The sequence below is a fragment of the Macrotis lagotis genome, chromosome 1, assembly GCF_037893015.1.
Source record: "Macrotis lagotis isolate mMagLag1 chromosome 1, bilby.v1.9.chrom.fasta, whole genome shotgun sequence".
Taxonomy (NCBI): Eukaryota; Metazoa; Chordata; class Mammalia; order Peramelemorphia; family Peramelidae; genus Macrotis; species Macrotis lagotis.
This window is the reverse complement of record NC_133658.1, coordinates 910,071,519-910,143,353: the sequence shown is the minus strand read 5'-3', so window position 1 is coordinate 910,143,353 and position 71,835 is coordinate 910,071,519. Positions and strand designations below refer to the sequence as shown.

Genomic DNA, 71,835 nt, shown 5'->3' with positions numbered 1-71,835 from the left:
ATAGAGTGTCAGTGTCACACCAGTGTCAGGAAGACTTATCTTCTTGAGTTTAAATTCGATGTCAGACACTCCTGGCTGTATGACTTTGTGCAAGTCCCTTAGCCTTACTTGCCTCAGTTTCCTCATCTATAAAATCAGTTGAAGAATAAAAGAGTAAGCTATTCCAGTATCTTTACTGAGAAAACCCCAAATGAGGTCACCAAGAGTCAGACTTGACTGAACAGAAGTAATGAATAATACTTGAAGATTCACAGTTTTATATATATATACATATATATATATATATCACATTATTTAATCAACAATTACAGATGAAAGTAGTGTAGGACATGGGGAAAGGGTACTGACTCTGGAGGTAAGGGGGTCTGGGTTCAAATTATGCCTCTAATCCTTTTGAACAGAGTTGTCCTGGTCCTTTTTGTCAGTATATAAACTTTGAGAAAGGCAATGCAAAGAGGAGATCAAATCAATCAATCAATCAATCAATCAATTAAGAAACATTTATTAAGCCCTTGAGTGACAGAATACAAAGAAATGGTCCATTCCCTCCAAAAGCTAAAGGAACAGAAAATAATCATCAGTCTTTCAAATACTTTGTGTTCCAATAGAGTTTTCAATATCAACCTCCTGGCTGAGTATAAAAGTCTTTAGCGGGGCAGCTAAGTGGCGCAATGGATAAAGCACTGGCCCTGGAGTCAGGAGTACCTGGGTTCAAATCCAGTCTCAGACACTTAATAATTACCTAGCTGTGTGGTCTTGGGCAAGCCACTTAACCCCATTTGCCTTGCAGAAAAACCTAAGAAAAAAATAAATAAAAGTCTTTAGCATCGAAACTTGTTTTAGTTTGTCTTATAATCAATGTATGCTTGGCAGATTCTTTTATACTTTAGCATTTTCTATGCATTTAGACAATTTCAGATAAAATGGATTCATATCTAAACTTACATGTAAATAATTTATTTCTGGCACATTACAGTAGAGGTTCAGTGAGACAAAGGATGTACGAATGGGAAGCACAAGCCACTTTCACATAAAGACCAGAATAGGGAGTTGCAGTGTATACATTATTACCCAGTCCCTTGGATCTGATGCAATTATTTTTACTTTTTTTAATTAAAGATATTATTTGAGTTTTACAATTTTTAATCCCAATCTTATTCCCCCCCGCAAGAAAAACAATCTGTCAGTCTTTACTTTGTTTCCATGTTGTATTTTGATCCAAATCGAGTGTGATGAGAGAGAAATCATATCCTTAAGAAACAAAAAGTATACGAGATAAGATCAGACAATAAGATATATGTTTTTTCCTCCCTAAATTAAAGGAAATAATCCTTGAACTTTGTTCAAACACCCTGATTCTTTCTCTGGAAACAGATGGTATTCTCCATCACAGACAGCCCCAAATTGTCCCCAATTGCTGCACTGATGGAATGAGTTTGTCCTTCAAGGTTGAATGTCATCACCCCCATGTTGCTGTTAGGGTGTACAGTGTTCTTCTGGTTCTGCTTATCTCACTCAGCTGATGCAATTTTTTAATGATAGATTTGCTGCCTCTATGAGTCTGAAAAAAATACACAACCTCCCTGGGCCTTACTTTCCCCATCTATAAAAAAAAGGAGATTGAACTAGATGGCTCCTGGGGTCCCTTTCAGCTCCTATCAATTTTCTCACAATAACTGGGCTAAATGTCATTGCTGAGATGTGAAAAAAAGTAGACTAATCATGAACAATAAATGAGATGTTTTCAAACAAGTAGTCCCAGGGCTATATTCATTGCATTTTCTTTATTTTGTTCCAAGATCTGTTTTCCTTAATACAGAGAATTCCTGATGACAGCACTCATCCACCAATGAAGATTATCAATTGGTCAAAAAGCTATAGTCTTTTAGAATTGACTGGGGAGAAGAGAAGTTATGTTAGAGATGTTAGAACTCAAACCAAGACTTCCTACCTCTGAGGCACTCACCCTCTTGTAGATTTAGATTATTAGGATATTCTGGAAGAAAAAGGCTGGGAAACTTAGAGGAAATTACAAAGAGGAAAAGAATCAAATACTCAAAAGATGAGAAGGTGTGGATGACTGGTGACATAGCCATGAGATTACCAATCTTCTTCCTCCTTCCCTCTCTCTGTTCATCTTTCTGCTTCTAGCTGTATTCTTTCCTCTCTGTTACTTTTCCCCTTAAAGGACTGAGGATTCTCTATATCTATCTCAACAAACTCACAGCCACCAACACTCCCACCTCCAATCATACCTCCTTTTTATTTTTCTAGATTTATTAATTTTGAACTTAAATACAAAAAGATCAAAAAATATTTCCATGGACACAGCACAACATGAAAGGATTCAAAATAAAACCAAGAAGTTCCATTTAACACTATTTTTAAATTATGTAGTAAATACTAGTCATCATTTTGAAAGCTACACTGCTTTTCTGTGCTTGCTTCTGTTTTCCATTCCTTCTTTTAAAAAAATTCATTAAATATTTCTTAATTAGATGTAAAAAAGTAACTATATATAAATATGTATATATATATATATATATATATATATTAAATTTCAAGTTCCAAATGATCTCCCCCCCCTCCTGTCCCTCCTCCCACCTTGAGAAGATGAGAAATTTGATTTTGATTGTACAGGTGAGGTCATAAACCACGCATTTCCATATTAATCACTTCTCTATAGCATTTTTCACCTTCCACTGGACAGCTCCAAGACTTGACTTTCTAGCGCCCCCTGCTGCTTTAACCATCACCACCACTGCCTCCACCACCATCATCATCCCAATATCTAGTCCCTGAAATTCCACTGAATTTTCAATCAAGGCACATGGTTTTTACTCTTCCTTTTCTGTTTCCTGTAAATTGTGTGTGACTCTAACATTGATACTAAGAATTTGTTACCACACATGATAAGAACATTAAATTACCCTAATCTATATGTATATGATAGCTTTAAAGTTTTCAAAGGCTTTTTTCTTCACAACAAAACTAGATGTATTTGGAAAGAGGTATGGGAAGCTTTTAGAAACTTCACTGTTCTGGCCCTTTGGGTGGGATATGGGTCCTGGACAAGATCCACCAAGCATGGAATGACTGTCAGAATGTATCATAAGATAGAAAACAGCATGAAGGATTGATGTCATTCCAGCTATTCCCAAGAAGTATAAGTGAGTGAGGACAGATGAGCTAAGGCACCCAGGGAAGACTTCTTACCCAAGAAGGCAATCGAAAGGTATGGAAAATGGTGATCTTTGAAAAGAGAAGAAAAAATAATTATACTGCTAGATCTGGGGTCAGGAAGACCTGATTTTAATTCAGCCTATAACACTTATCAGCTCTATCACTATGGGCAAATCACTTTTACTTTTCTGGGATCAATTTCCCCATTTATTGAAAGGAGAGGGAGTAATAGTAGCCATAATATCTATATCAAGGGCTTGGAGTAAGACTCAAATTGGAATTGTTCACACAGTCTTTTGAACATTTTTAAAATATTATATAAGCATCAATTACATCATATTATTATAATATGAGACATAGGGAGTAAAGCAAAGAATTTGAAGTCAGGGAGATCTGAGTTCAAATCATGTTTCAGGCTTTCCCTAACTGTATGGCCTTGGTCAAGTTATTTAACCCTGTGTGCCTCAGTCCCCTTATCCATAGAGTGTGCTGGAGAAGAGTGAACCTCTCCAGTATCTTTGTCAAGAAAACCCTAAATATGATCACAGAGTCAGACATGACTGAAATGACTGAAAATCAGTAAATGCTAACTATTATTATGAGGATTATTGTAACTATCTATTAGGTGAGAAGTTATTAGCTGGGAATCAGCATCAAACCAATGCCAAAAGATATTTAATTTCCAGAACAGAAAATTTAGGATAGACACAATGAGGCAGCATGAGGAAAGAAAAAGAATACGCTGGATTTGGAACTTGGTTTATTGCTTATTGCCATTGAGTTAAACTTCTGCTTCAAATACTTACCATTCCCATGACCCCAAGAAATTACTTAACCTTAATTATGATTCTGCGTTTTTTTAACTAGTCAATGCAATAATTGGCATAGGTGATAAACATAGTCCCTTTAAGTTCTAAATCTATGATCTGAAGAAGATACTAATAATGTTCTGACTTTATTAACTTTCCCATATTCAGCACATAGTATAACAGTTTGATAAAGAAATCTTACAAACTACTGAGTCAGTTCCTGAATTTTACAGATGACTTGTCCAGGGTCACACAGTAAGTGTCCGAGATAAGATTTGAATCCATGCCTTCCTGTTTCCAGGATTAGTGCCTTGTGGAAGTAATAAATGGCATATTTAGAATGATAAATTTCACACACACACACACACACACACATAAATATGACTGTGCAAACCTTAAAATGCTTATTGCTGTTGTTGATGACATAATTACCAAATGGTGTCGCAAAACACCAGACATCCAACAGAAGGGACGTGCAAATACATGTATTCCACCAGCCTATCCCAAAAGTCAGTTACTCCTTGGAAATATACAAAATGATCAGAACAACACCCTTCCTGTATTCTGGCCAATATTCTCATCTAGGTACAACTCCATGAAAAATCCATATCATGAAGAAATACAAGGGCAAAACAATCTAATTAAATCTATAGCTGCCCCCCCCCAACAACACATACACACTCTCAACCCTTTTCTTCTTCAGTATATCTGGTAATCCCAAAAAACAACAGTCAAACTCAGTCACTGGAATCATCAGGACCCCCCACAAACCTGGTTATTAAATATTGAACCCTTGCCACTCTGCATTGCATTGCCACGCCTGCTGGACATGGTAATGAAAATTGTCACAGATCTAGAAGGTAACTTAGAGATCACCTAGCCAGCCTAACCCCCTCATTTTACAATGAAGAAACTGAGGCTCAGGCAGGTGAAGTAACTTGAATGAGGTTACCCAATCATTTAATAACACACTCTGGATTCAAACCTAAATCTTCTGACTCAAAATCCAGAGATCCAATACAACCCAACAAACTCTTATTAAGCATATTATTATAAGGCAGCTAGGTGGAGCAGTGGATAGAACATTGGACTTCGAAGCAGGGAAATTTATTTTTCAGAGTTCAAATGCTTAGTAGCTGTACGACCCTAGATAAGTTAATTCACCCTGTTTATCTCAGTTTTTTTCAGCTGGAAAAGGAAGTAATAAACCACTCCAGTATTTTTGCCAAGAATTCTTCAAATGGGCTCGTGAAGAATTAGAGAAAACTAAGGCAACTGAACACTTTTTTTTAATTTTTAATTTTATTTTATTTGTAATTCTTTGGGGAATGAAAATAGGTGAGTGGGGGGGCGGAATTTGTTATTATTACATGCCAAATATCAAACTAAAAACTGAGAATGCATTGACAACAAGCATAATATTAAGGGATAGAGTATTGTGTGTAGCAAATAGTAGAAGCCTAACAAATGCTTTTTCCCATTTCTACTCTGAACCACTATTAGCCCCAAACTACTTCTGTTCAGGTCATGTTGAATACACCGTTGATTACCTAGGCCTGAACCCCTCCTCCACTGCTCCTATTCTCCTGAAAGTCAAAGAAACACAGACATCATGGATCATTACATAGTGAGTTAAAGTTTAAAAAACACTTTACATCTATTACCTCATTAGCAACTTATGAAAGACCTGGAAGCAGGGTACTATAGGCGTCATTAATGCCATTTCACAGTCGAGGAAAAGGATCACTTAGGTAAATGACTCACCCAAAGCCAAACAGCTAGTCAGAGTCATTTTGGACTTGGGTTTTACTTACATAAGGTTTAGAGCTCTATCCACTATGGCAAAAGTCATCTATTTAGCTCTCTCTTATATTTTAACATTTGCTCTGGAAACATCTCTTGCCTGAATAGGACAACCCATTTCATGCGTAAGCTATGGATGATGTTCCCACTTGTGACACTCCACAATCATTGGTATTTAGTATAACAAGACTATCACAGATTTACAATCAGAAAGAGCATTAGAAGCTGTCTAGGGAACATCCTTATTTTAGAGATGAAGGAACCATGACCAAAAGAAGATAAAGGACTTTGGCAAGGTCAATAATGCTTAAATGACAACATTTGAACTCAAGTCCATGTCCTCTGTCATCAAATTCACTGCTCTTTTTCTGCTGTGTCATATTGCCTTCTAGTATCCAAACTGTTCTGACCCCAAGAAAATACTCTCTTTGAATTCAGTAAATTGGAAAACAAATTTTACTAGTGTTTCTGATAAAGACCTCGTTTCTCAAAGCAGTTCTCAGATGAAGAAATTGGAGCCATCAATAGTCACATGAAAAAATGCTTTAAATCATTATTGATTAGAGAAATGAAAATTAAAACAACTCTGAGGTACCACCACAACCTATCAGATTAGCAATATGAGAAAAAAAAGAAATTCTGAACTGATCCAATCTTTCTGGAGAGTAATTTGGAACTACACCCAAAGGATAATCAGATTGTGCATACCCTTCGATCTGGCAATATCACTACTAGGTCTGTATTGCAAAGAGATCATAAGAAAGGGTAAAAAAAAGACAAATGGCAAAAAATTGGAAATTGAGGGGAAGTTAATCAATTGGGAAATGGCTGAACAAATTATGCTATGCAAATGTGATGGAGTATTATTATTGTCTAAGAAATCAAGAGGGGCATAACTTTAGAAAAGTCTAGAAAGATATACATGAACTGAAACTGAATGAAGTGAGCAGAATCAGAACATTGTACACATTAAGAAGAGCATTTTATGATGATCAACTATAATGGACATGCTCATCTCAGCAATATAACAATCAAGGGCAATTCTAAAGGATTTGAGATGGAAAAATACTATTTACATGCAGACAAGGAACTACAGAGTTTAAATGCAAACCAAAAATTCTTGCTTTCAATTTTTACAATTTGTTTTGTATTTTATGGTTTTTCCCCCATTCTTGTTCTCATTCTTTTTTTCACATAATGATAAATATGGAACTATGCTTATCATAATTACATATTTATAATCTGTTAGATTGTTCTTCGTTAGAGGAGAGAGGGTAGGGAAGGGAAGGAGGAGGGAGAAAAAATCTTACAAAAATGACTATTGAAAACTATCTTTGCATGTAGTTGGAAAATAATTTTTTAAAAATATAATTCAAAAGAAAAAAAAAGAAAATGTTCCATTCATTATGCAATGGGAGGAATTTTACACATAACCCTAGTATACTCCTACCATATGAAGGCCTCCTAACTGAACTCCCAAATTTCAGTCTTTCCCCTCTTCAGTTATGTTCTAAATCACTATCAAAGTAATCATCCTAAAACATGTTTCCACTCAAAAACCTTCAGTGTCTCCTTATTGCCTCTAGGATAAAATATTAGCTTTTTCACAATTCAGTCCCAAACTTCCTTTACAGACTCATTTCGCATCACTACCCTTCCCAGACGTGATTCTTCGATCAAGAGAAAAAAAGTTTCCCCCAAATCAGAATTTCATTGCCTACATCCATGTGTACTCATAGACTGTTCCCCCATGACTAAAACTACCTTCCTCTTCCCTTCCACAATAGAGAATTCCAGGATTCCTTCAAGGTTTATCTCAGGTGATATCTCCTTTACTTATCATACTAGTTTTTAGTTCTCTCAGTCTCTATTTGTCTGTCTATTCATCTGTCTGTCCATATTTGTCTCTCTTTCTCTGTCTCTGCCCTCTGTATGTATCTCTCTTTCTATCTCTCCTCTCTGTATTCACTTTCTCTGCCTGCTTATCTTTGTCTTTTCTCTCTCTCTCTCTCATTCTCTCTCTCCCTATCTTTTTATCTCTATGCCTCTATCTTTGTCCCTCTCTGTCTGGCTCTGTCTATTTCTGTCTTTGTCTCTGTGTTTGTCTCTCTGTTTCTCTGTCTCTCTGTCTCTCTCTCTCTCTCTATATATATATATGAAATATATATAACAAATATGTATATATACACATATATAAATATGTGTATATATATATATATATATATATATATATAAAGTACCTTGTAATATAATGCAAATTTCTTAAGAGCGGGTACTATTTTTCATTATTGCCTTTGCATCACTAATGTTTTACACAGAAGAGGCACTGCTGTGACATTTCAAACCATCAAAACAGCACAACAATAGATGGATCTAACTTAATTGTCTAGCTCCCTAAATCCTTCCTAGTTTTTAAATAGATGTTAAACAACTTTAAGGAATATTTTTAAGGAATTTAAGGAATATATCTAAAAACTGCTTAGTGCTATCCACCATCCCAGTGCTGAACTTAGCTTTTCTTCAATATTCTGTAAATGCTGGTCTTGGTTCTACCACACAACCCCACCTCCATCCCACCCCAACCCAGCACTAGCTCTTGGCTTCATAACTTAAACTTGAAATGATAGCTGGAAGGCACCTTCAAGTCTGCTAGCAAGAACCCCATCCTGAAAGGCATGTTAAAGAAAATATTCCCTCATTAAGTAACCCATTTTGTGGCAAATTTGCCAGGATTGCTTCCCCTTTATTTCTAGTTATTCTATCTCTCTACAAGTTCTGACAATTGTTGCTAATCCTTCTCTCTAGAGCCAAATAAAAGAAATAAGTCATCTTTCACAAACACTTAAAAATGGCAATCATCTTTTCTTCATGTTAAAGACTCCTATTTCTTCAAATGATTATTGAATGACATTGTTCTGTCTGAGTCACCTCATCAATCTGGCTGCTGTTTTTTTTAGATGAACTTTGGATTATCCATTTCCTTCCTCAAAGATGGTGCCCTGAACTAAAGACAATAAGCCAGTTGGAAGCTCAACAGAACTAAGAATACTGTCCTCCCTCAGGAAAGACATTGTGTTTTTGTTAATTCAGTGTAATATTTCGTTGACTTTTGGGGCTGCCATGGCATGTCACATTGTTGACTAAAGCTGAACTTTCATCCCTCTGAAACTTTGAAATCATTTTCATCCTTACTGTGCAGCTGATTTATTTAATCCAAGTATTTAATTGTGAAATATCCCTTACTTAATTTCATTTTATTATTTGGTGCATCTTTTGGAACCAGATTCTATCACCCAATGTGTTATCTGTATCTCTTAACTTGATGTAAAGTTTTATATTCAATAAGAATATATCTTTTCCTTCATCAAAGTTATTGAGGGACATTTTCATCAAATTGGAGTTGAATCCACAACTCAGACCAGTACTTTGCACAGTACCTAACATATACTAAGGCACTCAATAAATGTTTATTGATGACACTTAATAATTACCTAACCATGTGGCCTTGGGCAAGCCACTTAACCCCATTGTCTTGCAAAAAATAAAAAAAAAAATAGACCGATAGTAGGGACATAGATAGGTATATTGGCCACAATGATAGACTTCAAGTCAGAATGACCTAGATTTGAATTCAACTTTTAATATATACTAGTTGTATGTTATCCTGAGCAAACGTTATTCATTCAACTTTGACTTCTTTTTCTCACCTGTATAAAATGTGTAAAATTGGTCCAAAGATTTACTACCAACTAGACCTAACCTGCCACTTGATTCATTGTTAAATATTTACTTTATTAATCCCAAGTTCTATATATCAGTCTATGAGGTTTACTCTAGCTCTCTAAAGTATGTTTCTCACTAATAAAATTGCAATTGGCTCTCAATTAGCAAATTAGTTTAAACCCACAATTCAATTTATCAAACAGTAATTATTCAATGAAGCAGAGAAACCTAATTTACCGTCAGTAATTATTCATATTTATCTGTATTTAATTAACAAATAAACTTCTATATTTATGAGCAACTAAATTTGATGATAAGCATAAAGATCTATTTATACATTTACTGTTTTTGGATGAAAAACAACATCATGGCTGAGTCATTCTCAAAATTCAGTAATTGACTCCCCTTCACTCATCTGGAAACTTTTTTTTTTTTTAGGTTTTGCAAGGCAAATGGGGTTAAGTGTCTTGCCCAAGGCCACACACCTAGGTAATCATTAAGTGTCTGAGACCAGATTTGAACCCAGGTACTCCTGACTCCAGGGCTGGTGCTTTATCCACTGTGCCACCTAGCCGCCCTATCTGGAAACTTTTCATTTGACTTACTTCAGGTCATAATTATAGTCTCTTAAACAACTTCTTAATATTTCTGGGTTTGTACTTTCCCTCTCTACTTTCTCTTTGTTCTTCAGAGTACACAGAAAATAATCTTTTTATTAGTTTACTTTTTCCAATTTCATATAATGATAGTTTTCTTTATCTTTTTTTGCTTTGGTTTTTGTAAGGCAATGAGTCTAAGTGACTTGCCCAAGGTCACACAGCTGAGTACATATTACATGTTTGAGTCTGGATTTGAACTCAGGTTCTTTTGATTCTAAGGGCCTGTGTGCTATCCACTGTAAGACCTAACTGCCCCAAAAGAAAATTTACAATATTCATTTTTGTAAAATATCCTCCTTTCGTCCTTTTCCTCTCCCTTCTTGGACAGTGAGAAATCTGATATAGATTTTACATGGACAATCAAGTTACATAAGAAAATATTTACATAAGGATTTTTCCTAAATGCACTGTGCCTACTGCAAACATGCTCTTCATGAAACTTTCTTTATAAAGTTGCTTTTCAAAACAATAGTTAAAATATTTTCAACAGGGAGAAGTTTCTTACCACCTTCTACCTATTTTCTCTATAGATTCTTCCTAAATTCTCATAAACCACAGAAAAACATATCTTCCCCTTGATTCCATAAGGAAAGGTATTTCACCTTATGTCATTTTCTTAAGTAAATTTTGTTTTCCAGGAATTTGAAATAAATACATATACCTTCTTTTTGAATCAATAGAAGGGCATGCTTTTTGCCTATTTCTCAATTGTCAACAGAATTTGTCTTCTCCCCTCCCCCCAGGGTTCCATCTGAGCTATTAAAGTTACAATGCCAATATGTGAGGGTTTTGGGGGAGGGACTTGCAGAAGTAACAGCAGTCTTCATAATTTCTGTAAAATGGGTTTTTGAAATAAAAGTTACTTGGGACAGTGTCACTGATTCTAGAGTCAGGAGGAGCTGAGTTCAAATCCAGCCTCAGATACTTGATAATTAATTGTACAAACTTGGGCAGGTCACCTAGCCCTATTGCCTTGTAAAAACAAAAACCAAAACAAAATAAAGTTAGTTATAGATCACTGTTCTCGGAGTCAGAGGAACCAGAATTCAAATCTGACCTCAAACAATTGACACTAACTAGCTACGTGATCCTGGGCAAGTCACTTAACACTTGTTGCCTCATATCCAGAGTCATCTCCAGGCACCTTGATTCATATCTTGCTACTGGATCCAGATGACTCTGGCAGCGAAAGTGAGGCTGATGACTTAGCACAGCACCCCCTCACTCAAATCCAAATCACGTGGTTATCATGGCATCACCTCCCTGATGTCATGGTATTCTTTGAGAATGAAGGGAAAATATTATCATTATTACTGTCATTATCATTATTATCCTTCAGAGTTATTATGAAGTTCAAAAAAAGATGACACAGATCAATTTAGAATTCCAGGTAAATGCCACTGATGATTATTACCATAAGCTTTGGAATCCAGAAAGCAAAAATAAGTTAGAGTACAACTGAGAAAAGCAAGACTTGTCTGAGCAGGAGAAAACATTTAGCAATAAGAAACTTTGAAGAAAACTGAAATAAGGGATGTCATAAGAGAATTCTTTGCCAAAAGAAGATAGGATAGCTACACAAAGGCAGGAATGGCGGACAATGGAAAGAACACTCCTCAACTAATAGCTTTAATATGTCTGGAGAGATCAGAGAAACTATAGAGGACATTTAGTGGATCTCCTATAGTAAAGAATTGCAGGGGTGGCTAGGTGGCGTAGTGGATAAAGCACCGGCCTTGGAGTCAGGAGTACCTGGGTTCAAATCCGGTCTCAGACACTTAATAATGACCTAGCTGTGTGGCCTTGGGCAAGCCACTTAACCCCATTTGCCTTGCAAAAAAAAAATTGCATAGGCTGAGTGGTCACACATGGAGTGCTATCCATAAAACGTGGATATGTACATCAAAGGATGGCAAATATATTCATGTATTGATATATTATGGAGATTTTGCTAAATTGTCTTGCTGATGTCCAGATATTCTCCATCTTTTATGTTCTCTTATTCTGCCAATATATATGAAATAAAGGGGCAGGAGGAGGGGTGAGAATTAGGACATGGAAAATTGAAGGACATGAAAATGAAGCCAGTTTGGCAAAACTTTTTTTTTTAATTCCCTTTCTAAGTGCCCACAAAGGATTCTCTCAATATTAGCATTAGACTTTTGGCAGGAGTCACAGTTCAGATCACTGGATGATAGTTTGAAATTTTACCATTTTGTAAATGAAAGCATTTGGCTTATATCCCTTTCTCCAGGACTTTTTGAATATTAACAATGACTAAAAAAATCATGTTTGGAACTGTTTTACTACTCATCCAGTCCTGGGGACTTGAACTCATAAAAAGTGACTAATTGCTTCTTGCTATCTCCTCATTTATCTTAGGATTACATAATTATATCCAATATTCTGGCTTCTGTTTATGGGCCCATAAATGGGCCCTTTTCCCAGTTTTTTTGGGGGGGAGAGGTGGCTTGGAAAGATGCAGAATAGGGGAGGAATAAACCCTAATGTTAAAACATTTTTAAGGTTTCATGTTCATTTATAATTGTCTATTGCAATAGTCTCCTGGTTTAGTGTCCTTATCTCACATCAATTCATTCTCCACTAAAGATGGAGGCTGCTAGGATGATTTTTCTAAAGCAGAGGTCTAACCCTACTGCTTTAGAATCAAATATAAATTCCTCTGTCAACGAAAATCCTTTGTTACCTGATAGCTTCTATTTTTTCACTCTTTTACCTTTTTCCACACTGACCTCCAGACAGCTAGATGGCATTGCAGTGGTTGACTCCAACCCAGAGTCACGAATATCTGAATTCATATCCAATCTCAGGCTTAGCCCTGTGACCCTGGGCAAGTCATTAAAGACTATATGCCTCAATTTTCCCAAATGTAAAATGAATTGGAGAAGGAAATGGCATGCCATTCTAATATCTTTTTCTAGAAAATTTCAGGGGCAGCTAGGTGGCACAGTGGATAGAGCACCAGCCCTGGAGTCAGGAGGACCTGAGTTCAAATCTGACCTCAGACATTTAATGATTACCTAGCCCCATGGCCTTGGGCAAGTCACTTAACCCCATTGCCTTGCAAAAAAGAAAAAAAAAAGAAATTTTCAAATGGAGTCATGAAGAGTCTGAACAACTGAAAGACTAAACTATAATAATTCACCAAATTCTGTGTTTCATTCATTCTGGACCACCTACTGCTCCTCACATGTGACACTTCACCACCCAACTCTTTGCATTTTCACTACCTGTCACCTATAACTATTGTAACTGGAATGTCTTCCATAACTCCCTCCTCACCTCTGACTTCTAGGTCCCTTGACTTCTTTCAAGACTCAGAACAAATCCTATGTTGTGCAAGAGACCATTGGTAGTCCCTGTACACTGCTTACTCCTGCCCTCTAAGATGACATACCAATTATGCTGAATATGTCTCACATAGTCATTTGCAAATTATTTATACCAATGGAATGTGAGCATATTGTGGACAAAGGCAAGGATTTTGTTTCTTTTTGTATATCCAGGCTTTAGTAGAGAACTTATTGCTTAATGAACATTTGCTGTCTGACTGATCTTCATCTTTCACATCATGATGTGAATAATCAGCATGAAGCATTTCAATAGCCCTTTCATATTGGCAAAATGCTTTTTGTACATTATGTTACTAGGGCCTCACAATAACTCTGTGAATTAGGTGTGACAATTATTATGATCCCCATTTCACAGATATAGAAATTTAGGCTTATTAAGGTGAGATGACTAGATGAACATCACATATCAGAGGAGACAGGCAAACTTGGGTCAGCTGCTATAAATCCAAGGTGCTATTCGTCATCTGGTTCCATTTTCTTCCTCCCACCCTAAATTGGTCCAGATCAAAATATTCTTTTCCATTTTTAGCTAGCTTGGTTTATATGGAAAGCTAGTGAGATGACTGAGCAGCTCCTACTGGGAACCTCATACACAAGTCACTACTGCCAAATGAGAATAGTAAAAAATAGTAAAAAAACAGACAAAGAGTGAGCCCATGGGGGAGAGGGGTGGGCGGGGAGCACTTTAAAATGGCTTATCATGTAGAATTTAAATGGCTAAATCAATGCTATTAATGATAATGACAATAATAATAATAATGACAATGACAGTTATAATAATAAACTATCAAAGGAGAGAAAAGACAAAGAACCCCCCAGGATAAACCTGTAAGTGTGTGTGTGTGTGTTTGTAGGAGTGTGGTGTGTGATGTGTGCAACAGAGAAAGAGAAAAGAAGAGAGAGAGGGAGAGATGGAAATATATAGAGAGAGAGAGAAAGGAGGAAGTGAGAGGGGAGAGAGGGAGAGAGAGAGGGAGAGAGAGAGAGAGAGAGAGAGAGAGAGAGAGAGAGAGAGAGAGAGAGAGAGAGAAACAAGAAAGACAGAGAGGAGAGAAAGACAGAGGAAAGAGAGAGATTGAGAGGAAAGAAAGAAAGAAAGAAAGAAAGAAAGGAAGGAAGGAAGGAAGGAAGGAAGGAAGGAAGGAAGGAAGGAAGGAAGGAAGGAAGGAAGGAAGGAAGGAAGGAAGGAAGGAAAAGGAGGGAGGGAGGGAGGGAGGGAGGGAGGGAGGGAGGGAGGGAGGGAGGAAGAAAGAAAGAAAGAAAGAAAGAAAGAAAGAAAGAAAGAAAGAAAGAAAGAAAGAGAGAGAGACAGAGAGAGAGACAGAGAGAGTTCCAAGATATTTCATAGCCTTGAAAAACAGAGCATCAAGAAAGAGCATCATGGCAAACAGATGAACTAAAAGAGAAATAAACAATTGGGACTTTGGGTACCAGTTAGTGGGAGAGCACAAAACCATGATGAGAAGGGACAAAACCAGATCTTGCTGTGAGTACTCTGAATCATGTGGACTGGGCACGCCCTGAAAAGGACAGCTCTTGCATTTCTGAGTTCTTTCCCTATGAAAAACATGAGGTTTACAAAGGACTGATCAGTTCCCTTGCAATCCTGATAAAATGCTCCTGAAAGTCAGATTAGTACATGATTCAAAACTCTCCTTAAAATTTGGAGACAAAAATTAAATAGCACAGAGCCAAGGACAAATACATGAGGATATCATTATCAACCACTATCCAAATTGTCATTGAGCCATCAGTGACTATTCTGTTTTCACAGTCATCTAATCAATTCAGAATTCATCTAATTGTTCATCTATCTTGCATTTCTACACCTGGCTTTTAAGGATAGGATGAGAACTGAAATCTGGGTAAATGCTGCCTACAGCATTTTCTTAATCTACTAAGTGAGCTGTCCAATCAAAACAGGAAATCAGATTAATATTGCACAATTTCTTCTTAATAAAGTCACATTTGGTTATTTGTCATAACTCTATCCTTTTTAATTAATTCATTCACTATCCCTCTAAAGTTACTATTGCTATGTTAATAGCATTAATATAGAGCTTTTAAGTTTACAGAGGACTTTACAAATATAGTTTGATTTTATCTTTAAAATAACCCTAAAAGACAGATGCTATTAATATCCTAATTTTATAGATGGGGAAACCAAATCAAGCAGAGATTAAATGATTCTTTTTTTGTGAGGCAGTCAGTTAAGTGACTTGTCCAAGAACACAGAGCTAGTAAATACCCAATGTCTGAGATTGGATTTGAACTCTGGTCTTCCTGACTCCAGGGCTGCTACTCTATCCACTGCACCAGTTACCAGCCCCAGAGATGAAGTGATTTGCCTAGAGTCATCCAACTGATAAATATATATGACTGGGTTTAAACTCAGGACTTCCTGACTCCAAGTTCAACACTCTATTCACTATGCTACCTAGCTACCAAATTTAATAATTTAATAACATATTTTTGAGAAATCAATTTGGAATTATTTTTTAGGTGACAAAAATGTGCCCATACCTTTTGACTCATAGATCCTCCTGCTACATAAATACACCAAGGGAGGTCAAAGAGAGAAAAAACTCTGCATATAGAAAAATTTTCATAGCAACAGTTCAGGGAGTAACAAAGTCAGGAGAAAAAAATCACAGATGTTTCCTGATTAGCAAATGGCTAAACAAACTGTGGTACATAAATATAATGTGATAGTCTTGCAGCATAAGAAATAACAACTCGAAAGAATCTAGAAAAGGATGTGGAAATAAATGTGAAGTGACATGATGAAGCAATCAAAACCAGGAAAACGAGCTATACCATGAATACAACAATGAAAAAAAGAAAAAGAAAAAAACAAGAAGACAAAAGTGAATGTTAATCAAGCTTGGCCCAGAGAATAGATGAGTAAATTTCCTAACTTCCTTATAAAAATAGGCAATTATGGGTGTGGGAAAATGACTGTCAGGCAATTGATATACTGGTTGCTCTCACTGATTTTCTTTTTATATATTTGTTATAAGAAAAGATTTTGCTTGGATGAGGAAAAAGAGCTACATATTTTCAAAAATAAAGATAAAATAAAATAAATTGATAAAATAATACAAACTACATATATATATATATATATATATATATATATATTAGATTTTTTATTCTCTTCCTTTAAAAGAGTAGCATTTGGTCCTTTCCAAGTCACAAATACAATTCTTCCCCTATACCCAGTCTTTCAATAATCATTGACAATGAGTATCTCAAAAATCATATGTAGCAATTCTTCCCAGTAGCCTAAAAATATCTACTTGTGTTGAACTCTTTATCAAGGGTAGGTATATCTTCTTGCTTATCTTTAATTTTAATTGCTTTTTTACCTTTCTTTCCCGTTCAAAGATTGCTTTTTTCTTCTTACATAGAAAAAAGAACCAAGGTTTAAGTCGAGTAGCTCAACTATGTCTCCAGGATCTGTAATCGTTATCCTTCTGAGCTGAAGTAATGGCCCAACCCCTTCCACCATCTTTGCTTTTTTCTACAATATCACTTTTAAAAACATTAGTTTTGATTATCCTAACATTTATTATCAGTTTCTATTCTTCCTGCAACTTATCACTTCTGAGACTACTTGCAAAAGATTGTGATATAGGGTTATAATCATTTTTTTTTTGCTAAATCTTATTCTGGCTTTCAAATCTTTCTATTTAAAAAAATCTAACTTGGTTGGTGAATTCCCTATGTATTTATCCATTTCAGTTTCTTTAGATAGCCTCCCTTTTCCCTCCTTATCAAAATTATTTCTTTTTCTGCTTTCAGAATTTCATTCTTGATGGTCTCATATCCTTATTGGGTTGACTTATTCTATAGAATTTAATCTATTGAATCTTTCCAAATCTTTCCCTGAACCTTTAATACTCTAAAGGCATTTTCAGATTATTCATGTCTTTCTCTTTCTTCAATAGTATTCTGTTTAATTTGGGGATTATGTCCCAGAATGTCACTGGAATATGTCACTGGAAAGAACAATTGACTTGGCACAAATCTGGGAAACCATCTCCAATATTTCCTACTTATATGACCTAGATAATTCATTTAACCTCTTAGACCCTCTGTTTCCACACTTGTAATATGGAAGAAATATTCCCTTTATATGGCTCACAGTAGGATTTGAGGAAAATGATTAGGGAAATATTAAAATGCTACATAAATGCATTTTGTGAGTTTTTAGACTCTTTTCAATAAAGTGGCAATAATTTCTCTTCCAAAAATCAATCAAATCCTTGTTAATCAGAAATCAGATGCAAAGCAGTTTTCCTCAACCTGTATTTTAAGTGTGAAATTATCATTATTGCTGTCAAGAAATTATTAATTGCTCTTATTCTGTTTGTCTTTCTGTCCTTCATTTCCTAAGAAGACCACAACATCAGGGAGATGTTGCCATGACAAGCATGCAAAATGGATTTCAGTGAAGGGGTGCTGTAAGTCACCAGCATCATTTTCTCCTCCAGAACCATCTGGATCTAGTGGTCAGATATGAATCAGAAAGCCTGGAGCTGGCACTGGATGCAAGGCAATCAGGGTTAAGTGATTTGCACCAAGTTACACAGCTAGTATAAGTCAAGTGTCTGAGGCCAGATTCAAAGCCCCATCTCCCCGGCTCCAAAGCCAGTACTCTATCCAGTGCACCAGGACTCTGGAAGATTTCTGGATAATTGAAGCATCTCTTCATGCCTCTCTTAGGCTTATAAATTTCCCTAATTCACTATCTAGGTGGTCTGTAGAATTATCTATGTGAAAATAGTTACTTTTCTACCTCTTTGGAGCTTCACTTACTGTTCTCCACCAAGTTCCTCTCCTCTAGTTTCTATGCTTTTTAAAAATGAATAGTTCTCCCTCCCGACTCTATCTATGAAGTCCCAATGATTATGAAAAGCTCTTCCAAAGCCATATTTCAGTCAATTGCTATTCTCCGAGGTAGCAATGATTCTTGTGACAGAAAAATGTTCCTCTTTTCAACCAGATCACTAATTCAATTTACATGCTACCCACAATTTGTACATTTTTTAAAGACTTCTAAGAATGACCTTTATTTCTGTTTCCTTTCCTGGATTTAATATTGAATTGAAAGACTAATTTTTCTTATAAGTATGTTCTCTCTAATCTAACTTAGTGAATATATATATATGTAATATTTATATATTATATATAATATATATATGAGTTCTCCCTCCCCTTTCCTTTTCAGTCTGAAAATTCCACTTCTTGCTTCTATTTGTTATTACAAGGCAACATCACCTTGGAATAGCGATCAGTACAGATCACAAGTCTATAGTTAACTGACTTCCTGCCTCAGTGGTTCAGTTGCCTTATTCCCTGAGTGTGATAGGGAAAAGGGACTCAGGAAGTATAGCAGTGGGAAAGAGACTGAACAGGCCCTCAGGAGATTGCAGAGAACCACTCCTATCATTCTCCCAAGCTGTTCTTCTGTCAGCATCCTAAAATTCCTGTGGCTCTCTCCTAGTTTCTGTGTCTCTATGTATCTCTCCTCTTATACCTAAAAATGAAAGATCATTCTGTATGTAACACATTCCTGAGGTTCCTAGGAGAGGAGGGGAGAGGCATCACTCTTACAGAATGATGTATGGGAGACTGGAGTGAAAGTTAGAGGCTTCTTTGTATTATTGTCTTTTTCTGTATTACACTGTTTTTTCTCAATATCCTTCTTTACTTTCATGTCTTTTATCTCTGTATATTGTGGTCTATGATTTCTCACTGCCTAGTTCCCCAGTTTTCATCTCTTGATCTTTCCTTCCCTTCTCTCTTAAGGGCAGAAATTTGCTTGTTTGTATTTTTATCTACAGCACTTAGGACAGTATCTGGCAAATTGCCACTTAACAAAAGTGTTTTTTTTAAATTCTTTTAATTATTTGAAAGAGAAAAGAGACATAGGGAGTTGGAGTTGTTGCACATATGATCATACATGTTCACAGTTGCTTTGTCAACTGACTCTTCTTTTTGTTTTGTTTTGTTCTATGAAGGAGATTTTGATGAAGAGGCTTCCTAAGGATTGGAAAGATAGTTGAGACTTCAGTTTTGGGTTCTTTTAGGTTTGGTTTGGTTGTCTTTTAAAACTTCCTCTGCAAAAATGAGTATCAGAGTGTGACTTGGTTCTCTGAGAGGTTAAAGATCAAGAATTAAATTATTGATACCAAGACCTATCCTCTCTCCACTAGTCTGCTGCCTCTCATTGGGAAATTACTGTGAAAAAATATGTATGTATGGGGATCTAGTGAGTCAATCAACCCACCCACACTTGAAATAACAGCCAAAATACTTTAGCCCTGATACTTTTATCAAGTGAGATCATCTCTATTGAATCAATTAGCCAAAGGTTTTCATGTAATATTCACCTTGTCATATCCTTTGGGTCTTCTATAATTATCGGTCTTGTGTCAAATCCTATATTCTGAAAACTTAGAAGGGAGAAATGTTTCATCCAAGTCACTGAGAGGGAATCACTTCCCTTCCTCCATCAGTGAATGGCTTGTAATCCCAGAGGATCCAAGGATTTGGAGGTCCTAACAAGAGTAGCAAACCAGCAGTAGAGTCTACACTGGAAGAAAGAAACTAAACACACTGCACAAACTATTCAAGGGATCCAGAAATAAATTGAAATACTCTTTAGGGGAATATCTTGGTGGCTTTAGCAAAGAGAATTCCTTTCTCCTACATGTATCATCAAAATATGACTCCATATGTTCCTATGGGCAGCTAGGTGGTGGGGTGGATAGAGCATTGGCCTTGGATTGGGGAGGATGGAAGTATGAGTCTGTCCTCAGATTCTTGCCCTTTATTATCTGAGTGACCTTGGGCAAATCACTTAACCCTGATTGCCCCTTATGCAGGGCCAACTCCAGTCATCCTGTTCCATATCTGGCCACTGGACCCAGATGGTTCTGGAGGAGAAAGTGAGGCTGATGACTTAGTACAGCATCCCCTCCCTCAAATCCAATTTGTGTGCTTATCATGGCATCATCTCCCTGATGTCATAGTCTTCTTCGAGAATGAAGGACAAACATTATGACTGAGTATGCCACAGAGTTTGGAGGAGGACCAACTGTTCTTACCACATTACTTTAAAGATACCTGTCAGTGTAGCTGGCAACAACTGATAATCTTGAGAAGAGTCACATGGATGGGGGCTCATTAGCTATACTCAGCATCAGTTCTTATGATACAAATATATCTATATATATATATATATATATACATATATATATATATATACAAACCAATTTATGTTATTATGTCATAGGAAGAGATCTTAGAGGTCCCTGAGTTCCAAAAAGTAAAGAAACTGAATGCCAGAGTGGTTAAATTACTTACCCAGGATCATACAACTATTAAGCATCTGAGTTGGGATTTGGACCCAAGTGCAATTTCAGTACTCTTATTAGCTAAAACTTTCTTCCTCTAAATAATTTTTAAAGCCCTGGATTTAAAATCAGAACCAGGCTCTTCGATTTTTAATCAGTGCAACTTCTGAAAAGCGACCTTTTGTTTAATCATCCACAAAAATAAAAGGGAGAGGGATTACATTTTTAAAAAATGACTCAGGTTCCTTCCAGATTTAAAAATATAATGTTTAGGAGAAGGCATTTGGACACATCCAGACTTTGGAGAGAAAAAAAATGAAGAGTGAAATATAATAAAGAGCCCCGATTTCAGAGCTCAAACAAAGGCAGTTGGCCTGTAACAGATTTAGAGTTACCAGACCTGGCTTCTTTTTTTTTAAGAGCTAAATTTAGAAATCACTCTACCTCTATTTTTTGCTTTCAAATGGGAGGGAGAGGGTCTTGGGGAATTTGTGACCCATTTGAGGTTTTGTTGGCAAAGATAGTGAAGTGGTTTGCCATTTACTTCTCCTGTTCATTTTATAGATGAAAGACTGAGGCAAAAAGGGTTAAGTGACACAAAGTGACACAGCTAAGAAGTCTAACCTTGGGCAAGTCACCTATCCTTGTCAAAAATGGGGATAATAACTTCTCTAAAGGAGTCAGTTAGGAGGTTTGGTGGGTAGAGGTGCTGGGTCTGAAGTCAGAAAGACAGGTTCAAATCTGGTTACAGACACTTAACTCTGTTTGCCTTAATCCACCAGAAAAGAAAATGCCAAACCAATCCAACATCTTTGCCAAGAAAATCCCATCATCATTATGATCCATGGAATCACAAAGAGTCCCACACAACTGAATAGCAGCAACACCCTAAATAACCTATTTCATAATTATGTTGTGATAATCAGGTGAATATGATTATTTAAAGAGATCACTCCTAACCCTTTCCCTGGGGTCCTCAGACTGTTCTCTTTTGAGAACTACAGACCATGGTTCCCAGGACCCGGATCTTTTTGAAGGTTGAAACTCCCTCAGCCTTTTCCCCAGCCCAAGTTGCCCAAAATACCAAGATACCAGTATGTGGGTCCAGGATGTTTAATCATAGAAAACTTAAAAGGAGAGAGAGACTACCATTGGAGAATGGGGGTGGGGTGGGGGGAGGGGTCAATGCTCTAGGCTCTGGTTAGGACATGTGGGCAGAGCTACAATCCTGGGCTGAGGACTGAAGTGGATAGGAACTGGAGCCAGTCCAGAAGGAGAGGACTTTTTAGGAAGAGACCGATTATGGAGGTCACACAACTAAAAGCCTGGGGATTCAGGGAAGGGGGTTAGGGAGAAGTGGGGTACGGAAATGGGTTGCACCAGGGCCGCCAGAGCCAAGTGGGAGCGCAATTGGGGGGCAAGGTCCAGGCTGGAGGAAAGCATCTGGCTGGGAGGGCATGATTTAATGGACTGGGGATGGGGAGGGGAGGGGGGAATTGGGGGAAGAAGGGGGCGAAAGGAGCAGAGAAAGAAAGAGTTATGGGGGGTGGGAAGGGGGACTGGGAAATTAAGGAAGAATGGACCAGTTAGGGCAGGAATACATCTGAGCTCCGCGGAAGTGCCCAAGCGTTTGGGCATAGATTGTTGGCATGGGCAGGGGCAGCGCTGAGGAAAGGCTAGAGAAGGCCGAGTTTGGGGGCACTGGGAATCAACGCGTGGTTAGGGGTGGGTCCAGAATGGGAAAATAAGGCCCGGGGCCGGGGGTGGGGGAGCTGGGAGCCGCCACACCAACTGCGGACTGAGACAGGCCCGAGACCGGGCGCACACAGGACCCAGGAGTCCGTGGCAAGGGTACCGCGGGGTTCGCTAGACGTTTCCAGATTGGAGTGAAGCCGGCGCTAAGGTCGGATGGACTGGAGGACTGGACCCACGGGCCTGGGTGGACATCCATCTGTCCGTCAGAAAGGCTTGAGAGCATCTGGTATCTCCCGTCCAGCGGCTCCTCCCCGGGGCCCCACCCGCCTCAGGGGCCCCACCCGCCTCTGGAGCCTCGCCCGAGAAGACGTGCTCCCTCCGCCCTGGCTCGGGGAGGATTGGGAAAGAGATGCCGTCAGGAGGGGAACCAATGGGGCGGGAGCACGACTCCCATGCCCACTGACTCCCGCCGCGGGAGGCGGGAGGCAGGTGGAGGGTGGCCTCAAATCGGGGGGAAAGGAGCCATTCAGAATAGGGCTGGGGCAGGGGCTTCAGAGGAGTGGGAAAGGTGCCCTGAGGGAGAGAGACAGGGTAGAAATACAGGGGCGGGCAAAGAGGAAGGGCAGCACCAGTCGGAGAGGACAGTGACTGGTCCAGAAAACTGTAGAACTGGGCAGACAGCAAAGTGGTGCTGGGGGACAGCGCAGAGCCTGGAGAAGGAAAACAAAGAGGCAAAGGCGAAATAGACCGGAGGGACGAACGGAGACATGGAGAGATTCAGAGACACACACTCACAGTCCAGTCCTCCCCTTCCCCTAAACCGAGTCTCAAAGAAGGAATCCTAGGGAGAAAGGAAAAAGTAGCCTCCAAATTGAGAGCGATCCATGTGCGCCTTGGAGAGCCTCAGAAGTCTACCTCGACCTTTCCTTCTCATCTCCACCGACCAAAGCATAGGCAGGTCTGGGGGAGCACGACCAGGGGCTACTCGTTGATTAAGGGCGAAGCCCACTCCTCTTCCCCGACCCATTCCCAGCTCGGTCTCAGTTAGCATGTATGGTCTTCTTAATCCAATTTGTATAGCGGCAGACACTGGTATAGACGCCTGGTTTATCCACAGTCCCACAGGGGTCTGCACCCCATGATGTGATGCCCTGGAGAACTCCCTTGCACACCAGAGGGCCACCTGAGTCACCCTGGATGAGAAAGTGAGGAAAGAAATCAACCTCAGATTATCTAACACCTGTTCAGGGTCATTATCGGGGTGGGGGTGGGGGTGGGGGTGGGAGTGGGGGAAGGGTGGGGAGAGAAAGATGGAAAGCATTAGGAGGCGTGGCTTCCTCCTAGGTTTCAGCTTTGACCTACACCAGAAAATGGGTGTTAAAGGACCTCTTTACACCAACTGAGATCCCTCTTTCTTCCCAGGATGTCATACAACTGCCCTGCCTTCTTTGTCGCCATTATTTGTTGTTGCTTTTGTTGCTCAGTCGTTTCAAGCTCATCTGATTCACCCCATGTAGAGGTTTTCTTGGCAAAAGATACTAGAGTAATTTGTTACCTCCTCTCATTTTACAGATGAGGAAACTGAGCCAAACAAGATGTAGTGACTTGTTCAAGTTCACACAACCAGTAAGTGACTAAGTGTCTGAGGCTATATTTTTAACTCGGGAAGATGAGTAAAAGTGCTGTATCCACTTCACCACCTCAATGTCTTTGTCAGTAGGGAGAGGACATTGTCTTCAAGGTTTGAATCCTAGGTGTTAGGGTTTAACCAGAGAACCCATCTGTGGTTTCCAGGTCATTGATCCAACTCCTGCCAATTGGGAAGTGGTCTCACTAGGTCCAATCCTTAGGAAGGGGCAGAGACCTCATCCAAGGGACACTAGTTATAATGGCTTTCCAATCCATTTGCAGATTCTGTTCCCAAAAGATGTGACCTTTAAGAGAGGAGGGAAGACTCCCTGGCTTTTTTCTTTGTTCTAAGCTCAATGAAACACTCTTCTCTCTCTTCAAATCATGACTGAAAAGGTCCTTAGAGACCATTTAACCTTACCCTCTCATTTTACAGATGGGAAAACTGAGACTCAGAAAAAAGGGAAGCAGTCCTACTAAAACCACATAGATGGTGAAAACCAGATTTGAGTCCCAGTCTTTTGGAAGAGGCACAGTTTAGTAGGAAATAGAAATTTGTAGTCAGAAGACAAGACCAAATATCAGGTCCAGTCATTAACACTCAGCACATCAGGCCCCATCTGGAAGCCTATTTCCATATCTGTAAAATGACCAGGAGTTACAGTAGGGTGCTGAGCCTAGAGCCAGAAAGATCCACTTTCCTGAGTTCAAATGACTTCAGATACTTAATATCTGTGTGAATCTGGGCAAGTCATTTTACTTTGTTTGCCTCCGTTTCCTTATCTGGAAAATGAGCTGGATAAGAAAATAACAAACCATTCCAGTATCTCCACCAAGAAAATGATAAATGGGGTCATGAAGAGTCAGAGACAACTGAAAAAAGAACTAAACAAATAAGGGGGGAAGAAAGACAGTGTGATCTCCAAAATCCTATAACTGTGGGACCATGGGAAAAGCACTGATATAGAGTCAGAGACCCTGAGTTTAAAATCTGTGATTGCTCCTTTACCACCTATGAGACCTGGGGGAAATCATTTAATTTCTTCGGGCTTCTGTTTCTTCATCTGTAAAAAGGAGGAGACTGGCCAAAGGGCTTACGGGAGTTATGAATTGAAACCAGAGCTTCCTCTATATAGCAGGGTGCTCTGTTTCTATGTTCCCCAAATCCTCACATCCAACCTTAGTATCACCACCCCACAACCGACTGTCCTTTGAGCCCTGACCTGACAGGTGTCGGCACCGTTGCTGTTCCCTGCACACACCATGCCATCTGAAATCTTGTCTGGGTAGGCTTTCTCACAGTGATCCTGGGACCAGATGTACAGATTTGCACAGTACAGAGTATTAGGAAAGTTCTCTGGGGAAGGGGTTGGGAAGAGAAAGTAGATTAGTGATGAAAAATCCAGAAATTTCTAGTTGCATACTTTGAAAGATTTGTTAACTGGAGACCACTACTCTTATAAAGTGCAATTCTTTAGCCAACTAGCCTGAAGGATCCTCATCTCTACATGCAGATAACAGGGTTGAAGGTTAGAGTCCAGTGATGGAATCTGAACATTCTTGCCTGATAAATAAATGGGGCAGGAGGGAGAGAGAGGAAGGTTAGTTAATAGGGACCACTTCCTGAATAGAAGCCTCTTCCAGTCAATGATAGAAAAGTTTCTGGTCCCAACTTTACCCAGTCCCTCTTTTATTTATTTTTTTTTGCAAGGCAATGGGGTTAAATGACTTGCCCAAGGCCATACAGCTAGGTAACTAGTAAGTGTCTGAGGTCGGATTTGAACCCAGGTGCCCCTGACTCCAGGGCCGGTGCTTTATCCACTGAGCCACCTAGCTGCCCCCTAGTCCCTCTTTCATAAGCATATGAAACAAATTTTTTCATTCCCCACCCCCTCTCCCCACTATTTTATTTCTCAATCCAGAGAAGTAACTGCTTAACTTCCCCTGGAAAATTTTAGAATCAAAATCAATGGAAGAATTCATTGACCTACAGACTCCCCACCTCTGACTCTCTGTCACTTTCTCCCTCCATTACTCCCTCTGGCTACACTAACTGTGTATTAATTTCTCTAACCCCAGAGCAATACTCCCCTGCTATCTTCTGTTTTTTTCTTAGCCTCATTTTCCCTCCTCTCTCCCTTTCCTTTTTATCTTCCCTCATTTCCCCTCCTCCCTACTTCATCTTTTCTCCTCTCCTCTTCCCTTTCTTTTCTCTTCTTCCCTCTTTTTCTCTGTTCTCCTCTCCTCTTCTTTGGTTCTTCTCTTTTTCTTCCCCTGCTCTCTTTTCCTTTCTCTTCTCTTTTTCTTTTCCTCACTGTCTCTTTTATACACTCTTCATATCTATTCATTGTCTTTCTGAATATGGTCAGGATGGAAAGCTCACTCCCTGATAATGCCATAACATTTTTAGATTGTCCAGTTTTGCATTGTTCTCATAATTAGTCCATGAACATTTTTTAGCTAGCTGTTCTGGTCCAGTCAGCACTGTCCCTTCCCTCAAGCTGAAGTCTGCCCCTTTGAAACTCCCTGATCTTTCTAGTTCTGCCTCTGAGATCAAGAAAAATGAATTTCACTTCCTTCCTATATCATAACCCTTCAGAGACTTGAGAACACATACTGTGTACCTCCCCCCACACCCAAACTTCATGTTGTGCTGTTGTTTTCTTCTCCAGGCTAAACATTCCTATTTCTTCAATCATTCCCCTCATGCTCTGCTTCCAAGTGCCTTCCCTGTCCTGCTTGCCCTCCTCTGGATCTGTTCCAGAATTTCCATGGTCTTCCTAAAGTGTCTCCCCAAAACAGCACATACTGGAAAGGGAGTGACCAGAGAAATATGGAGTTCAGGGAATGGGAGACCTCCCCAACTTGCTGGACATTTTGCTCTTCTTTGGATCCAACTAAGCTTTTGGAGTAGGTCACACTGTTGATTTTCATTGACTTTAAAGACTAACTAGACAAACCCACATGGGGCATAGGGCATTACCTTCCCTAGTATGTGCTCACAACACCAAGGAAGTTGGAAGGGATGTTTGAGATACAGGATGTTACAGCAGGATGTCACAAAGCTTTATAAGCCTGACCATGGGGCTGAATACTGCTGTAGCCATTGCTGCGGCTGCTGTGGTTACTATTCCTGTCTCTACTACCACTAGCAACAACCACTATCACTTAATGCTACCAACTGTGACCTATTCTCTTCTACCACGGTGACAATTATTACTATCACCAGCATTACCTCTCCTACTACAACCTACTACTAATGATTGCTACCCCTTTTACTTACCATACTACTACTACCGCCACCCTTAATCCCACCAACTACTTCTACAACTTACTACTAACAACTGTTCCCAATTACTTACTTAATATTATTATTACTGTCATGGTCACTGTTGCTGCTGCAACTGCTATGACTGTGACTACAGACGAATACTACTACTGTTGCTGCTGCTGTACCACTACTATTATTACTGTCGCTGCTGCTACTACTACTACTACTGCTCCAACTACTATTACTAATATTGCCACTACTTCTACTACTATTATTACTGTCGCTGCTGCTACTACTACTACTACTGCTCCAACTACTATTACTAATATTGCCACTACTTCTACTACTATTATTACTGTTGCTGCTGCTGCTCCTCTTCCTCCTCCTCCTCTTCCTCCTGCTGCTGCTGCTATTACCAATATTTCAATACTTCTACTATTATTAATGTTGCTGCTGCTGCTACTACTACTACTACTACTGCTGCTGCTGCTGCTGCTGCTGCTGCTGACGCTACTACTACTGCTGCTGCTACTATTACTAATATTGTCACTACTTCTACTACTATTATTACTGTTGCTGCTGCTGCTCCTCCTCTTCCTCCTGCTGCTGCTGCTATTACCAATATTGCAATACTTCTACTATTATTAATGTTGCTGCTACTACTGCTGCTGCTGCTACTACTACTACTACTACTACCAGTACAACTACCACTACTACTGCTGCTACTATTACTAATATTGCCAATACTTCTACTACTATTATTACTGTTGCTGCTGCTGCTCCTTCTCTTCCTCCTCCTCCTCCTGCTGCTGCTATTACTAATATTGCAATACTTCTACTATTATTACTGTTGCTGCTGCTGCTCCTTCTCTTCCTCCTCCTCCTCCTCCTGCTGCTATTACCAATATTGCAATACTTCTACTATTATTACTGTTGCTGCTGCTGCTGTTCCTCCTCCTCCTGCTGCTGCTGCTGCTATTACCAATATTGCCAATACTTCTACTATTATTAATGTTGCTGCTACTACTGCTCCTACTACGACTACTACTACTACTACCACTACCACTACTACTGCTGCTACTATTACTAATACTGCCACTACTTCTACTATTATTACTGTTGCTGTTGCTGCTGCTGCTACCACTATTAATAATACTCTCACTACTTCTACTCCTATCATTACTGTTGCTGCTACTCTATGACTACTCCTGTCACTACTGTCATTACTGTTATTATTACCACCACTACTACTACTACTGTTGCTACTCTGGCAACTAGATGGCCTGGTGGATAGAGTGCTGGACCTGGAATCAGTAAGACCTGAATTTAAATCTGGTCTCAGACACCAACTGTGTGACCCTAGGCAAAGCACTTAATCTCCCTTTGCCTCAATTTCTTCAACTGTAAAATGAAAATATAGCACATAGTAAGTGCTATGTAAATCTTAACTACTATCATTAATATTACCAGTCATTATCATCACCATCATAAACATATAAGGTTTGCAAAACACTTTGCTAATATTATCTAATTTAATTATCACAACAACCCTGGGAAGTATATACAATTATTATCTCTCTGTTTATGGGTCAGGAAACTGATGAAAACTGGTTAAGTGACTTGCCCAGAGTCACAGAGCTCATAAGTGTCTGAGCTCTTGATTTCAGATCTAGGCCATACCTACTGTACTATCCAAAAAGGAGCTATAAAATGTAAGTTATTATGTCTAAACATAAATTCTTGGAGGTTAAAAAAAGTCAGTATTGCCTATATAAGGTGAGGAAGTCATAGTTAGACAGCAATTTGGATTTTTAAAAATTGATCCAGACAAATGGAGAGAGGGAGAAAGAGAGGTTGGTTGGTTACAAGTACAATATGGTAGCCAAAAAAAAAAGTCTAATTTGATTTCTACTCTCATTAGGAAAGGAATTTTCCAGGAATAGAAATTGATGGTACCACTGCACTCTGCCCAGGCCAGCACATGTCTAGTATGCAATTCAGGGAACCACCTTTTAGGAAGGACGTTAATATGGTAGAAGGCATTCATTTGTGAAAAGCGAAAACAGGGAAGAGGAGATTGGATTGTTTTTTCAGGGAACACAAGAAGGTGGCCTCAGAAGGACTTGAAGTCTTCCAGGTCAGCATTGGACTATGTGACTCCTGCTGAGGTGTCTTCTGACTTTAAAAAAAAATCTATGATTGCCTCAGTGATTTGTTTTGTATGATTGTGTGGTTGTTGTTGTGCTTGGGTCAATGTGAGGGGGAGGGAGGTTGGGAGGAATATTTTACGAAATTCAAAACATGATTGTTGTTGCTTAGTCAATTAGTCAAGTCCAGCTCTCTTTGACTCCATTTGGAGTTTTCTTAGCAAAGTTACTAGAGTGGTTTGCCATTTCATTCTCTAATTCATTTTACAGATGAAGATTTGAGGCAAAGTGAAGTGACTTGTCCAGGATCATACATCTAGAAAATGTCTATGATTGGATTAGACTTGATGCTTATCCCTATAAAATTTAACCTTATGATTAAATATGAAGTCTTGGAGTTTTAAAAAAGTCTGCTTTTCTTTTTAGCTTTGTGAGAGATTCTTGAGTGTTAAGCCATGGCCCTAATTATAATAAAGTTACCTTTCACCAACTCCCAATTCTATCATTACTATTTTTGTATTGTTCTAAAATTGTGAAACTCTTCTTGACTTATTCTGTAGAAGCCAACTCAAGTCTCATTTACTTAAGGATGCAGGGCAGGGTAACAGCAACAATAACGATAACAGCTATTATTTATATAGTCCCTTAATATTTCCAAGGCACTTCATAATTATTATTGTATTTGATGCTCACACCAACTCTGGTACTAGTCTCGTGCCATTTTGCAGATGAAGGAGGTAAGGAGGGAGGGAGGAAGGAAGGAAGAGAAGAAAGGGAAGGAGGAAGGAAAGAAGGAATGAGGGAGGGAGGGAGGAAAGAGGAAAGGAGGGAGAGAAGAAAAGGGATAAGAAACTGAGGCAAACAAAAGTGAAGTGATTTGCTTAGGCTCACACAGCTAACGAGTATCTGAGGCATGAAGTAGAGTGTCATGTTTGTTTCTGTATCTCCATACCTAGCTCAGTAGACACTATGTGAATGAAGGAATGAAGGAATTGAAGCTAACGGATGTGGCTTGGAGTCCTGTCTCTATCACTGTGTAGAAAAGAACCTGCAGATCTCAGATTCCTCAGCTACAAAATACAAATAATAGATTTCCTACATTTCAGATTTGTTGAGAAGATCAAACCAGATCATGTGGATCAAGCAAGCAAGTTGTCAACATATCAAGGATCTCTGATTTCCCCAGGATGTTTATTCCCTTCTCTCTGGTCCATTCTTTCTATCAGTTTAGTCTTAGAGTCTTGCCTAGAACTGAGAAACATTTAGCAAGCATCCTAGGGTCATACAACTGATAAGTGACAGGGGCAGGATTTGAACACAGCTCTCCAAATTTCCAAGCCCAGCATTCACTTTATTATAAGGGATTTCTCCTTTTTACCTTTTCAAAGAATTATATAAATGGTACTCTTTTCCCTTACTTCATATAATCTTTGGTTGAATTCCTATTGCCACAATGAATCTACATATATATCTTAGTTTTCATTTGATAATATACTGCTAGGGTTTCTTGGCAGTCAGGTGAATAGGAGTTAGACTTGGAGTTAGGAAAATCTGATTCACATCTGGCCTCAGACACTGACTAGTTATGTGACCCTAGGCAAGTCACTTAATTCCTATTTGCCTCAGTTCCTTACCTGTAAAATGAGAATACACTGGTGAAGGAAATGGCAAGGCATTTCAGTATCTTAGCTAAGAAAACTCCTCAGACAACATCTGTGGGGTCACATAGAGAAGGACATGACTTAACAGCAGCAGCAACAACACTGATTTCATTCTTGTAAAGAAATCTAGTATAGAAACTCTACAAATTCAGAATAGCAGTTCATGGAGAATTTGCCATCTCAGAGAACCTGAGGAATGAGACGTTCAGTTACCTGCCCATGACTTCAAGGTATTTGTCAGTGACAAGATTTGAACCCCAAAAGTTCTGTAGCTTTGACTGAACTACAGCACTTTTCTAAATGTGTGGGCATTGATGTCTCATGGAAACTGTGAGGACTTCTTCTGTTTTCCTCAAAGTGCATAAGGAAGGAAGGAAGGAAGGAAGGAAGGAAGGAAAGGAAGAAAGGGAGGGAGGAAGAAAAGAAGAAATGAGGGAGGAAGGAAGAAAAGAGAAAGGAAAGGAGGAGAGAGGGATGAGAAGAAAAGGGATAAGGAGAGGGAAGAAAGAAAGAAGAAAGGAGGAAAGAACAAGGAAGAAAAGAAAAGGAGGAAGGAATGGGGAGGGAGGAAAGAAGAGGAAAGGAGAAACTCTGATTTATTTATCTTTTTTAATGGCCTTGAGGAAGCCATTTGACTCTCTAGACCTAAGTTTCCTAACATGTAAAATAAAGGTGTTGGACTTTATAAACAGTTCTCAAACTTTTCATATCAGGACCCCTGTACACTCTGATAAATTATTAGACTCCACCAAGAACTTTTTCTTTATCTATAACAACCATATTAGAATTGAATTAGAAATTTTCATATTATTATAAAAACAATTCTGATGGGAATAAACTTAGAAAGTTCCTTCATATTTGGCCATTTTCTGTTCTTGAAGGTTTGCTAGGCTCTGGCCCATCTATATGCTAAGGACTCTGTGACCACTGACATTCTAAGTTCTATGTTCTAAGGCTTATTCTAGCTCTGACCTACTACATAATACCTTCCATTTTCATTTTCTATTTCACAAGAACCCTTTGAGGTAAAATGTTCTGTGTTCTTCAAACTAAAATCCTTGAGAATCTGGAACCTTCACCCCTTGGTCATCTTGCTTGCTCTTTTGACCAGCAGACCAATTAGTGAGTTGACACTTTTCCTAAGTCTATTTAGGAGCTCTCTGATCTGTTCCAGCAGCACCACAACTCTGTATTTAGAGTGAGGTGATTTGGGTTTGGCTCCTGCTTCCTCTCTTTCTTAGCTGTTTGACTCTGGACAAGGCATTTTCCTCTCTGGGGGCCCAGTTTCCTCATTGGTAAAAATGAGGGGATTGAAAGTCATAACTTTGAAGGACCTATTTGTTTTCAGTTCTAACTCCTATCCCTCCTCCTGGAGAAGTACCTCGAGGACTGGTGGTGGTCCCCCATCCAGACACAGTGCAGTCCTGTTTAGGCTGAGGGCAGTAGGAAGGAAGGTCAATTGGCTTCACTTTGTTGTTCACTTTGGCTGAGTTCTGGAGTCTGAGCAGCATCAGGTCATGCTTGTTGTTACCAGATGAGGAATGACAAGGATGAGGGATAAATCGATCCACCTTTATCTCTTGCTTTGAATTATCTGGGTTCTGCAGGCTATGCTCTCCCAGTCTGACTGTGTAATTCCTGTGGAGATGGGGAGAGATTGTGTGACTCAGGTATCAATGTTCCCAGAACCCAGGGGATTTTGGGGGTGACTTTTGGGGGACTCTGGCATGTGTTCCCTACCCATTTGAAAAACCTTGTGCCCCTATTCTGCCCTCATTGGAAATCCACATGTCCAGTCCTCCAGTCTCCAGCCCTCTCAGAAATCCAGATAACAGAGGGCCAGAGTTTCAGAGACCCCCCCCCAGAAGTATGCAGACCCTCAAATCCCATGCCCTTGGAAAAAAAAAGGGTAATTTAGTTGCTCAATCACCCCTTTGAGGGACATGGGTATCTACACTCCTTGATTACCCCTGCTTCCCATAAGATCTGAATAACTGAGCACCTAGCTCCTGCTGACTCATTATAAATCCAAGTCATATGCTTGAGGACCCATATAACTGAGATTCCAGCAGCTGACCCCCAGGGACTTGGTCCTCTAAGTCCCAGGTGGGTCCTTTTGGAAAGTCATTCCCACAGCATTATGAAGAAACAAAGATACACCCAGATACAGAGACACCCAGAACAGATAAGTCTATCTTTCAGAGAGCCACCTTCCCTAGTGAAAGAGCCGCTCACAAAAGGACAAAGACCCCTGTGTTTCTATAGCTCCCAGAGGGGGACAGAGGCTCTTCCTCCCCCCCCCCCCACTACTTCAGTAAAGTGTTTAATTTAGAAGGATGAGCAGAGGGTCAGAGGGTCTTTTAAGAAAAAGTAACCCCATCCCTATGCCACAGGGCATTTGTGCATTCAGTCCCTCCTCAAACATCAAGACATCCATCCTCCAAATCCCAAGGCCCTCAACCCACTGCAATAAAGTGATCTGTCACAGAGAGACAGAGATAGAGCTCAGCCTATCTCCCCTTAGGGACCCAGCTGTTCTTCCCCCCCCCCCCCCCGCAAGCCCTGCTCCCTTAGGCCCCCAAGCACCAGGCTCACGGTTTTTGACAGTGGGCTGCTGTGAGTACCCACTGAGGGGCCACCAGGACCCCCCCACAGAGGAGTTGTTCACCCTGGAACAAGCCGGCTTGCCAGGGCTGGGAATGAGGCAAACAGGGCTGTCCCTTCAGCACCCTGTCGTCATCAGCCAAGAAAGACCCTGAAATAGCAAGCGAGGGGGAGGCGGTTACTAAACTGCCCTAGAGGAAGAGAGAGTGGGGCAAGAACTCAGGCAAATTTCTTCCTAGGATACCCCCACAATATTGCACGTCCTCTTCCCATTCACCCACGCCCAGCATGTTCTCAGCCTCTCAGAAATATTCCCAACCCTCTTTGTCACACGCCCCTGGGCTCTCAAAAAGAGTCCCATGAGCCCCCAAATGCTACCAAACTAGCCGCCTCCTTCCCACATGCTCCCACATTCCCCCCCAGTGCTCACATATATTCCTGCAGCTTTCCACATAGCTTCAGAACAAGGAAAACACCCCCTGGATAGGCTCCCCACATCTTGGCAACCCCTCCCCTCCCCCACCTCTCACCTGCACAGGTGGTCCAAAGCAGGAGGAAGAAGGCCCAGGATTTCCAGATGTGGGAGCCTGAAGGGGGTCCCATGGCAGGGCCTGCTGAGCTGGACAGTGAGGGGAAGGTCAGGTGGAGCCTCTCCTTGTTCCAGACTTAAGGTCCTGAAGTGAAAGACCCGGGTATAGGGAGGAGAGCCTGGGGACAGAAGAGTCATGACTTGGAGAGTCAGGGTGGCTGGGGCCCCGAGTGGAACAGGAGACAGAAGGCCCTGATCCCTGTGGGGATGATGGCTTCTGCCTGGAGGGCAGACAAGGATGCCTAGATCCCTACTAGGCCGACTCCCCTGAGCCCCTGGGGAGACCCGGGTACCCTTCAGTTTGGCTTCCTCACCTTAGGGACTCCTGGGCTCAGGCTCCTGGCAGGTCCCGCCCTGGGAGCTCCTAGGACGCTTCGGGTCCCCTTGCTGCCCAGATATCACCAGCTCTTGGGGCCAGAGTCTTTTAAGGAGGCGGCCCCGCCTCGCCCCTCCCCGTCCCTTCTTGCCAGCCCTCCCCTTCACAGGTAACCCATGCAGCAGCCACAAGCGTGGCTGTAGCACAGGCGCCGGGGGGGCAGGACGCCTGGGTCCCGAACACCCCGCCCGGGACTGGAGCTGATGCTTCCATCGTCGAAGGCAGCGGCGATCGCACCCCTGGGTCCGGAGCGGAGCACAAGCGGGCTGCAGGCAGACCGTCAAGCCGTGAGGTGCAGGAGCGGGGGCCGGGGACAAGTCCCGGGGACCTGGGTCCCAGGAGGGCTGGGTGGGTGGAGCGATCCGGGACGGCTGGTTTGGGAGGCGCCGTGACCCGGTTTCCCCTTCCCTCACTGCAGATGCAGCGACTGGGTGGGGTAGGGTCTGGCCCGCTCTCGGCCGCACTACAGGGCTTCGGGAATCCCAGAAGCAGAGCCGATCAGCTCCCACAAAGTGCTTAGAGATCCGCCGTCTCCCCCACCGCCATCACTGCAGGTTTGTGTTCTGCACAGGTGAGCGAGGCTCGCCTAGATAAAGTGGCTCCCACGTCACGTAGTCTGCTGGGGACAAAGGCGGGAGCCCAGTTCGGGGGGTTCCCAGCCCGCCCACTGGCTCGGAGGCCAGTCTGCCAAGAGCAGGGAGGGGGCTGGAATCCAAGGCTATGCAGGCCCGTAGGCTAACGCAGAGAACCCCGGGTCCAGCGCGGGGTGGATAGATCTGGGGGATCCGTGGGCTTGGCCGGGGGCAGATACAGCTTCATTTGCCTCAGCCTCTAACTAAAACGCAGCATTTCCTTTGATTACTTTCTGTTTTGTTTTGTTTGGGGCAAGGCAATAGGGTTAAGTGACTTGGCCAAGGTCACACAGCTAGGTCATTATTCAGTGTCTGAGACCGGATTTGAACCCAGGTACTCAAGACTCCAGGGCCTGTGCTCCATCCACTGCATCACCTAGCTGCTCTCTGCAATTATTTTTTAAAAAATTTCTCAGTAAAGACTTGCCCAGATCACTAAATTACTATAGGGACACACACACACACACACACACACACACACACACACACATACAGTGAAAATGTCCTAATCTAGTCTTCCTCCCCCTCCCACAATTTTACAGAGGAAGCAATTGAGGTCCAGGGAGTCTAGTGATTTACCCAACACACCCACGTGGTAGAGGCAATGCCTCCTATCTCCCCTCTACACTGCTATTCTTCCTAGACTCAGCTGTCTCCAAGCAGGAAGGGAAGAGGAAGGGTCTTCTTCTTCCTTCACCCTCTGTTCCCCTCTGTCTCCCTTGGGAAAACTCAATACAACAGGGACGCTGACTAGATGTTCATTGCTAGGAAATATTATTTTATTGTTTGTACTTGTATTTCCATCCTAACAGATAGGTGGATAATGGCTGATTAAAATGATACTTGTCAGGGGCAGCTAGGTGGCGCAGTGATAGAGCACCAGCCCTAAAGTCAGGAGGACCTGGGTTCAAATTAGACCTCAAACACTTAATAATGACCTAGCTGTGTGGCCTTGGGCAAGCCACTTAACCCCACTGCCCTGCAAAAAAGAAAAAACAATACTTGCCAGACAAGCATCCTTTTCTCAATGGGATGCTGAAGAAGATGCAGTGAACATAAGCAGGGTGGGGCAGGTGAAAATCAGGTAGTTTGGGTGCCGGAGAGATGGGTGGCATAGTGGATAAAGTACCAGGTCTGGAGTTTGGAAGGTCTGAGTTCAAATCCAGCGAAACCTATTCTAGCTGTGTGACTCTGGGCTAATCCACTTAACCTTATTTGCCTCTCAAATAAGCTGAAGAAGGAAATGGCAAACCACTCCAGTGTCTGTACCCAGAAAACCCCAACTGGGGTCTTGGAGAGTCAGATAAAACTGAAATACATGGGGGTAGCTAGGTGGTGTAGTGGATAAAGCACTGGCCCTGGAGTCAGGAGTACCTGGGTTCAAATCTGACCTCAGACACTTGATAATTACCTAGCTGTGTGGCCTTGGGCAAGCCACTTAACCCCATTTGCCTGGGGGAAAAAAACCCTAAAAAACCCTAAAAAACCTAAAACTGAAATAAATGGGAGTCAGCTGAAATAGGGCTAGAGATTTGGGGTGGGGTGGGGTGCAAGGAGCAGAAATCCTCAAAGGAGTGGAATCTCTTGAAGATCTGTTTGTGTGTGTGTGTGTGTGTGTGTGTGTGTGTGTGTGTGTATGAGAGAGAGAGAGAGAGAGGGAGGGAGAGAGACAGAGACAGAGAGAGAGAGATGGGGGAGTGGGAGGAGTCCACAGGGAGAAGAGACAAAGCAGGAATAAAAATTTATACTAGTGCAAAGTCTGATCCTTCTCGTACAAGAAATCTACTCAAGTGCAAGTCAGGGAGAGGTGTGACAAGATAATCAACCGTTTTTGAAAGACCTACAAGTTTGTGAACCACAAGATCACTATGAGTCAACAGGTGATGAGGCAGCCAAGAGCAGCTAATGCAATCTTAGGTAACATTCAATCCAACTCCAGAATTTATTTAAATGCCAACTCTGTGGCAAGTTCCCCCATGCCAGGGGCTGGGTAAGGACTGCAAGTCTCCCTCCACTAGCCATGAAGAGGTGCAGTGTCCAGGAGCAGGGAATGACGGCCAAGGTCCTCTGGAGTGCTGTGCAGGAGTCGGGACCCCCATTTTAGGAAGAACATCCAAGAGAGGCTGGCCAAGGTGGACTGTGGCCTTCAGTTGACGCCACATCGGGGCTGGTGAGAGGAACTGGGAGTGTTTCAGCCCCATGGAGGCGGGAGGGCCAGGGTGACTGGCTTCCAGGTTTGGGGAGTCTCTCACATGCATGGAGGAAAGTGTTTCTTTCTCTTTACTCCAGAGGAGAGGATCAGAAGCAAGAAGCAGAAGGTGAAAGGGAGGCATGGTGAGGCTTGCTACGGAGAGCCGCCCCGAGAGCGCACTGCACGTTTTTCTGGTCCTCGGGACAGAGGTTGGCTGGCCCTTTGGTCTGTGGGCTCCTCTTGCGTTTTCGGTTGAATGACAGAGCCCCAGATTCCTTGAGACCCCCCAAAATTCACGAGAGAATGAAGAAATGGGTGGACGAGTCTGTTAGGGTTACCCCAGGGGCCAAGGTAAGAGAGGACAGTTCTTCCCCGCCCACACCACGGAGACCCTAAGCTCCTCCTTGAAGCCCCAAGGGGGTGCGCCCATTTGTCAGCAGGTGCAGCCCTCAGAGGGGAGGGCCAGTGTCCGGGTTCCCAGGCGTGAGGGGTGCAGGCGGGATCAAAGACTGGGGGCGGGGGGAGGCATTCCGAGGTGGGCGGCATCACGAGAGGGGCGCCCCGTGAAGACAAGACTTGGGGGGAAGGGGCAGAGTGGACGCAGCCTAGAAGAATCCATCACGTGGAGTTTTCCTTCATGGTCTTGTAGATCCAGTCCCGGTAGCGGCAGACGCTGGTGTAGACGGCAGGTCGCCTCGGTTTGGAGCAGGGCTCGGCTCCCCCAGACACCACTCCCGCCAGAGCTCCGTTACACACCAGGGGGCCCCCAGAGTCTCCCTGGATCCGGGGGTGAGGGGAGGGAGGGAGAGAGAGAGAGAGAAAAGAGTAGGCGACAGGAGAGGGGAGAGGGACACGGTCACATGGGGTGAGAAGGGTGCAGACAAAGCATGAGGCTGATGGACTTGGCGCCCCCCAATCCATAACCCAAGCCAAGTACCCCTTCCCCCAGCCCCAGCCGTCCTTCAGCACCGGGGGATCAAGGGATCCACCTCCTCTCCGCTCTTAGAACTCGCTCAGGTCCGGATCCCACAGCCCGCCCCCTCAGGGACCCAGGCATCCAGGCCGTCCGTCTTTGACCAGATCCAGGGACCCGGACTTTCCCCGATCTCCCAGGCCTTAACTCTTTCAGGAACTCCAACCCTGCTCTCAAAGCTCCTAGTCGCCCACACGAGGGGTTGAGGCCAGCCCCACATCCCTTAGCATCACTGGCTCCTGAACCTTTAGAGCCCAAAGCTCCGGGTCTCACCTGGCAGGAACCGCGACCTCCTTCCCAGAGACCAGCACAAATCATATTGGAAGATATGCGACCGGGGTAGGCCCTATGGCACAGGCGGGGCTCCAGGACGCTGATGTTGGCGCACTGAAGTGTAAGGGGGTATTCAACTGTGGGAGGACAGAGCAAGGCGTGCTCAGCAAAGAGGTGAGCAGAACACAAGAGGGCACCAGCACTTCCCTGCTGCTTCGTGGAGCTTTAGTCAAGTCTACCTCCAATGCCATCTCCAATTCCATCTTCACCTCTAAATCCCTCCCCAGCCTCATGCCCATCCTTATCTCTGTTCTTAATCTTTATTTCCAACTCCAATCCCGTCTGCAAAACCATTCCCGTCCCTTTCTCCATCTTTTATATTGATTCCCAATTCTATTTGCCTTACCTCCATGTCCATTTCCAATGCTCTGATTTTTTCTTAATCCCAAATGCTAACCTCATCTCCACTTTATCTCCATCACCAATCCTATCTCCAAACCCAACCTCATTCCTTGCTTCCTTTATCTTTATGCCTCAGTTGCATCCCTGTTCTCATGTCTATCCCTCATGCCCACCCACATTGTCATCACCATCTCAGTCTCTTATATTTACCCCCCCCTTTCTTTACTTTGGATCCCACTTCAGTCTTCATCCCCAACCTCATCCCAATATCTATCTTTATATCCATCTTTGCCTCTGTCCTCACCCTGAGCCACATCTATCCCTCTAACCCTATCTTCATCTTCATTTTCATCCTCTACATCTCAGTGCTAGCCCAGACCAAGACCCACCATCAGGACTGGAGATGGCCCCCCAGCCAGAGATCAGACAGGTGGTACCAGGTTTGGCACAATTCTTGCTGATATTGAGGGGTTGCACAGCTGAATTCAACCTGGCTGGTCTCTTGAGGCGGACCAGCATGATATCATGGTTGTGATCATGGGCTGTCAGGTCACTGTTGAAGCCTGGGTGGGGGAAGAAATCAGTGACACGAAACAGCTGCTCCGGACCTTCCCATCGCCACAAGTGATGTTCTCCAAGCCGCACCCACAGGTACCTATGGGGAGAAGGGAGTGTGGTGGGAGAGGGCCACTGTTGGAGCTCGGATTGCCATCTAACCCTGTCTGCCTCTTCGTTCTACTTCTGTCCATCACCAGTCACATGTGACCTTAAACAAGCCACACCTTTTCACAGCCTCCAGGCTTTTTGAAGAGCTTGTGTGTGACCCTGAACAAGTCAGATGTCTTCTGTGGGTCCCCCTTTCTTTCTCTCATGCCACAGGATGAATCATCGGTATTGGGTGACTTGGAACACCCATCCTCTCTGGGCTTACCCACATGAGCTTAGATGAATCAGAGATTCATAATATCCGACCTGAAAGGATGTTCTGACTATGTCCACCCCATTATCTGATAGTTGAGGAAACAGAAGACCTGAGAGAATAGGATTTGCTAAGTCCCCAATTCACAAGGGAGCCAAGGACTACAGTTGGAAGAATAAGCTGGCTTCTATGCTTCTCTCTTTTTCTGAATAGTTTCTTCACTGAGCAAGATGAGAGATAAATGTCAGCAGAACTGGAGCCCCTGACTCCAGTTCCAGAATTGTTTTACTGTATCCCATCAGATCTCCATAGTAACAGAATAAGAAAGGCAGCTTCCCTAAGCTTCTTTCCTGTTTTTTTTTTCCTTTGGATGAGTTCTGCATAGTGATCAATACAATGTTGGGCTTCTCTAGGCTTCCATTGTGTTATTTGTTACCATGATATACCATGTGACTGCGGATAAGACATTCATCCTTCCTGGGCATTTCCCCCTAGAAATGAAGCACGAGACAGTTTTAGACCGGTACCATTCTCCCTCTGGGCAGCTAGATGGCATAGTGTATAAAATGCTAGTCCTGGAGTCAGGAAGACTCTTAATGAGTTCAAATCTATTCTCAGACACTTATTCACTGACCCTGAGCAAGTCATATAACTCTGTTTGCCTCAGTTTCTTCATCTATAAAATAAGCTGGAGAAGAGACTGGCAAACCATTCCAATATCTTTGCCAAGAAAAACCCAAAGAGTCAGAACAGGGTTCTGAGGCAGAGTTAAGTGACTTGCCCAGGATCACACAGCTGGTAAGTGTCTGAGGCTGGATTTGAATTAGGCCTTCCTGCCTCCAGGTCTTGCACTCTGGTCACAGTATGTGGAGGGAAACAAGTATAAGAATATTAAAGGACAAGAAGGAATAAGAATTTTTCATCTTAGGGACTTTTTTATATTTGATGTAGGAAGTAATAGGAAGCCAATGGAGTTTACTAGATGGAGATGGAAGTGGTCAGATAATTTAGGATGATTGATTTGACAGCTGAATGGAAGATGAACTGGAATGGGGAAATGTTTGAAACAGGGAGACTAAGCATCAAGCTGTCGAAACAGTCCAGTCATGAGGTAATGAGGGCTAGAATCAAGGTGGTGGCATGTCAGAGGAAAGGAAGTATATTAGAGATATTATAAAGATAAAATCAACAAGATTGGTCAACAGATTAGATATGAGAGGAAGGAGGAGTCAGAGAGAAGTTAAGATGAAACCTAGTTTGCAAGTCTGGGTGACTGGGAGAATAATTTTGTCCTCAACTCAAGGGTAGGATGATCAGGGATCATCTCCAACCTCAATAAAAGAACCTGGTCTGGATTAGCATCAAGACGGAGAGGAAGATGGAGATGTGAATAGACAAAAAGAGGGTGAAGCTTGAGATGGGAATGGTGACAGAAGGAAGGAAGGATCAGAGGAGTAAAGAAAGAGGCAAGGGTAGAAATAAATATTGAGATAAGGATGGTCTAGGAATGGTGGATAATAGGGAAGATAGAAAAAGGAAGAGCTTTGGGGGAAAGATAATGAATTCAGACTATGTTGAGTTTAAGATATCTCGGGGACATCCAATTTGAAATGGTAATTTGAAATGAGAGCCTGGAAATTAGGAGAGAGATTAAAGCTGAATGAGAAGATCTGTGAATCATCAGCATAGAGATAATTGATACCATGGGAGCAAATGAGATCACCAAATGGAACACTAGAGAAGGAGAAAGGAAGAGGATCCAAGAAAGAGACACGGAGATGTCCACCTTCTTTAGATATGACCTGGACAAAGGTTCAACAAAGCAGACTGAGAAATGATTAGAGAGGTAGGGGGAGAACTAGCAAAGGGTAGTATTGTGGCAATCTAGAGTAGAAAGGCTTATTATCTAGGAGAAAAGGAGGGGAATGAAAAGTGGCAAAGATTGCAGAGAAGTCTGAAAAGGTAAAGACTGAAAAACAGAGGCCTTCACTGCCTTCAGATCTGGCAGTTAAGAGATCACTGATAACTTTGAATAGACTTGTTTCATTTAAGTGATGAAATGGAAAGCCTGATTATAAGAAATTTAAAAGCGAGGCAAGTAAGTGAAGGCACTTATTACAGATAGCCCCCTCAAAAAGTTCAGTCACAAATGGAAAGAGATGTGGGATGATAGTGAGGGTGGATGGACCAAGTAAGAGTTTTTTTTTGAACATGGGTGATATTTGAGCACATTTGCTGTCGGAAGCAGCCAGGAGATGGGGACACATTGAAATTTAATGAAAGGAAGCAATCTGTTGGTAAATTAAAATAGAATAGGATCACTTGTGCAGGTAGAGAGGTTTGCCTTGGTAAAGAAGGTATTCCCCCTGGGACCTTAGAAGAAGGTGCCAAGATGGCAGAGAGAAAGAAGGGACTTGTCTGAGCTCTCCCCAAAACTCCTCCAAAAACTTTGAAATAATGTTCTAAAACAAATCCTTGAGGGTAGAACTCATCACAAAAGAATTGGGTGAAACAATTTTTCCAGCACAAGATAACTTAAAGTTTGGCAGGAAAGGTCTGTGCAGACTATACTAGCACAGACCTGGCCCCAGCAAACTAGGAGCAGACTTTGGGAGAGAATAAATCAGCAGTTGCAGGGGCTCCTTTTGGAACTCTCAGCCCAAAGACAGTAAGAGGGTTGAACATTTGGTCAGAAGGAAATGGCAAGGGTCTCTTTATGAGCACTATGGAGCAGAACTCTGTTGCTTTGCCCACATTCAGATCCAGATCATAGTCCTGGGTGGCAATCCCAGGGCAAGAAGGAACATGAGCACATTAAACTGGCAGATTTAGTGGAGCAGGAACCCTTATCTCAGCTCCAGGGCAGAAAAGAGTACTTGTGGTCATTCACAGATCAAAACATAGGCCAGGAGATTAATAAACACACTTCTTACATCATACCACCTTGGAAGACTTAAAAACCTACAGGTCCCTAGAAGGATCTCTGGAAACAATTGCATAAAACACCTGAAGCTTAGGGTAGTGCACTCTCCATTCTAGAAGCAGAGCCCCACTTTAGCAAAGAGGTAAAAGTCAAGAAATAGGTAGGAGGTACCCCTTGCAATTAGGTGGTACAGTAGTTAGAGCACCAACTCTGGAGTCAGGAGGACCTGAGTTCAAACCCAGCATCAGATACTTGATGTCTACTTAGCAGCGTGATCTTGGACAAGTCACTTAATCCTATTACCTTGCAAAAAGCAAAAAAAAGGCAATAAACTGAGGAAAAGGCAAACAGCAGGGAAAAAAAAGAGTCTGATCATAGAAAGTTACTGCTGACAAGGAAGATCAAAACACAAACTCAGAAGATTACAACGTCAAAGTTTCTATATCCAAAGCTTCCAACAAAAATATAAATTGTCTTAGACCTTGGAAAAGCTTGAAAAGAATTTTGAAAATCAAGTAAGCACGGTAGAGGAAAAATTGGGAAAGAAAATGAGAGGGATACAAGAAAATCATGAAAAATGAGTCAACAGCTTGGTAAAGGACACACAAAAATACTAATGAAAGTAACACCTTTAAAAAGGGACTTGGCCAAATCATAACAAAAAAATAAAAATTAAAAAAGCTATTAAGGAGAAGAATGCCATGAAAAACAAAATTAGCAAATAAAAAAAGTCAAAAAAAAATCCACTAAAGGGAAAATAACTCCTTAAAAAGTAGAATTGGCCAACTGGAAGCTAATGGCATTATGAAAAATCAAGAAACAATAAAAGAAAACCAAAAGAAGGAAAAAATAGAAGATAATATGAATTATCTCATTAGAAAAACAGCTGATCCGGAAAATAGATCCAAGAGAAATAATTTTAAAATTATGAAGCTACCTAAAAAAAAAATTGAAAGAGTCCACCAATCATCTCCCGAAAGTAATTCCAAAATGATAACTCCCAGGAATATTGCAGCCAATTCCAGAACTCCCAGGTCAAAAAAGAAAATATTACAACCAGCCTGAAGGAAATAATTTATGACTGGGGAGCCATAGTCAGGATAACACAAAGTTTAGCTGTTTTATGTCAAAGGATTGGAAGAATTGGAATATGATAATCTGGAGGGCAAAGAAAAAAGCTAGAATTGCAACCAAGGATCACCTACCCAGCAAAATTGAACATACTCTGTAAGGGAAAAGATGGATATTCAATGAACTAGAAGATTAAAAAAAAGAAGAAGAGGAAAGGTGGTAGAAATTGGGTAAAAGGGAGAGATGACAGAATAAACAGGAGGGAAATCAGTGAAGGTAAATACATTATAAATCTGCCTGTGAGAAAAAAGTGTTGAAGGAATTCTCAAATATATGGAGAAATGAGTCAAATTTATAAAAAATGAGAACCATCCCCCCCATTAATAAATGATCAGAAATATGAATAGTCAGTTTTCAGATGATGTAATCAAAACCATTTATAGCCATATGGAAGAAATGCTCTAAATTACTATTGATTAGAGAAATGCAAATTAAGACAATACTGAGGTACTACTTCACAGTTATTAAATGGGCTAATAGAAGGGAAAAGGAGAATGAGAAATGTTATTGGACGTGTGGGAAAATTGAGACAATATTGCATTGCTGATGGAATTGTGAACTGATTCAACCATTATGTAATTTGAAACTATGTTCAAATATTTTAACAGCCCTTTTCTTGTGACAAAGAATTAGAAATAGAGGCGATGCCCTTCAGTTTGAGAATGGTTGAGTAATTTGTGGTATGTGGTTGTGATGGAATACTATTATATAAGTAATGATGAGCTAGATGCTCTGAGAAAAATCTGGAGAGACTTACAAGAACTGATGCAAAGTGAAAAGAGTAGACCCAGGAGAGTTTTGGACATAGTACCAGCACTATTGTAAGTTGATAAGCTATGAATAACTTAGCTATTCTAAGCAATACAATGATCCAAAACAACTCTGAAGAATTTATCATGAAAATGCTATCCATCCCCTGAGAAAGAACTGATGGAATTTTTATACCAATTGAGGCATAGTTTTTTATTTTTCTTGGGTTTTTATTTTGGTCTAAGTTTTCTTTTGCAACATGACTAATATAGGAATATATTTTGCATGACTATGTATGTATAACCTGGAGCAAATTGCTTGCCTTCTCAGTACAGGGGGAGGAGGAGATGAAGAGAGTGAATTTGGAACTCAACTTTAAAAATGAATGAATGTTGAAAATTGTTTTTTTCATGTAATTGAAAAAATACTAAATTAAAAAAATAAATTTTAACAAAGAAAAAAATAAAAATAAATACATTCAGAAGTAAGCTTAGAGGTCATCTTTATTTCATGGAGGCCCAAAGGTAAGAAAAAATTCACTTAAGATCTGCTAAAGTCCCCTGAGGTCACCAAGTCATTAAGTGGTAGTGCTAGGCCTAGAACCCCAATCCAAATTCCAATGTAAGACTCTTTCCATTCCTCTTTACTTCTCTCAATAATGTCTCAGAAGTGTTACATTCAATTTAATTAAATTCAAAGCTTGGGAGTCATGCTTTAGGAAGGATACTGACATCCAGGAGAGTGTCCAGAGAAGGTCAATCAGGTTTAGGAAGGGCCTCTAGTCCATGACATAAAAAGAGAGATTAAAAAGAACTGTAGAAAAAAAAGACAGGTTAGACTGGAGAATTTTCTTCAGGTAAGCAAAGGTCTATTGTATAGAAAGGGGGCTCAACTTTCCTTTGACTGGTTGCAATGGAAACAACATAAAGTAGTCGAGATAAACTGAAAGGAAGGTGGGGTATGAAGGCAAATTTAGGCTTGACATTAGTGAACGCCTCCTGGTGTTTGGGTTATCTCAAAGACAAAAGGGCTTCTACAGGGGAAAAGTCTTCCTCACTTAAGGTCCTCAAGTAAAGATAGCAATTTTGTAAATGGGCTCCCTATTCAGGGACATATTGGGCCAGATGATCTCTGAGGTCCATTCCAAGTCTGAGTTTCTCTGAGTTTGACGATAATAAAAATAACAGTAATAATAGAAAATATTAGAATGAGTCTCATAACCATAATAGCTATTAATTATAACTCCTCAACATTTATGTACCTCGGCTCATTTGACACAATAAAAATGAGAAGTAGATAACAGTTATTTTCCCTTATTTTAAGAATGGGGAGTTATGATTAGCAGCCTGCCTTCTGTGGGGGTTGGGGGAAGGGAAGCAAGACTGGGGGGAAATTGTAAAATTCAAAAGAATAAAATCTTTCTTAAAAAAGGAGGCTTTGAGAGCTTACATGTCACACAGCTAAATGGTGGGCATGGGTAGAATTTGTTTTTTGTGTCTTTTGGGTAAGGCAATAATGTTAAATAACTTGCCCAAGGTTACAGAACTAGTAAATATTATATGTTTGAGGCTGGATTTAAATTTGTATCCTTCTAATTCTAGAGTTGGTACTCTAAACACTGGACTATCTGTCCCTGCAAGGTAGAATTTGAACCCAAATCACCCTCACTTCCATAATGTCTCTTAAAAAATGCTATCATGTAGTCTCAGAATTTTATTGAGAACTAAAAGGCCCTTAGAGCATCCATCTAAGTTAAGGTCCCAAGATGGGAAATCACTTTAGCATGAGTCATAACAGCTGATAAACCATGAAAGTATGACTTGAACCCAGATCTTATGGCTCAAATCCAGTGTTCATTCCCCAAACCACAATTATGTACAGCCTCTCAACTACCTTTGTCCACAGTCATACAGCCCCTGTTGAACCCCTCCAATGAAGGGGATTATTGTCCATTCTATTTGCTGCCTATGTGACCTCACTAAGTCCCTTTTTCCATAGTGGATCCCAGTTCTCTCATCTGTAAAATAACAGATTTGGGGTTAAATGACCCCTAAGGGGGTGGCTAGGTGGCATAGTGGATAAAACACCGGCCTTGGAGTCAGGAGTACCTGGGTTCAAATCTGGTCTCAGACACTTAATAATTACCTAGCTGTGTGGCCTTGGGCAAGCCACTTAACCCCATTTGCCTTGCAAAAATCTAAAAAAAAAAATGACCCCTAAGATTTCCTTCCCACACTGATAGTCTTTGACTTTCTGAATGCTTTGGTCTGCCCTTTCAGATATAGACCCTCTAGCTCAAAACTCTTCCTTCTTCAGAGTTGATGACTTCCTTTCTGCCATTGCTTTTCCAGGGCTCCTTAGTTTCTTTTCTAAGAGGAAGAAGTACAGGATCTGCCTCCATTTCCCCTCTGGAAGATAGAGAAGCAAAGGAAGGAAGTATAGGGAGGGTCTCTGGGATCAAGTGGGGAATAAAAAAATCAATTTGGGGGGAACTCGGGGAACAGAAAAACTTTACTTTTCCCATGGCAATACTTCAGTTGTCCCCTTTTATGTATCCCCTTATGTCCTCTTAATCCTCTGCTCTCTAACCTCTCTCAAGATTTGTCTCTACAGGTCTCTCTCCATACCCCTTCTTTTCTGTCTCCTCTGTTCCCAGCTCTGTGTCTATCCTGTTTTCTGTCTCTATATTTCCATTTCTGCCTTCATTGCAATTTCTTTATCTTTCTGTTACCATCTTCTGTCTCTGTGTTTGTATCTCTCTGAATCATACCCTCTTTATCTTTATTTTCTCTCTCTCTCTCTCTCTCTCTCTCTCTCTCTCTCTCTCTCTCTCTCTCTCTCTCTCTGACTCTATCTCCAACTCTCTATCTTCCTTACTCCAGCTCTGCCTCCACTTCTTTATTTCTATCTTTCTCGATCTTTATTTCCCAGATCTTCCAGTCTGCTTTCCTCTTTATGGACTTGTGTTCAGTATTCCCTTCTCTCTATGATATGTAACCTATGTCTTCTCCACCTCATTCTGGACCTAGACATTGTGTGGGCTGGAAGGGACCCCACCCACCAGAAATAATCATTCTATCTCCAACAGGTCTGATGACTTAAAGGGGAGTTGCCCCATGGAGGGGAGTATGGAAAGTCCCCAGCTCTGATTATGACCCCCCCAGCTATCCCTTAGCTTCCAGTACTTCCTGAAATCTAGCCACAAATTCTTGCTTCAGTAACGTAACTTATGAGTCCAAAGGGACATCAGGAGCCATCAAGTCCAAGACACTAAAATACTTTGTTATACAAAACTCTAGCCAATCCAGTGAGCTAAAGGCTAATGTTCCAATGAGGACTGGGAAGATGGAAAAAGAAGAAGATCCCCTTTTATCCACTGGGGCTCTGATCTATCTCTGCTTCTTTCTGCCTCTTCTCTATGTTGTTGCCTGAATCTTTGTCTCCATTTCTGGATAACCATCATTCTCTCTCCCTTTCTCCATGTCTCTGTGTCTGTCTGTCTGTCTGTCTGTCTGTCTGTCTGTCTGTCTCTCTCCCTCTTTCCTCCCCTCTTTCTTTACATCCCCCTTCTCTTTGTGTTCTTTTTCTTTGACTCTATCCCTCCACTGATCTCTGTCTCTATTTCTGTCCTCCCTATCTCTCTCTGTCAGACCTTCTGGGCTGGCCAGTGCTTAGTACTGTGCCTGATAGACTAAATAAATGCTTAATGACTGATGAACTGATCTTCCATCCCTATCTCTGGGTCCCTCAGCTTTTTCTCTATTGTCTTAGAAAAGAGACTCAACCCTTTATAACTGGGCCTGGGACCTAGGCATCCAGCTAGGGAACAAAGTTGAGGGTGTTCTCCCTACCGAGGAGATATATGTTGTGGAATGGCATTCTAGATAAAACTCTGTAGGACTCTGGCTGCTTTGTCCCATAACTATCCACCTCCCCACAACACCTTCCTCCTTACTGGATCTTCCAAGAGGGTCCTTTCCCATCTCCTCATTGCCTTATTTATGTCTTCAATCCTCTCAGCCTTCTCTACCATCACTGAATTTCTTCATTTTCTCAGCTTTCTTGCCTTTACCAGCTTTCTACACCTTCTGGATCTTCCCACATGTCCCTGTTCCCTGGCTCAGTGTCTCCATTTCTTGTAACTTCTTCCACTTTATAATCTGCCCCGTCCCTCAGTCTCCTCAAAACATTTCATGTTTTCAGTCTCCCCAGTCTCCTTGTTATACCCAATCTCCTAGATTCCTGGGGTCCTGAAAATTCCAGACCTTCATTACTTGGTTTCCCTCACCTCCCTAGTCTCTTTCCTCTTCAATCTCTCTTCTTCACTGCTCTAATTTTCCTCTCTCATCACATCCCAAATCCTCTGTATTAAACTTCCCTAACACCCCAGCCTTCTCAGTCTCTCCACTCCCAAGACTTTTCTAGCATCTTTAGATTCTATTTGTCACCAGACTCTGGACTCCCCAACCTCTTCACATTCCTTATTTCCTTTGCATCTATACCTTTCCACCTTCCTCAGCAGACCACATGGCCTTCCTATCATCCTCCATCAACCTTCTTGGACTCTGAGTCTTTCTGAACTCACTGTCTACCATGGCTTCCTGGCTTTCAAGTGCCCTTGAATCTCCTAGTTCTAACTCTTCTGGTCTTGGCTTTCAGTCTCCACAGATTCAGAACTCTCACTTTTCCATTTACCTGCCTCCTATCTCTGTCCTGCTGAGATCCAACTCCTTCAATCTCCTGGCATCTTAACCTTCTTATATCCCCGAGCTTGTCTGATCTCCTCAATCTTCATATTCCTTCACAATATAAGCCTTCTTTGACCTTCTCAAGCTTCATGGTTGCCTCACTCTCTCCCTTCCTGGCTTCCCCAAACTCTCCAGATAAAGATCAAGGGGATTTTAGAGGTCATGCAATACACCTTCCTGATTTGACAGTTGTAGAAACTTAGGCCTACACAATGTAGGACAAGGTGGCAGAGAAGGAACACTTACAATTTCTATTGTATCATTCTGTCAGCATCCCTGGTCTCTATAACCTTCCAAGTTTCCAAAACTTCTCAACCTCTTTAAACTCTATGAACTTTCCAATCCCCAGTTCTTGACCCTTCTTGTGTGTCACAGACACCACCACCCCCCCCCAGGACCCTACTCAGAGTATCAGTTTTAAATGAATAAAATGAAAGACTTAGAATTCCATAGGAAGTCAAGTGTTTTGAAATACAGAGATAAATTTCTTTTTTTAAAAATCCAAATTCACAGATTCTCTGAAATTGATCAATGGGGATACTTAGGTACCTTTGGATTCCAAATTCTAACTCCCTGAATCTTTGACCACCAAGCATCTTCACTCCCTTGGTCTCAGATAATCCAACCTCAGTCTCTCAAACATCAAAACCTCTGGGATTTAACTTTAACAATTACCAAGGTACCCTTCCCTCCCCCTCTGCTTGACAGTATCCTGGGCCCACTCACGGTTTGCGGCAGTGAGCAGCTGTGAGTAGCCACCGGTCACTGAGCAGTGTGGCCCCACAGAAGAGACGGGTGAGGAAAAAGAGTCCAACCTGCCAGGGTTGTGAATTAGGAATGCATTCTTCTGCCCCAATGGTCCTTGTGTCTGTCCATCCCTGCCCTAGGGCGACAGAAGACAGGTCAAGGTCAGCAGAGGCCTGATAGGTTAGACCAGTAGCCTTGAGACAGACAGATGGTTCTTCAGATTTGCAGATAGGTAGGCAAACAGCATACAAACTGATAGATGGACAGTCACATAGAATGACAGGTAGGTAAGCAGGCACAAGGTTTTCAGGCAAACAGACAATTACACGGACCAAACAAACAAGAGAGAGAGAGATAAAGAAGCAGACATGCAGCAGACAAAAGAAACCTCACCTGCCCAAAAGAACATCAACACTGACACCCAGATGATTCGGTTCATGGTTTAAGGCTCCGGGAAGGAGAACCCACTAGAGTTGGTGTGAGTGAGAAGGAGGAGGGACCGAACTCGAGGCCCCAGATGCCTGGGTCCTTAATCCTGCCTCTCCCTGGATGCTTTATGAACTGGCTGGGGGCCATCCCCTCCCTCCTTCCTCCTCCTTCAATGATTAATCCGGTTGGGAAATTATCTTGAGGGGAGGGAGCCCCAGGGCCTGAGGGGAGGGGGGGCATACCTCTGGGCTGAAATGAAGCATCCTCCTAGCCTCAACCCCAGACCCAGGCTGCCATATTCAGGATTAGCTGGCTGCTTACTGGAAGGTTGGCCCAGTTGTACACACTGTGGGGTGGGACTGGGCGTGTGTATGTGAAGGGGCCAGGGCCGCACCCCTAAGCTCCCCAAAGGGAAGCCTTGATCCCTCACCCCATCAGGAGTGGGGGGTGGAGGGTAAGACTGATTAGAATAGATTCTTCTCCTTGAGAAAGAGAAGGAAGAGGAAGAGTAGAGAGAAGCCAGTATTCCCTCAAAGAGTCAGGAACAGCAAGTTTATCCTGTATGGGATGTGAATGACCTGCAGCCTCACAAGGACAGTGGGAAGGTCTGGTACAGTAAGAACAAAATTAGGACCAGAGACACTCCCTGAAGACACAGGAACTGGGAGAGAGAGAAGGAAAGATAAGGGAAAAGGAAGAAGTAGCAAGTCTAAGGAAACAAAGAAAGATAAACCCAGGGACTTGCCATGGAGAGGGAAGGGACTCCTTCGAAATAAGACTCCCCTCCCAGCCCCTGAGGCCCTGGGAGCTGCTCTTAGAGGCAAAAGCTCGTTGGCTTCAAACCCGGATTAGGAAACTGAGCCACTCCCCCAGCAGAGGTAACACCTTTTAACATAGGATAGATGCGTGTACAGCAAGTGGAATAGGGAGAGCAAAGAGCCCCTCACATCTCCTCTTCTCTCCCTATCTCTCTTCATCTCTGTCTTCACTTTGTTCCATTCCCTTTCATCTCCATAAACTTTCTCTTCTTCTCATCCCCATCTCATCCTTATCTCATCCTTCATCAACTCTTAAGAGCTGAAGACAGAAAATGATCCAGCCCTTGTAATCAAAATATCACAGAGGCTCTGATGTGGACACAAAAGAATACTATAATACAAGGTAGAAGAGTATCCTGAATTATAGAGTTGAAAAGAGCTTGAGTCACTCTAAGGGCTTGGTCAAGCAAACGGGTAACTTCAGTATATCCAGTAGATGACCATCGACTTTTAACAGTCCTCTGGCATAATGGGGTCCCTTCTAAGAGGACGGACTTCCTCTTTTGATTCTTGCTTTCTAGGCTGAGGCTCAGAATCCAAGATCCTACCAGGGATGTGACTGTCAAAAGGAAGAGTCCCTATTCAGGGCCCAGATTTCTGTCTAAGGAAAGACCCAGTGCTCGCTTCAGTAGCACATATACTAAAAAATTGGAACGATACAGAGAAGATTAGCATGGCCCCTGCGCAAGGATGACACACAAATTCATGAATAGACATAAAAAAATCTTTCACCTACATGGTATCTTTATCTCCTATCTGTGAATCCTTGGCCAATGTAATGAAGGGACACCAACTATATCTTCATTTAAGTCATTGATAAAAATGTGACTGACATGGCTCCTTGCAAGATGATATCATATGTTGCTCTAAATAACTAATAATAGGAAAATGTTTAGAGATTTCATGTCAAATTCAGCTTGGCCATATAGCAAAAGGTAAAAAGAGTAAATGTGGAAGGATAGGTAGCTAAAAACCGGTGGTTGGTGAAAATTATTCTGGAACACAATTCAGAATTGTGCTAAAATCAAAATGGTCACACCCTTTGAATTAGATTCTAGCTTGGTGCATCTCTCAAGGAGGTCATTGTTTAAAAGAAAGGTATCATATCTTCCCACATTTTTATAGTAGGACTCTGATAACAAAGTACTGGAAATAACAAATATGCTTACTCACTGAGGAATAGCTAAACAAAATGTGGTACATGAAAGTAAAGGAACTTTATTACACCATAAGAAAGAATGAGGGGCAGCTAGGTTGCGCAGTGGATAGAGAACCAGCCTTGGAGTCAGGAGTACCTGGGTTCAAATCTGACCTCAGACACTTAATAATTACCCATTGCCTTGAAAAAACTAAAAAAAAAAAAGAATGGATATGAAAAGTTCTGAGAAGCATAGGAAGACGTGAATTAGTGCAGAATGAGATAAATAGTTAAGAAAGTGATATACACATTGATGGCCACAATGTAAATGGTGGAGAACTATGGGTCTTAAACACTTTTATATGCTGTGGGACTCATTATGTTACATTTGATGAAGTACCTTTCTTTTCTTTCTTTTTTATAACTCACTGTGGAAGACATGAGAAAGAACTGTATTGGAAAATGAAGTTGATAAAAAAGCAAACTACATAAAAATCATTTTAAAGAAATGTAAACAAATCAACATCAAACCAATAACAATCTTTAAGTGAGGTCATCCAACTAATTCTGAATCTACCTTATTATTTTTATTATAAAGTCCATAAATTCTGTCTCCAGAAATAGCATTAGATGTTTTGTCAAATACTTTACTAAAACCTAGATAAACTACATCTGCCATAAACTATCTGTGATAGTAGATGCAGTAGATGGCAGTGGTGGTGATGATGGAAGTAGTAATAGTAGTGGTTGCAGTGGCAGTGGAAGTGGTAATGGTCATGGTGGTAATGATGGTGGGAGTAATAGGTGTAGATGTAGTAAGAGTTGAGGTAGCAAGAGCTGATATTTATATAATGCTTGAAGTTTTGTGAAACACTTTATATACATTCTGTCCTTTGAGACAATGCCTAATGGGGTGGCTAGGTGGCACAGTGGATAGAGCACCGGCCCTGAAGTCAGGAGGACCTGAGATCAAATCCAGCCTCCAACACTTAATAATTACCTAACTGTGTGACCTTGGGCAAGCCACTTAACCCCATTTGCCTTGCAAAAATCTAAAAAAAAAAGAGACAATGCCTAAAGCACTCATAGCTTAATATGATGTTTCATATATAAGCTGAACAAGACAAAGTACTTATAGCAGGAACATCATTCACCTTTTTAGGCCTGTCTTAATGAAGCAAAAGAATGATTTTGATTTTCTGGCTCTCATAGAACAAGTTTTATTTCTATTGAGCTTGTAGTCCACTAGAACCTTCATTTTTTTTCAAATGAACTGCTACTTTGACATAACTGTTAAGTGAATTTAATGACATTCTTTTTTTCTTTATTAAATTTCATCCTATAAGATGTTCTGACCTCCCCCCTCATTTCTTATTCTCTCCAATCTAGACATCACTCCTCTCTTTCTTTGCTCCCACTCATCCATCTACATTTTTTCCATTTCTTCCCATTTCTCCCCTCTCATTTCTCCTTATCTTTACATATTCACTTTAGTCTCTGAACTCTGGACCCTTCCTATTTCTTCACATCCTTACCAGCAGCCTTCTCCACCTTGATGCCTATGCCCTGAGATTCACTCTCTTGATTGATGAGGCTATCCTCTTTCATTATTTCAGGAAGAGTACAGGTCAAGCTCACTTCATTCCTTATTCCAAATCTCACTGATCCTATTTCTCCATCTCTAGCCCAGCAGTATCTTCACTGTCTCTTTCACTTACATTTGATCATGTTCATAGACACACACATACAACCTTTAGGACATAATTCTAACTCTAATGACTACATTGTACAAATGCCAAATGTACATTTATTTAAAAGGCTATTTTTACACAGGGCAATTGCTCACATGGTGGTTAGAAGAAGAAATACAAGGAAACTCAAGGTCTCTCTGAAGAATTTTAGAATTAAATGTATGATGTGGGAGCAGAGAAAGTTTATGAACAAAGATAGAAGAAGGGAAGTGTGAAAAAAGATAGTGATCATAGGATTGTACCTTAGAAACAAACGTCCCAAGACATGAACTCCCTCATTGACACAAGAACACCCAGCATGACATGCCCTCCTCAGAAAGGATGTTGTTCTCTATGAGCAAAACAGAATTGAAATAACTCCAAAGAAATCAAGATGTGCAGATTTAGAGAATCCTTCCCAAATGCTCATATCCATGCCCATTCTGAGCTTGTATTGGTCTGATTAGCCACCGTCAGACATGCTGTAACTTGAGTCTCAAAGAGTGATGCTGTTTTGATCTTCTTTGAGAAGGAAGAACAATCAGCCAACCTTGAAAAAACACGTATGAAGCGCTTTGCAAATTTAAAAGTGATATATAATGGATGTGTAGTTTGGTACTAGTGTTAATACTAGTATTGACTTATCTTTTTTGCTTGTCTTTTTTCCCCTAGAACATAGCAAAGTACTTAGCAAAAGTAAACACTTAATACATGCTCTCTCTCTCTCTCTCATATATATATATATATATATATATATATATATATATATATATATATATATATATATATGGAGAGATAGATAGATATAGAAATAGTTAGATAGTTAGATGATATATAGAGATAGATATCTATATATACATAATATATTATATATACATTTATGTATTTATATATACATGTATGAATATGTGTACATATATAGAATCTACTCTGCCCAACCTGTTTTTCTTTATATTTCTATATTTCAATTATCTATCTATTCATCTACCATCTATAAGGCTCCATATCATCTGTGTATATATTATCTTTCAATACTCCCTTCCTACTTCTCTCCTTTTTATCTCCCTAATCTCCCCTCCTCCCTAACCTTTGCATCATTTTCTTATCGTTATTTCTTTCTAGAAACATTTATTCTTATCTACTTCTTCCTCAATTGTAACTATATCTTTCAATCTACCCATTTCTATCCATCTCATCTCATGTCATCATCTTACACAATAGAAGGAGATCTGGATTTGAAATCAGAAGACCCAAAGGCAAATGCTGACTCCAGCATGTAATATTTCTGTGATTCTGGGCAATTCATTTCAATTTTTATGCCTCAGTTTCTTCAGCTATAAATGAGGGAGTTCATGTCTTGGTACATTTGTTTCCAAGGTATGATCCTATGATCACTAGCTTTTTTCACCCTTCCCTTCTTCCATCTTTGTTCATAAACTTTCTCTGCTCCCATCTTCTCCAACACCCCATCTTCAACTATCTTCCTTTATTTCTCCACATCTCTTTCATTCCTACCCATAACTATCATCTCTCCTTATTTCCTCTATAACTCAATTTTTCTACTCCCTCTTTTAACCCTTCCATTTCCCTATCTTTCAAATCTTTTCCCACCTCTAATGTTGCCTTCTCTTCCCATAGCTCCCATTTCACTCCATATTTTTCCCTTTCCCAAAAATCAGAGGAGATATTCTGTTAGTCAGTTGCACATTTGCAAATGACTGTGTTGTTTTTTAAAAAATATTTTTAAAAAAATCAATGTTTTAGAACTTTGCCTATAACTCCATCTCTTCCCATCTCTTCCCATCTTCTTCCATCTATACATATCATTCTACTTTGTCCTATAGCTCTCCATTTTCTTCCATCTTTTCTCAGTCTCATTCCCTCCATATTACTCTCTCTTCTCTAGATCTACCCTTTATCTTCCCTAATTAGCCTTCAACTCTGGGAGGGAAACGTCAGTTGTTAACTTACAGCAAAAAGTAATCTACTTCTCTAACTTCCAGCCTCGCTCACACTTCTGTACTCTAAAGCTAAGGAGGGCAAGGCAAATATATTTTTGATAGAATCCTAGGAGATCCTTGAAGACTACTCCCAAGTCACCCCTGAATCATCTTTATTCCAAGCTATGCATTCCCAGTTTCTTCAAAGAATCCCTGTACATATAATCCTTCAGCATTCTAGTGACCCTTCTCTGGTAATTCTATAGTATTTTAAATATGCTAAACATTTAGTATGCTTCAACATGATGAATAATAGGATATTTGAATCTGATTCTCTCAATGCAATCTGACCAGGATATCATTAGGTAAGTAGGGACATACCAGTAGAGTCCCTAAATGCCTTGAAGCATACAAGCATTAGGTGGAAAATTACATCTACTCAAAAATGGCAGATGAAACTTGTTGAGTTACCATAAATGTTTTTTGAAAGATTAGAAAAAATGGAGAAGATCCTTCAGGATTGGGGGTAAATATGTCAAGGAAGAGGTGATATGCATCCAGAGAAAGAGCTGACATATAAATATATATATATATACATATATATGTATATATATATATATGTGTGTGTGTGTGTGTGTGTGTTAGAATATGTCATATATATCTCAGAAAATGCAATCTGAATCCAGAGAAAGAACTGACATATATATGTTAGAGTATGTCATATGTATCAGAAGATACAACTTGCATCCAGAGAAAGAACTGACATGTATGTATATATAAATACATATTTGTGTATAAGGTAGACATCTCAAGGGCAGGGTGGAGGGAAGGAAAAAAAGGGGAAGAAATTATGCAATAACTATTATATATTTAAAAGGAATAGCAAGGAAATCATAAATTTGCAGTTTCATGTGCAATCTTTTTTTTATTATTACTGTCTTATGGAAATTATTGTCTTATCCTCTAAATTAAAAAGGAAATAAAGAAATAGAAAAAAGTTCCAATTTTCAAAATGGGGAGAGAATATAGTCTGCAAACTTTAAATCCTGTGATGTTCAGGCTGAATCATCAAGAAAATGATGCTATACTTCTAAGAAGCTATTTTGGTTTCTTTAATATGTAAGAGTGTGGTATAATTCAACAGTACCCATTTAGGGATTCCTCTGGGAATTTGAGACAATGATCCAAGAGGTTCATGCTAAAAATTCTTTATCAGAACCTTAAGCTGTAAACAATTGCTTATTTTTGTTGCAAATATATTTTTCCTCTGGAAAAAAAAAAGCATGTTTGTGCTTGAAGCACTATAGGTTTGTTTCTGCAGATTGAAAACCATCATATAAGTGCAGAAATGTCATCAGGCTCTGAACTCTTCTGTCAACCTGTTCTTGCAGTTTCTCAACCTGTAATCAAATTGTTTCCAAATTGCCACAAGAGTTTGATTGAGCACAAACCAATCCCCACATACTCTCATTTCCATTTTGTGCTTAGCTCTAGACTGGGCTCCTTTGTTCCCCTATCTTAACCTGTAATCCATACCTTATCAGAAGTGTAATTATACAATCGAGGTGTAATATTTACACTCTTGAAAAGTGAATGTCGGGCTGTTGGGGGAAATGATAGCTGCTTGTGTTCATTACAAACTACATTAACATCTTTTTTTTTAGGGTTTTTTTTTTTGCAAGGCAAATGGGGTTAAGTGGCTTGCCCAAGGCCACACGGCTAGGTAATTATTAAGTATCTGAGACCGGATTTGAACCCAGGTACTCCTGACTCCAGGGCCGGTGCTTTTATCCACTGCACCACCTAGCCACCCCTACATTAACATCTTGATAGAATGTTTTAAACAATCTGCAGGAACATATACTATCTCTTCTTAAAGTATTAAGGCTATTTTCTAATTTAAAATTAGTATCTGTCCAAGATACTATTCTTCTGTCCAGCAGAATTTCAAATGGATTTTTTTGGCAACACTAGTTAGTCATAATGTAGAGTTTGTTTGTTTTTTTAATGAGAATGTAGTTACTGAGGCTGTGATAGAAGAGAAGAAAAATCATGTCTAAAGAGTTTCTTTCCCTACAAAGATCAATTTATATATAAACATTATTTGAAATGAAACGATATGTGAAATTTAAATACAGTTAGTACATGTTTGATGACTCAGTGGATAGATTACCAGGTCTGGAGTCAAGATGATTGAGCTTCCTGAGTTTAACTCTGGCTTCAGACACTGACTAGCAATGTGACCCAGTTTGCCTCAGTTCCTTATCTTTAAAAATGAGCTAGAGAAGAAAATGAGAAATCACCCCAGTATCTTTGCCAAGAAAATTTCAAATGAGATCATGAAGAGTCAGATATGACTGAACAACAGCAACAGCAAGAATCCTTTAAGTCCATTCTTGTCATTAGCCATAGTTATATATACTAGCTTTCAAATTTCAATGATCATAGGCAGTCAAAAAAATTTTTAAATGGATTTCCATCTCTCAGCAAAAGAATTTGTAAAATTCTCCTAAATTTTCTGTACTTTTTACTTTATTCTTATTTTAAAACAAAATACAGAAATAAACTCAGTGCAAACCCAGATTTTAGAATATGTTTGTCTTGGGTTGGATCAAATATTGCAAACCTTTCATTCAAATAAAAAAGTACAATATCAAAATTAAGTTCCTATATTACTATTATATTAAACTTTGTGCAAGTTATTTCCTTAAAATGTTATATTTATGTTCCACAAAATTTATAAAATGAAAAATTCATGTAATTATGTAGGTACTAAATACATGCGATCTCACAGGATTATGTGTTTTGATTCTTATGGAAAACCCATATAAATATTTGTAGTTATTTTATAATTAAATTTTTGTAATATTATATTCAGAGTTTCTAGAATTATATTCAACCCAGGCTTCTCTGGGGATAGTTTAAACATAACCACCTAGCACAGAGCTCCTTGCATCCCTTCCTACCTGGGTTGGGATAACTTCCATTGATTGTCTACACCTTTGGAAGACAGAGAACCTGATCCATTTACTCTCTTATCCTCTGTCTTTCCAGCTCCAGTCTTTCCTACAACTCCTATCCATAGCATGAATGTCATGAAGAAGATTCGTAAGAGGGAAGGTTCTCTCCTCCTGCTCCTTCTCTTTTATCCTGTCTCTAAGGAATTGACTTGGGAGTGTTTATTATTTCTGCTCTCCGCTTGTTTGTCTTCTGCTTCAGGTATCAGAGGTAATCCTCACATTCACTGAGGTTTGAGCCATGGTAAACTTGGGGCCAAAACAGCAGCTGTGATGATGCATCAACCAGCCCAACAGAGAATTACTGGGAAGGCAGGGTGGCCTGGACTCAAGCCTAAGGCAAGCTTTGAATTTGGAATTAGAACTATCTTCTATGGGAACAAAGCTAAACTATGAACTTAATTCCCTCTCCTACCCAGAAATTGAAGTAATAAAAGAAGGGAGGATTATTATCCTTCTTAACTATTGAGAAGAGAAAGATTATTTTTTTTATTAATTTTGAAGTGTATATATTCCTTTGCAAAAGCTCCTGTGTTGCCTTTAGGTAGGACAAATTTTTATACTTTATAAGAATTATATAATATGAATTTTAATTTGGAGCTTTGGTGGCAAAAGTTTTCAATGTAAACATCATAAGCAACTAATGAATAAATCTCTTTTAGATACTGAGGTTCACAGAACATTTTTGTTGCTATTAAAAGGGGTTCGAGAAACAAATAATGTCAGGTGTCACTGGTGAGATACAAAATAAAAATTTTAAAAACTGAGTTCCAATGGCCTTCAGATTCTTAATAATTATGTGCCTCAAAGCAAGTTTCCTTAAGGTTTGTAAAGAGCCTAAGTCTAGATCATTTGGTACTATGGCCTGACTGGGCTGAGGAATCAGAGAGCCCTTTGAGGTTGGCTGACTTACTAAAGGTCCCAAAGTCAACATTCACAAGTGTCTGGATCTGAATCCAGGTATCTTGATTAAATTCAACACTCATCCTAACCATGCTGCATTGTCTCCCTCATGAGGTCATGCCAGACCAAACCCATTTCCCTTCTGGCAGAGTGAAACAACAAGCAGAGCAGGTAATGTTTCCTCAAACTCAAACACTTCGAATCTTCTGAGCAAGTTGGAGAGATGTGAGTAGCATGGCGACAGAGCTAGGCGGAGTGGGACCTGGTTAAGTTACCGGACCCACAGAGGAGCCGCTAATGGCTTGACGTCGGTGTAGAAATTTCTAGTGGATCATCCCAAGTATCTCTGCTAGGCTCTAGGGAACGCGGTGATTTTTCTGTTGTGATCAGTTCAAAAGCATCCATTCACCATGTACTATGAACAATGCTATGGGCAAGGCTCTAGGTACCCTGAGTTAGAGTTTACTCCCATTCTACTGGCACATATCATGCCAAAAAAGATGGGTAGATGGAAGATAAAATATATTATTTGCATGGTACTTAAAGCTTTGCAAAGTGCTCTACAAATATTACCTAATCTGGCCTTCATAACAACCTAGTCCTAGATAATAGTATTATTATCCTTAATTTTACAGATGAGAAAACTGAGGTAGATAAAGGTGAAATAACTTGTCCAGGGTCACAAAGCTAGGTGGTAAAATTAATAGAATTCTGGGACTGTAAAATGGAAGACCTGAGTTCAAAACAAGTCTGGGATATTTTACTAATCCTATGCCCTGAGAAGGACAGTCAGGTGGCACAGTGAATAGAGACCTGACCTTGGAGTCAGGAGGACAGGAGTTCAAATCCAGCCTCAGACACTTTGATTCTTACTAGCTCTATGACCTTGGGCAAGTCACTTAATCCTGATTTCCTGGCATCCAGGACCATCTCCAGTCATCCTGATTCATACCTCGCCACTGGACCTAGGTGACTCTGAAGGAGAAAGTGAGGCTGGTGACAGCACAGCCCCCCTCACTCAAATCTAATTCACATGTTTGTCATGGCATATCATCTTCAGTGTTGTGGTTTTCTTCGAAAATGAAAGACAAACATTATTATGACCCTGAGAAAGTTATTTAACTTTTGTTGACTCAATTTCTTCAACTGATCCATGAGAATAATTATAAAACCTACCTCCCAAGGTCATTGTGAGAATCAAATAAGACAATATACTGACAAAGTGTTCAACACAGTGCCTAGTACAAGTAAGATGCCAAAAAATGTTATTGTTATTGAATTCAGGTCTGCCTGACTCCCTTCCCAGCATTTTATCCACTGGACCATCCAGCTAATTTAAATGATCACCATATAAGATCATTTGAGGAAGGGAAGGTCAATGACAAAGATAACGGGGAAAGTTGACAATAATCACTATTATGCATATACATAAATCTGTGTATATCTTTATATATGTGTGTGTGTATTTGTGTATAATATATGGACATCTGTATGGGAGTGTAGGTGTGTTTATACGTGTGTATTGTGTTTATGTCTATATCTGTATATGTGGATATATTCTCCCCAATTACATATTAAACAATTTTTAATATTTATTGGGGGGGGTTAAGTTTTGAGTTCCAGATTCTATTCCTATCCCCTTCCCTGAGATGGTAAACAATCAGACATATCCATGAGCAATTATGTAAAATATTTCCATATTAGTTACTGAAGACTCAAATAAAAGAAAAAATGAAAGTGAAAAATAGCATGCTTCAATCTGTGTTCAAACAATATCAGTTCTTATTCTCAAGGAAGATCAAATGTTTCCTCATTAGTCCTTTGAGGTTGTCTTGGATCACTGTATTGTTGAGAAGAACTAATTCATTCACAATTCTTTTTTTTTAGGTTTTTTTTTTTTTGCAAGGCAAATGGGGTTAAGTGGCTTGCCCAAGGCCACACAGCTAGGTAATTATTAAGTGTCTGAGGCTGGATTTGAACCCAGGTACTCCTGACTCCAGGGCAGGTGCTCTATCCACTGCACCACCTAGCCGCCCTCATTCACAATTCTTAATCAAATACTACTGCAGTTGCTGTACAATTTTCTCCTGGTTCTGTTCACTTCACTTTGCATCAATTCATATAAGTCTTCTCAAGGATTTTTGAAACCATTTTATCATTTCTTCTAGTATAATAGCATTCCACCATAATCATATATCCCAGATTGTTTAGCCATTTCCCAAATGATGAGTATGTCTTTTATTTCTGACTCTTAGCCACCACAAAGAGTACTGCTAGAAATAATTTTGTATTGGCAAAATAGGTTCTTCCTAGGTTCTTCCCTTTCCCCCTTTTTATGCCTTTTGGATATAGTCCTAGGAGTGGTATACCCAATTTTAAAACCCTTCATACATAGTTCCAAATTATTCTACAGAATAAATGGAAGATCACTTTTTAAAACTATCCATTGCTTCCTGTTATCTGTTTGTGAAATATTGATAGTTTTGTCTGATCTGAAGTTGCTTATATATAGAGGGTCTTGAGAAGGTATCTGTTCTAATATTGGCCCTCCCCCCATTCTATATTTGAGAAATAGAAATTGAAAGGTCAGCTTTATCTGAGCAGTAAAATTTACCTTTCATTTTATAATCTGACTTTCAGATTATAGCAACAGTAATGACTGGCATTTTGCTTTACATACATTGGCTCATTTGATTATCTGTTGTTTTGGGGAGGTACCACCATAAAGAAAATGAGAGGTACTGTTATTATTCAGCTGTTTTTCAGTCATGTCTAACCCTCTATGATCCCATTTGGGATTTTCTTGGCAAAGATCCTGGGGTGATTTGCCATTTTCTTCTCCAACTCATTTTACTAATGAGGAATCTGAGGCAGAGGGAAGTGACTTGCCCAGGGTCACATAACTAATAAGTGTATGAAACCAGATTTGAATTCAAGATAATTCTCATGACTGCAAGCCCAGCTCCACACTACCTAATTGCTATCCTGAGAATTGCTGCTTCTATCCCCATTTTACAAGACAGGAAACTAAGCCTGGGAGCATTTAAATGACCTGTCTAGGGTCATATAGCTAATAATTGTCTGAGACTGAATTTTTAATCTTCCTGTCTAATATTAACTCTATATTCTCTGGACCACCAAGCTAACCTAAATGATGGCTGTAAATGAATGGATATTTAAAGAAGAGATAACTAACTACAAAAGGGGTAGGAAGACTTCTGGGAGAATATAATAAGTTGAATAAGAACATAAAAACCACAGCTTGCATAAATATATATTTATAAATATTAGAAATAATAATATCATAATAAGCATAATAAATCAATATTTTAATTGCCTACCATTGCTAGGCACTTTGCTATACCTGAGGAATATATAAAAAAGAGAAAAGACAGTCCCTGCCCTCAAGCTTACTAATTGAAGAAAAAACATGCAAGCAAATATATGCAAAGCAAATTATAATAAAGGATAAATAGGGGGCAGCTAGGTGGCGCAGTGGATAGAGCACCAATGCTGGAGTCAGGAGGACCTGAGTTCAAATCCGACCTCAGACACTTAATAATTACCTAGCTGTGTGGCCTTGGGCAAGCCATTTAACCCCATTGCTTTGCAAAAATCACAAATAATAAAATAAAATAACATAACATAACATAAAGGATAAATAGAAAAATATTAATAGAGAGAATAGTAGAATTAAGATGGTTTGGGAAAGGCTTCCTATAGAAGATGGAATTTTATTTGAGACTGTAAGAAAGTCTGAGAGGTTGTAGTCAGAGCAGAGGATGGCAGGCATGCAGGACAACCATAGAAAATCCTGGAAGCTGACTGATAGAGCACCAGCCAGGAAGCCAGGGTTCAATATTGAAGAATTTGGGGAGTGGAAGGTAGAAGAAGACTGGAAAGGTAACAAGGAACTAGACTTCAAAGGTTGATCCTAGAGACAAAAGGATGGTCACATTTACAGGGGTTGCAAAGTCAGAATCACCACCACATCACAGAATAAAGGACAGGGTTCTAAAGAAACCAATGTTAATTCACATAGAATTAAGATTTTGCAAAAAAAAAAAAAAAAGGCAAGAACAAAGAACAAAGAGTACGGTACTTAAGGAAAGGAGAAGGTAAGTGAGAATAAAGTTCAGAATGAATAGAGACTGGAGAACAAAACTGAGGAGGAGGAAGTCGAGGAGAAGGCAACAACAAAATATTCTTTAATTGTATAAAGGAAGAGGAAGATCAAAGAAGGGATAGGATCTTTACTTAGCTGAGATGGAACAGAGATGGCAAAAAGTGGAGAAAGGAAAATGGCTCATCTAGGATTTTGTTTCCATTTTCTCTACCAAAAAAGAATATTGTTTTTAACTGAAGAGAACAAAATGGCCTACTAGAAAATTGATAACTCAGAGCAAGTTATGAAGATAAGTAAAGAGAGAAAACAAAATCCTCTAGCGACCTTGGATGCCTTCAAGTCATTTGACCCAGATGAACTAATGATGGTTTGCTTTTACATAGTGCTTTAAGTTTGCCAAGTCTTTAATGCATATTGTTCCATGTGACCCTGAGTAACTGTAAGCTAGACGCTATCATTATCCCCAATTGTACAGATAAGGAAATTGAGCCTCTTGGGGATGTAACTTCCCTAGCTAGTAAGGATTTGAGGGAGGATTGAAACAGAAATCTTCTAAACTCAGATCCAGAACTCTATCCAATGGTACCAAACAGGCTTCTTAGGGTAATAGAGGAATTAGTAGATGTGATTTCTGGAGCCTTTAGGAGTGATTTTGAAAGCTGGTAGAACTTTGAAAAATGATAGCAAAATTGAAGAAGGGCAAGAGTTCCAGTTTTCAAGAAAGGACAGAAGCTAAGCTCTGCAAACTATGAACCATTGACTTCACTTCCTGGAAAAAAATCTAGGATATATTATTTTTAAATGTCATTGAAACATTTTTTTGTTTTTTTGCTTTCTCTTTTTACATCATGTCCCTTTCTCAGTATTTACCTAATCTTTTCTTTACAAAAAGAAAAACAATGAAACAAAAATCAGCTGATACTGTGACCACATCTGAAACATGATGTAATATTTCATGCCTTTAATTCTTTCACATTCCATCTCCACCAAAAGAAGGAAAAAGTATGTTTCATTAACCATTCTCTGGGATAAAGATAAGTCATTGTTTTTAGTGTGAGTTCCAATGACACTGAGTACTTCCTGTCCATATACTGTGCCATCTAACTTCCTTGAGGAGTTAATATGACTAATAAATCAGGGGAATGCTAGAGATCATAAATCACCTAGATTTTAAGGAAGCACTTAGCAAAGTGTCATAATACTCTTGGAGTAAGTGAGATATGAGCTAGATGAAGGTTTCAGAAAAGACTAGATAGAATCTTTGTTAGGATCAGAGATTTTAAAGAGAGATTTAATCATATTTACCAGAGTTCATTGAATAATATACAAAGTGAAGACATTCACTCCTGCAAGAGTCTACTCACACATACATGTGTGGCCCTGCCTCCAAGTCAACTCAGAACACCACCTTGGATGATCTGGAGAAGCTGAATTCTTGATTACTAGTCTAACTCATTGCTTCTGAATGACTTGCAGATATTAGCGGTCATTGGGTTTTGTAATAGGTTAGACAACAAGAGTTAGAGATGCCAATCAAAGGAGAACCAACTCAAGTTGCTTTTAAATATTCTATTCCTTGGGTCCGATTAGAAAGGTAACTAGCTCAGGGTATTCTGGAGTTTTCCAAGGGTGCAATCCTGGGTGTGGACACTTCCTCTCCCTGGTTGACTGATGCTACTGAGCTTCAACTTTCAATCTCTCTTCTTGCACAGGGCTGTCCTACTGCGGTTCTTTCCCCTCATTCACAGAAGATAAGAGTTGAACTCAATGGAATGGACAACTCTATCCTGTCATGACTTTACTAGAGGTTGGACTATCATCTGAACTCCCCTCCATTTTATCTTAGATTTTGGAGGCATTTGGAGTGAAGTCACTTGCCTAGGGTCACGCAGCTAATAAGTGTCTGGGTTCAAGATTTGAATTCAGGCCTTCTTAACTCCAGGACCATGTTTTTTAATCATCAAGTTGAATTTGTCCCAGATGAATTTTTTTTTGTTTTTTTGCAAGGCAATGGGGTTAAGTGGCTTGCCCAAGACCACACAGCTAGGTAATTATTAAGTGTCTGAGGTCAAATTTGAACTCAAGTCCTCCTAATTTCAGGGCGGGTGCTCTATCCATTGCCCCATCTAGCTGCCTTCAGGTGAATTTTTTCTTATGGCTCTGGGACACAAATCACATAACTGGCATCTTTCCTTTGGAGATAGGGCCTATAGTTGGGAATATTCATCCTCTGATCTTCACATCTCCCTATTTTTTCCCCAGAAGGAGTTGCCCTAACACACTCACATCAACATGTTAACCATCTCATATATGTTGACCTCAGAAGTATAAATTTAGAGCTGGAAGAGACCTCAGAGGTCATTGAGTACATCCTCTCATTTTACAGATGAAGAATATGAAGCCTGGAGGTTAAATATCCAGGATCATAGAACTACTAATTTCCTGAAATAGGTTTGTAACTCAGGTCTTCCTGACTCCTGGTCCAGAATTCTTTTCACCATGGCATTTGACTTATCATAAACACAGATCCCTTCTTTCTCTGAGAGGTCTCATTCCTCCATCTCACCTCTTTTCCCATCTCCCTCTAACATTCCCTTTCCACATCCATCTTGGCTCTGTAATTCTCATATCCTGCATCTCACCATATCTTTCTCCAATGATCCCCAATCTGCAGTATAGTACAGTGGAGGGATTCAAATTGAAACCAGACAAAAATCTAATTAAATTCAGTTCTACTACTTAGGCTGAGTGACTTTAGGGAAATCACTTCCCTAAATGGGGACTAGAAGAGACAGTCTTGGAGGTGATGTCCAGGTCCAGATCTAGGATCTCTTCTCATTTCTCCCTTTATGAAACATGCCCAGAGCTTATGGGTCACCTTTTATTCTTGTCAATAAATAGTTTTGTGTCTTCCTCTCCTAAAGTTCCTTTTTATCTCATTTCATATGAATTTTATATGTGCACATATAACAATATATGTGCTTTCTCTCTCCCCCATTCAGATATAAGCTCCTTGAGGGTTTTTGTTCACTTTCTCCCCTATCCTCAGTGCTTAGCATAGAAACTGGCAAAGATGTTTGATGTTATTTTATGTCCCAGTCTTTGTGATCCCCTGTGGGCTTTTCTTGGCAAAGTGACTGACTGGTTTGTTATTTCCTTCTCCAGCTCATTTTATAGACAAGACAAGTCAGCAAAGGGGATTTGTCCAGGGTCACATAAGTGTTTGTGTCTGGATTTGAACTCTCATCTTCCTGAATCCAGGCATGGCATTCTATCCATTCAGTTGTCCTGAAATCAGTTTACTTAATTTTATACCCTAGTTCATATCTTCTTGCTTAATGAATTAAAAACTGTCTCCCCTGTATTTGGGGTCCAGTGCCAAACTAAGGAGACTTGGTCTCAATTTCCTATGCTCAGGAGTTCAAGCCTTTGTTTTATTCATTATTCCAGATTTTACCCATCACGCCCCAAAGCGTAGTGAGGCAAAAAAACAACTCATTTTAGAGATTAGGTATTTTCATTAGAGTATCTCAAGTATATGTTAGAAAACTGAAGTTCCAAAATATGAGAAATTTGTAGGAAAATTGTCTCTTTTAGGTCTCCTCTCCTAATTTTACTAAGAATCCCAAAAATGTCTTTGAAAATATTTATTTCAAAAATGTCTCCAAGGGCCCACAGGCAGTGTTCCAACTGACCCAAAGAGTAAGTGAGGTAAAGGTATATAGAAATTAAAGAGGGGAGACTGTGAATTTGACCTCCAAGCGATGCAGAGATCTACCCTGACAGATGGAGGACCAGGAAGCAGGATATGGGAGGAAAAAGGAAGTGGTTGGAGGTAAGGGGCCTGCCCCAAATCTCAGAAAAGAGGGGTGGAGCTGCCTCTGTTGAAGTCCCAGGTAGATGGATGCTCAGGGCATTTCTCTTAAATAGATTATAGTCTCTGACTATCTCACTACAGTGAAAGGAGGGAGCTTGGATGCTTCAATTCCTCAAGGACATGGAATCTAAGAGACCAGACCCTTAGGTCCCAGAGAGGAGAGTCATAGCTGCCTAGTTCTTTGAGAAGATAGACTCTGTGAGCCAGAAGAACTGAGAAATATTTGCATCAAGCAAATAGAAGCTAGTTGGGTAGAAAACTGTAGAGTCAAACACTCAGGGTCTGGGTGGGAAGGACAGAAGACATGAGGGTCACAAGATTATTGGGAAGACTGTAGGGGACTCAGGGAGGGTCAGTGGCTCCGAATAGTCTTCTCAATCCAGGAGGTATATCTACAGATCGAGGTATAGACAGCTGGCCGTTGAGCTGAACCACAGGGGTAATCACCCCAGGAAAGGATGCCCTGGAGGGTCCCATTGCACACCAGAGGTCCTCCAGAGTCACTCTAGAGAAAGACAGAAAAAGAGCCTAGCTTGAGTTTCAACATCTCTTGACTATCTTCTCCATTATAGAGATGATGACTTTAGAATTTAAAGAAACCACAATGTACTGTCCCTCATATTTTCTAAGTCTCCTTGCCTTCAGTCCCCATCTGACTTTGGACAAGTCACTTCTCTCTGCTCTGTCTTCATATATAAAAAAAAAATAACTTAGATAAGACTCCATGTTCTAAAATTCCTAATATTTTATACTTATGTTCCAAGTTCTCTTTGCTTTTATGTCCTTCCAATGCTGATATCCAGTTAACCTGGAATCCCTCCCTATTGACATAACCTTCTTGGTAAAACTGGTCCACTAGCTGTCCCCCTATCACCCATCTGAGTCCTGCAAAAAGGAATACAGTGTCCCTTCTCTGAAATGGATCCCCTCCTTAGCTCATCCCTAGCCTCCTTCCAAATACACTCAGATATTGCTGTTGGTCAGTCATTTTCAGATGTATCTGACTCTCCATGATCCCAGTTTTGAGATAAAAGAATGGTTTGTCATTTCCTTCCCCCAGTTCATTTTACAAATGAGGAGACTGAGGCAATCAGGGTCAAGTGATTTGCCCAGGGACACTCTGTCAAAAAGTATCTCAGACCACATTTGAACTCAGATCTTGTTGACTTTATTCCTATTGCTCTGTCTACTACAGCACCAACTCGCTCTCCCCAAGCTCAGTTATAGCTTCTTAAATCAGATCTTTCCTATAAAATGTGAATTCCTTCAGGGCAATGACTATCTCATTTTTGTCTTTGTATGAACACTTTCAGACATGTATCTTAATGAATACATCTGGATTGACTCCCTGGCCCCCCAGGTGTTAGCAGTCACTCTCTCTCTCTCTCTCTCTCTCTCTCTCTCTCTCTCTCTCTCTCTCTCTCTCTCTCCCCCTTAGAATTGCTCTGTATGCTTCCCACCCACCCACTCCACCCCCCAGTAGGATATGAGTTCCTGGATCACAAGAACTGTTTCTGTTTGGATTTTGTATCTCCACACCTGGCCCAGCGCCTGGCTTCGAAGGGCCCAAGCCTTCATTAGTATTGGGAAAACTGAAATGCTCACCTGACAGGCGTCCTGGCCGTTGTCCAAACCAGCACATAGCATATTGTTTGTCAGCACCCCAGGGTAGGAAATCGCACACTCCTTGGGAGACAGGACGGTGACCCCGGCACAGGATAGGTTCCTGCTGTATTTCACTGGTGAAGGGAAGACAAAGTTGGGGAGCCAGGGATCTTGGCTGCCAACCCTAATCCCCTTGGTGGGTACATACCATGGGCCTTTGAACTGACAGTCCCCAGTCCACCCAGAACCCAGGTTTCTGATCTTCTAAGCACCCTTTACCTCGGGGTTGGCTGGTGGTCCCCCAGCCTGCAGCCTGACATAGAGTCCCTGGAGCAGCACAAGTCCTAGCCAGAGGTAAGACCTGAACCCGAGGTCCCAAGATGACGGGCCGACGAAGCTTGATCAGAAGAAGGTCATGCTCATCTGTTCGAGAAGGCAGGGAAGGACCAGAACCTGCCCTGTACTTGGGGTGGGGGATCATAAGGGAGCTAATCTTGAGTTGTTCACCTCCATCAGGTAGTAGTAGATGGTAGTCACCAACTTTGGCCCAAAGCCATCTGTCCAGGACAGAAGACAGAGGGGAAAAACCTAAGCCCAACCACTTTCCAGGAAGTCCTTGACCTGGCCCCACTCCACTTCCTTCCCCTTCCCAGACCTTCTGGACCAACCTAGGCAGTCTTTCCTCATCCTACCTCCCTTCCCACAGTCCTCTGAGAATATTGACGTTAGAGAGGGCTAGGTTTGTGAGTCAGGGCCTCAGAGACATCATCAGCAAAATGAGAGGTCATAACTAATGGGACATCCCAGGTGTTCCTCCCAGTTGTAAATCCTGTGATGCTGAAACCTGGTTCTTCCTCTGATTACTGTGACACTAGGCATGTCATTCACCATTCCAGGCTTCAGTTTCCCAGTCCGCTGTGGGACTTCAAGATCTGGGAGGTCTCCCTTTCTGCCCCACCTCCAACCATATCCCCATACCTCCTTTGTCTTTCCCATCCACAGACAGCTCTCGGTCCCCAGTCCTAGATTTATCCTGAAATAAGATGGTCAGAACTGGCCGCTTCCTTCTTTGTGGACTATACCTTTCTGCGCAATGGGCTGCGGTTAATACCCAACTGCGGTCCACCAGGACCCCAGCACAGCGGAATGAGAGGTCTTTGAAGAGCGAGACATGCCAAGGCTGAGAGCCACGGGTGCACTGGGTAATCCTGTCCCCTGTGACCTCCAAGACTTCAGGGGCCTCCAAAGCCTCCGGGATTGGGGAAACTGAGGTTCCAGGTGCAGCTACAAAAAGAGAGAGGTGAAAACACCTGAGAGTGGAGAGCTGGGCCAAAGAGAAAGGAGGATAGAGACAAAGGAGGGGACCAACACAGGAGAGCCAGGGACAGAACCAGGACCCCAAAGAGACCAGGAATTAGAAGAGAGGGTGAATCTCAGAAAGGGAGGGGGAGATACATGTTAGAGGGACAGAAATTGGTGAAACAAAGGGAAAGATAATATCCTTCAAGACTATTAGTACTTTACATCCTTTAGCTCTAGATTCTACCAATATTGTGAAATATTAATTAATATTTTTATAAAGTTCTGAAGTTTACCTAGCCCATTCAACTGTCCCAATAACATATTGGGGTGAGTAAGTAGGTCAGGTAATATATTTCTGTTTTAGTAATGGGTAA

At 40.7% G+C, this 71,835-nt stretch overlaps 3 protein-coding genes and 1 pseudogene across 4 annotated transcripts in view; 1 reads left to right on the top strand and 3 right to left on the bottom strand.

The window, feature by feature from the left end:
- Nucleotides 1-22,061: 22,061 nt before the first annotated feature.
- On the bottom strand, nt 22,062-34,921 carry LOC141509750 (kallikrein-8-like). Of its 2 annotated transcripts, XM_074219517.1 has the most exons (6): nt 34,826-34,921; nt 34,453-34,630; nt 33,914-34,073; nt 32,700-32,956; nt 25,463-25,596; nt 22,062-23,803 (listed from the first exon to the last, which is right to left on the bottom strand). In XM_074219517.1, exons 2-6 carry the CDS (start codon nt 34,523-34,525, stop codon nt 23,651-23,653), a joined length of 777 nt encoding a protein of 258 aa, XP_074075618.1. In that variant the 5' UTR covers nt 34,526-34,630; nt 34,826-34,921; the 3' UTR covers nt 22,062-23,650. The 2 variants fall into 2 exon arrangements, with proteins under 2 accessions (XP_074075618.1, XP_074075619.1); XM_074219518.1 differs by lacking the exon at nt 34,826-34,921 and having other exon boundaries at nt 34,453-34,812.
- A 2,539-nt stretch (nt 34,922-37,460) lies between these two features.
- KLK9 (kallikrein related peptidase 9) lies at nt 37,461-51,302 on the bottom strand. The gene is made up of 5 exons (XM_074219519.1): nt 50,970-51,302; nt 50,556-50,712; nt 39,748-40,013; nt 38,957-39,093; nt 37,461-38,487 (listed from the first exon to the last, which is right to left on the bottom strand). The coding sequence occupies exons 1-5, from the start codon at nt 51,013-51,015 to the stop codon at nt 38,329-38,331; spliced, it is 765 nt and encodes a 254-aa protein (XP_074075620.1). The 5' UTR covers nt 51,016-51,302; the 3' UTR covers nt 37,461-38,328.
- Nucleotides 51,303-52,439: 1,137 nt separating this feature from the next.
- Nucleotides 52,440-52,552, top strand: LOC141510417 (U6 spliceosomal RNA; annotated as a pseudogene).
- Nucleotides 52,553-67,221: 14,669 nt separating this feature from the next.
- KLK10 (kallikrein related peptidase 10) overlaps nt 67,222-71,835 on the bottom strand; it is a 5,731-nt gene continuing 1,117 nt past the window's right edge. The window contains exons 3-6 of the mRNA XM_074219516.1: nt 71,242-71,443; nt 70,439-70,716; nt 70,160-70,293; nt 67,222-69,059 (exon numbers count right to left, since the gene is read on the bottom strand). Of these exons, the coding sequence (XP_074075617.1) occupies nt 68,907-69,059; nt 70,160-70,293; nt 70,439-70,716; nt 71,242-71,443 (767 nt within the window). The 3' untranslated portion in view covers nt 67,222-68,906. The remainder of the gene's footprint in view (nt 69,060-70,159; nt 70,294-70,438; nt 70,717-71,241; nt 71,444-71,835) is intronic.

Coding starts and splice junctions, on each gene's coding strand:
- LOC141509750 (XM_074219517.1), bottom strand. CDS start 34,525: ATGGGACCCCCTTCAGGCTCCCACATCTGGAAATCCTGGGCCTTCTTC. Junction 34,074..34,452: donor GCTTTGGACCACCTGTGCAG/GTGAGAGGTGGG, acceptor TTGCTATTTCAG/GGTCTTTCTTGGCTGATGAC. Junction 23,804..25,462: donor ACGGTGCCGACACCTGTCAG/GTCAGGGCTCAA, acceptor TTTCTCATCCAG/GGTGACTCAGGTGGCCCTCT.
- KLK9 (XM_074219519.1), bottom strand. CDS start 51,015: ATGAACCGAATCATCTGGGTGTCAGTGTTGATGTTCTTTTGGGCAG. Junction 39,094..39,747: donor GGCCATCTCCAGTCCTGATG/GTGGGTCTTGGT, acceptor GTCCTCCCACAG/TTGAATACCCCCTTACACTT. Junction 38,488..38,956: donor GAGGTCGCGGTTCCTGCCAG/GTGAGACCCGGA, acceptor CCCCGGATCCAG/GGAGACTCTGGGGGCCCCCT.